Here is a 72,089-nt window from a genome sequence, read left to right as displayed (position 1 = left end):
CGCAAAAATGAAATGACCACAATTTTCTCCAAAACTATAACAGATGCAAACTTGTCCTGTGTGGTGGAGATGAGATTTGATAAAGTAAGTGGAAATCCAGTAAAAGTTTCATTTGGCTACTTTGCACTCTCGAGATAATCGTCACCATGTGCCAAATGCAATATTAAAACAGGAATCTGAACACATTCGCGCAAAAATGAAATGACCACAATTTTCTCCAAAACTATAACAGATGCAAACTTGTCCTGTGTGGTGGAGATGAGATTTGATAAAGTAAGTGGAAATCCAGTAAAAGTTTCATTTGGCTACTTTGCACTCTCGAGATAATCGTCACCATGTGCCAAATGCAATAAAAAAGGAATCTGAACACATTCGCGCAAAAATGAAATGACCACAATTTTCTCCAAAACTATAACAGATGCAAACTTGTCCTGTGTGGTGGAGATGAGATTTGATAAAGTAAGTGGAAATCCAGTAAAAGTTTCATTTGGCTACTTTGCACTCTCGAGATAATCGTCACCATGTGCCAAATGCAATATTAAAACAGTAATCTGAACACATTCGCGCAAAAATGAAATGACCACAATTTTCTCCAAAACTATAACAGATGCAAACTTGTCCTGTGTGGTGGAGATGAGATTTGATAAAGTAAGTGGAAATCCAGTAAAAGTTTCATTTGGCTACTTTGCACTCTCGAGATAATCGTCACCATGTGCCAAATGCAATAAAAAAGGAATCTGAACACATTCGCGCAAAAATGAAATGACCACAATTTTCTCCAAAACTATAACAGATGCAAACTTGTCCTGTGTGGTGGAGATGAGATTTGATAAAGTAAGTGGAAATCCAGTAAAAGTTTCATTTGGCTACTTTGCACTCTCGAGATAATCGTCACCATGTGCCAAATGCAATATTAAAACAGGAATCTGAACACATTCGCGCAAAAATGAAATGACCACAATTTTCTCCAAAACTATAACAGATGCAAACTTGTCCTGTGTGGTGGAGATGAGATTTGATAAAGTAAGTGGAAATCCAGTAAAAGTTTCATTTGGCTACTTTGCACTCTCGAGATAATCGTCACCATGTGCCAAATGCAATATTAAAACAGTAATCTGAACACATTCGCGCAAAAATGAAATGACCACAATTTTCTCCAAAACTATAACAGATGCAAACTTGTCCTGTGTGGTGGAGATGAGATTTGATAAAGTAAGTGGAAATCCAGTAAAAGTTTCATTTGGCTACTTTGCACTCTCGAGATAATCGTCAACATGTGCCAAATGCAATATTAAAACAGTAATCTGAACACATTCGCGCAAAAATGAAATGACCACAATTTTCTCCAAAACTATAACAGATGCAAACTTGTCCTGTGTGGTGGAGATGAGATTTGATAAAGTAAGTGGAAATCCAGTAAAAGTTTCATTTGGCTACTTTGCACTCTCGAGATAATCGTCACCATGTGCCAAATGCAATAAAAAAGGAATCTGAACACATTCGCGCAAAAATGAAATGACCACAATTTTCTCCAAAACTATAACAGATGCAAACTTGTCCTGTGTGGTGGAGATGAGATTTGATAAAGTAAGTGGAAATCCAGTAAAAGTTTCATTTGGCTACTTTGCACTCTCGAGATAATCGTCACCATGTGCCAAATGCAATATTAAAACAGTAATCTGAACACATTCGCGCAAAAATGAAATGACCACAATTTTCTCCAAAACTATAACAGATGCAAACTTGTCCTGTGTGGTGGAGATGAGATTTGATAAAGTAAGTGGAAATCCAGTAAAAGTTTCATTTGGCTACTTTGCACTCTCGAGATAATCGTCACCATGTGCCAAATGCAATAAAAAAGGAATCTGAACACATTCGCGCAAAAATGAAATGACCACAATTTTCTCCAAAACTATAACAGATGCAAACTTGTCCTGTGTGGTGGAGATGAGATTTGATAAAGTAAGTGGAAATCCAGTAAAAGTTTCATTTGGCTACTTTGCACTCTCGAGATAATCGTCACCATGTGCCAAATGCAATATTAAAACAGTAATCTGAACACATTCGCGCAAAAATGAAATGACCACAATTTTCTCCAAAACTATAACAGATGCAAACTTGTCCTGTGTGGTGGAGATGAGATTTGATAAAGTAAGTAAAAATCCAGTAAAAGTTTCATTTGGCTACTTTGCACTCTCGAGATAATCGTCACCATGTGCCAAATGCAATAAAAAAGGAATCTGAACACATTCGCGCAAAAATGAAATGACCACAATTTTCTCCAAAACTATAACAGATGCAAACTTGTCCTGTGTGGTGGAGATGAGATTTGATAAAGTAAGTGGAAATCCAGTAAAAGTTTCATTTGGCTACTTTGCACTCTCGAGATAATCGTCACCATGTGCCAAATGCAATATTAAAACAGGAATCTGAACACATTCGCGCAAAAATGAAATGACCACAATTTTCTCCAAAACTATAACAGATGCAAACTTGTCCTGTGTGGTGGAGATGAGATTTGATAAAGTAAGTGGAAATCCAGTAAAAGTTTCATTTGGCTACTTTGCACTCTCGAGATAATCGTCACCATGTGCCAAATGCAATAAAAAAGGAATCTGAACACATTCGCGCAAAAATGAAATGACCACAATTTTCTCCAAAACTATAACAGATGCAAACTTGTCCTGTGTGGTGGAGATGAGATTTGATAAAGTAAGTGGAAATCCAGTAAAAGTTTCATTTGGCTACTTTGCACTCTCGAGATAATCGTCACCATGTGCCAAATGCAATAAAAAAGGAATCTGAACACATTCGCGCAAAAATGAAATGACCACAATTTTCTCCAAAACTATAACAGATGCAAACTTGTCCTGTGTGGTGGAGATGAGATTTGATAAAGTAAGTGGAAATCCAGTAAAAGTTTCATTTGGCTACTTTGCACTCTCGAGATAATCGTCACCATGTGCCAAATGCAATATTAAAACAGTAATCTGAACACATTCGCGCAAAAATGAAATGACCACAATTTTCTCCAAAACTTTAACAGATGCAAACTTGTCCTGTGTGGTGGAGATGAGATTTGATAAAGTAAGTGGAAATCCAGTAAAAGTTTCATTTGGCTACTTTGAACTCTCGAGATAATCGTCACCATGTGCCAAATGCAATAAAAAAGGAATCTGAACACATTCGCGCAAAAATGAAATGACCACAATTTTCTCCAAAACTATAACAGATGCAAACTTGTCCTGTGTGGTGGAGATGAGATTTGATAAAGTAAGTGGAAATCCAGTAAAAGTTTCATTTGGCTACTTTGCACTCTCGAGATAATCGTCACCATGTGCCAAATGCAATATTAAAACAGGAATCTGAACACATTCGCGCAAAAATGAAATGACCACAATTTTCTCCAAAACTATAACAGATGCAAACTTGTCCTGTGTGGTGGAGATGAGATTTGATAAAGTAAGTGGAAATCCAGTAAAAGTTTCATTTGGCTACTTTGCACTCTCGAGATAATCGTCACCATGTGCCAAATGCAATAAAAAAGGAATCTGAACACATTCGCGCAAAAATGAAATGACCACAATTTTCTCCAAAACTATAACAGATGCAAACTTGTCCTGTGTGGTGGAGATGAGATTTGATAAAGTAAGTGGAAATCCAGTAAAAGTTTCATTTGGCTACTTTGCACTCTCGAGATAATCGTCACCATGTGCCAAATGCAATATTAAAACAGTAATCTGAACACATTCGCGCAAAAATGAAATGACCACAATTTTCTCCAAAACTATAACAGATGCAAACTTGTCCTGTGTGGTGGAGATGAGATTTGATAAAGTAAGTGGAAATCCAGTAAAAGTTTCATTTGGCTACTTTGCACTCTCGAGATAATCGTCACCATGTGCCAAATGCAATAAAAAAGGAATCTGAACACATTCGCGCAAAAATGAAATGACCACAATTTTCTCCAAAACTATAACAGATGCAAACTTGTCCTGTGTGGTGGAGATGAGATTTGATAAAGTAAGTGGAAATCCAGTAAAAGTTTCATTTGGCTACTTTGCACTCTCGAGATAATCGTCACCATGTGCCAAATGCAATATTAAAACAGGAATCTGAACACATTCGCGCAAAAATGAAATGACCACAATTTTCTCCAAAACTATAACAGATGCAAACTTGTCCTGTGTGGTGGAGATGAGATTTGATAAAGTAAGTGGAAATCCAGTAAAAGTTTCATTTGGCTACTTTGCACTCTCGAGATAATCGTCACCATGTGCCAAATGCAATAAAAAAGGAATCTGAACACATTCGCGCAAAAATGAAATGACCACAATTTTCTCCAAAACTATAACAGATGCAAACTTGTCCTGTGTGGTGGAGATGAGATTTGATAAAGTAAGTGGAAATCCAGTAAAAGTTTCATTTGGCTACTTTGCACTCTCAAGATAATCGTCACCATGTGCCAAATGCAATAAAAAAGGAATCTGAACACATTCGCGCAAAAATGAAATGACCACAATTTTCTCCAAAACTATAACAGATGCAAACTTGTCCTGTGTGGTAGAGATGAGATTTGATAAAGTAAGTGGAAATCCAGTAAAAGTTTCATTTGGCTACTTTGCACTCTCGAGATAATCGTCACCATGTGCCAAATGCAATATTAAAACAGTAATCTGAACACATTCGCGCAAAAATGAAATGACCACAATTTTCTCCAAAACTATAACAGATGCAAACTTGTCCTGTGTGGTGGAGATGAGATTTGATAAAGTAAGTGGAAATCCAGTAAAAGTTTCATTTGGCTACTTTGCACTCTCGAGATAATCGTCACCATGTGCCAAATGCAATATTAAAACAGTAATCTGAACACATTCGCGCAAAAATGAAATGACCACAATTTTCTCCAAAACTATAACAGATGCAAACTTGTCCTGTGTGGTGGAGATGAGATTTGATAAAGTAAGTGGAAATCCAGTAAAAGTTTCATTTGGCTACTTTGCACTCTCGAGATAATCGTCACCATGTGCCAAATGCAATAAAAAAGGAATCTGAACACATTCGCGCAAAAATGAAATGACCACAATTTTCTCCAAAACTATAACAGATGCAAACTTGTCCTGTGTGGTGGAGATGAGATTTGATAAAGTAAGTGGAAATCCAGTAAAAGTTTCATTTGGCTACTTTGCACTCTCGAGATAATCGTCACCATGTGCCAAATGCAATAAAAAAGGAATCTGAACACATTCGCGCAAAAATGAAATGACCACAATTTTCTCCAAAACTATAACAGATGCAAACTTGTCCTGTGTGGTGGAGATGAGATTTGATAAAGTAAGTGGAAATCCAGTAAAAGTTTCATTTGGCTACTTTGCACTCTCGAGATAATCGTCACCATGTGCCAAATGCAATATTAAAACAGGAATCTGAACACATTCGCGCAAAAATGAAATGACCACAATTTTCTCCAAAACTATAACAGATGCAAACTTGTCCTGTGTGTGGTGGAGATGAGATTTGATAAAGTAAGTGGAAATCCAGTAAAAGTTTCATTTGGCTACTTTGCACTCTCGAGATAATCGTCACCATGTGCCAAATGCAATAAAAAAGGAATCTGAACACATTCGCGCAAAAATGAAATGACCACAATTTTCTCCAAAACTATAACAGATGCAAACTTGTCCTGTGTGGTGGAGATGAGATTTGATAAAGTAAGTGGAAATCCAGTAAAAGTTTCATTTGGCTACTTTGCACTCTCGAGATAATCGTCACCATGTGCCAAATGCAATATTAAAACAGTAATCTGAACACATTCGCGCAAAAATGAAATGACCACAATTTTCTCCAAAACTATAACAGATGCAAACTTGTCCTGTGTGGTGGAGATGAGATTTGATAAGGTAAGTGGAAATCCAGTAAAAGTTTCATTTGGCTACTTTGCACTCTCGAGATAATCGTCACCATGTGCCAAATGCAATAAAAAAGGAATCTGAACACATTCGCGCAAAAATGAAATGACCACAATTTTCTCCAAAACTATAACAGATGCAAACTTGTCCTGTGTGGTGGAGATGAGATTTGATAAAGTAAGTGGAAATCCAGTAAAAGTTTCATTTGGCTACTTTGCACTCTCGAGATAATCGTCACCATGTGCCAAATGCAATAAAAAAGGAATCTGAACACATTCGCGCAAAAATGAAATGACCACAATTTTCTCCAAAACTATAACAGATGCAAACTTGTCCTGTGTGGTGGAGATGAGATTTGATAAAGTAAGTGGAAATCCAGTAAAAGTTTCATTTGGCTACTTTGCACTCTCGAGATAATCGTCACCATGTGCCAAATGCAATATTAAAACAGGAATCTGAACACATTCGCGCAAAAATGAAATGACCACAATTTTCTCCAAAACTATAACAGATGCAAACTTGTCCTGTGTGGTGGAGATGAGATTTGATAAAGTAAGTGGAAATCCAGTAAAAGTTTCATTTGGCTACTTTGCACTCTCGAGATAATCGTCACCATGTGCCAAATGCAATATTAAAACAGTAATCTGAACACATTCGCGCAAAAATGAAATGACCACAATTTTCTCCAAAACTATAACAGATGCAAACTTGTCCTGTGTGGTGGAGATGAGATTTGATAAAGTAAGTGGAAATCCAGTAAAAGTTTCATTTGGCTACTTTGCACTCTCGAGATAATCGTCACCATGTGCCAAATGCAATAAAAAAGGAATCTGAACACATTCGCGCAAAAATGAAATGACCACAATTTTCTCCAAAACTATAACAGATGCAAACTTGTCCTGTGTGGTGGAGATGAGATTTGATAAAGTAAGTGGAAATCCAGTAAAAGTTTCATTTGGCTACTTTGCACTCTCGAGATAATCGTCACCATGTGCCAAATGCAATAAAAAAGGAATCTGAACACATTCGCGCAAAAATGAAATGACCACAATTTTCTACAAAACTATAACAGATGCAAACTTGTCCTGTGTGGTGGAGATGAGATTTGATAAAGTAAGTGGAAATCCAGTAAAAGTTTCATTTGGCTACTTTGCACTCTCGAGATAATCGTCACCATGTGCCAAATGCAATATTAAAACAGGAATCTGAACACATTCGCGCAAAAATGAAATGACCACAATTTTCTCCAAAACTATAACAGATGCAAACTTGTCCTGTGTGGTGGAGATGAGATTTGATAAAGTAAGTGGAAATCCAGTAAAAGTTTCATTTGGCTACTTTGCACTCTCGAGATAATCGTCACCATGTGCCAAATGCAATAAAAAAGGAATCTGAACACATTCGCGCAAAAATGAAATGACCACAATTTTCTCCAAAACTATAACAGATGCAAACTTGTCCTGTGTGGTGGAGATGAGATTTGATAAAGTAAGTGGAAATCCAGTAAAAGTTTCATTTGGCTACTTTGCACTCTCGAGATAATCGTCACCATGTGCCAAATGCATTATTAAAACAGTAATCTGAACACATTCGCGCAAAAATGAAATGACCACAATTTTCTCCAAAACTATAACAGATGCAAACTTGTCCTGTGTGGTGGAGATGAGATTTGATAAAGTAAGTGGAAATCCAGTAAAAGTTTCATTTGGCTACTTTGCACTCTCGAGATAATCGTCACCATGTGCCAAATGCAATAAAAAAGGAATCTGAACACATTCGCGCAAAAATGAAATGACCACAATTTTCTCCAAAACTATAACAGATGCAAACTTGTCCTGTGTGGTGGAGATGAGATTTGATAAAGTAAGTGGAAATCCAGTAAAAGTTTCATTTGGCTACTTTGCACTCTCGAGATAATCGTCACCATGTGCCAAATGCAATATTAAAACAGTAATCTGAACACATTCGCGCAAAAATGAAATGACCACAATTTTCTCCAAAACTATAACAGATGCAAACTTGTCCTGTGTGGTGGAGATGAGATTTGATAAAGTAAGTGGAAATCCAGTAAAAGTTTCATTTGGCTACTTTGCACTCTCGAGATAATCGTCACCATGTGCCAAATGCAATAAAAAAGGAATCTGAACACATTCGCGCAAAAATGAAATGACCACAATTTTCTCCAAAACTATAACAGATGCAAACTTGTCCTGTGTGGTGGAGATGAGATTTGATAAAGTAAGTGGAAATCCAGTAAAAGTTTCATTTGGCTACTTTGCACTCTCGAGATAATCGTCACCATGTGCCAAATGCAATAAAAAAGGAATCTGAACACATTCGCGCAAAAATGAAATGACCACAATTTTCCCCAAAACTATAACAGATGCAAACTTCTCCTGTGTGGTGGAGATGAGATTTGATAAAGTAAGTGGAAATCCAGTAAAAGTTTCATTTGGCTACTTTGCACTCTCGAGATAATCGTCACCATGTGCCAAATGCAATACTAAAACAGGAATCTCAACACATTCGCGCAAAAATGAAATGACCACAATTTTCTCCAAAACTATAACAGATGCAAACTTGTCCTGTGTGGTGGAGATGAGATTTGATAAAGTAAGTGGAAATCCAGTAAAAGTTTCATTTGGCTACTTTGCACTCTCGAGATAATCGTCACCATGTGCCAAATGCAATATTAAAACAGTAATCTGAACACATTCGCGCAAAAATGAAATGACCACAATTTTCTCCAAAACTATAACAGATGCAAACTTGTCCTGTGTGGTGGAGATGAGATTTGATAAAGTAAGTGGAAATCCAGTAAAAGTTTCATTTGGCTACTTTGCACTCTCGAGATAATCGTCACCATGTGCCAAATGCAATATTAAAACAGTAATCTGAACACATTCGCGCAAAAATGAAATGACCACAATTTTCTCCAAAACTATAACAGATGCAAACTTGTCCTGTGTGGTGGAGATGAGATTTGATAAAGTAAGTGGAAATCCAGTAAAAGTTTCATTTGGCTACTTTGCACTCTCGAGATAATCGTCACCATGTGCCAAATGCAATAAAAAAGGAATCTGAACACATTCGCGCAAAAATGAAATGACCACAATTTTCTCCAAAACTATAACAGATGCAAACTTGTCCTGTGTGGTGGAGATGAGATTTGATAAAGTAAGTGGAAATCCAGTAAAAGTTTCATTTGGCTACTTTGCACTCTCGAGATAATCGTCACCATGTGCCAAATGCAATATTAAAACAGTAATCTGTTTTCGCGCAAAAATGAAATGACCACAATTTTCTCCAAAACTATAACAGATGCAAACTTGTCCTGTGTGGTGGAGATGAGATTTGATAAAGTAAGTGGAAATCCAGTAAAAGTTTCATTTGGCTACTTTGCACTCTCGAGATAATCGTCACCATGTGCCAAATGCAATAAAAAAGGAATCTGAACACATTCGCGCAAAAATGAAATGACCACAATTTTCTCCAAAACTATAACAGATGCAAACTTGTCCTGTGTGGTGGAGATGAGATTTGATAAAGTAAGTGGAAATCCAGTAAAAGTTTCATTTGGCTACTTTGCACTCTCGAGATAATCGTCACCATGTGCCAAATGCAATAAAAAAGGAATCTGAACACATTCGCGCAAAAATGAAATGACCACAATTTTCTCCAAAACTATAACAGATGCAAACTTCTCCTGTGTGGTGGAGATGAGATTTGATAAAGTAAGTGGAAATCCAGTAAAAGTTTCATTTGGCTACTTTGCACTCTCGAGATAATCGTCACCATGTGCCAAATGCAATATTAAAACAGGAATCTCAACACATTCGCGCAAAAATGAAATGACCACAATTTTCTCCAAAACTATAACAGATGCAAACTTGTCCTGTGTGGTGGAGATGAGATTTGATAAAGTAAGTGGAAATCCAGTAAAAGTTTCATTTGGCTACTTTGCACTCTCGAGATAATCGTCACCATGTGCCAAATGCAATATTAAAACAGTAATCTGAACACATTCGCGCAAAAATGAAATGACCACAATTTTCTCCAAAACTATAACAGATGCAAACTTGTCCTGTGTGGTGGATATGAGATTTGATAAAGTAAGTGGAAATCCAGTAAAAGTTTCATTTGGCTACTTTGCACTCTCGAGATAATCGTCACCATGTGCCAAATGCAATATTAAAACAGGAATCTGAACACATTTGCGCAAAAATGAAATGACCACAATTTTCTCCAAAACTATAACAGATGCAAACTTGTCCTGTGTGGTGGAGATGAGATTTGATAAAGTAAGTGGAAATCCAGTAAAAGTTTCATTTGGCTACTTTGCACTCTCGAGATAATCGTCACCATGTGCCAAATGCAATATTAAAACAGTAATCTGAACACATTCGCGCAAAAATGAAATGACCACAATTTTCTCCAAAACTATAACAGATGCAAACTTGTCCTGTGTGGTGGAGATGAGATTTGATAAAGTAAGTGGAAATCCAGTAAAAGTTTCATTTGGCTACTTTGCACTCTCGAGATAATCGTCACCATGTGCCAAATGCAATATTAAAACAGTAATCTGAACACATTCGCGCAAAAATGAAATGACCACAATTTTCTCCAAAACTATAACAGATGCAAACTTGTCCTGTGTGGTGGAGATGAGATTTGATAAAGTAAGTGGAAATCCAGTAAAAGTTTCATTTGGCTACTTTGCACTCTCGAGATAATCGTCACCATGTGCAAAATGCAATATTAAAACAGTAATCTGAACACATTCGCGCAAAAATGAAATGACCACAATTTTCTCCAAAACTATAACAGATGCAAACTTGTCCTGTGTGGTGGAGATGAGATTTGATAAAGTAAGTGGAAATCCAGTAAAAGTTTCATTTGGCTACTTTGCACTCTCGAGATAATCGTCACCATGTGCCAAATGCAATAAAAAAGGAATCTGAACACATTCGCGCAAAAATGAAATGACCACAATTTTCTCCAAAACTATAACAGATGCAAACTTGTCCTGTGTGGTGGAGATGAGATTTGATAAAGTAAGTGGAAATCCAGTAAAAGTTTCATTTGGCTACTTTGCACTCTCGAGATAATCGTCACCATGTGCCAAATGCAATAAAAAAGGAATCTGAACACATTCGCGCAAAAATGAAATGACCACAATTTTCTCCAAAACTATAACAGATGCAAACTTCTCCTGTGTGGTGGAGATGAGATTTGATAAAGTAAGTGGAAATCCAGTAAAAGTTTCATTTGGCTACTTTGCACTCTCGAGATAATCGTCACCAGGTGCCAAATGCAGTATTAAAACAGTAATCTGAACACATTCGCGCAAAAATGAAATGACCACAATTTTCTCCAAAACTATAACATATGCAAACTTGTCCTGTGTGGTGGAGATGAGATTTGATAAAGTAAGTGGAAATCCAGTAAAAGTTTCATTTGGCTACTTTGCACTCTCGAGATAATCGTCACCATGTGCCAAATGCAATAAAAAAGGAATCTGAACACATTCGCGCAAAAATGAAATGACCACAATTTTCTCCAAAACTATAACAGATGCAAACTTGTCCTGTGTGGTGGAGATGAGATTTGATAAAGTAAGTGGAAATCCAGTAAAAGTTTCATTTGGCTACTTTGCACTCTCGAGATAATCATCACCATGTGCCAAATGCAATATTAAAACAGGAATCTCAACACATTCGCGCAAAAATGAAATGACCACAATTTTCTCCAAAACTATAACAGATGCAAACTTGTCCTGTGTGGTGGAGATGAGATTTGATAAAGTAAGTGGAAATCCAGTAAAAGTTTCATTTGGCTACTTTGCACTCTCGAGATAATCGTCACCATGTGCCAAATGCAATATTAAAACAGTAATCTGAACACATTCGCGCAAAAATGAAATGACCACAATTTTCTCCAAAACTATAACAGATGCAAACTTGTCCTGTGTGGTGGAGATGAGATTTGATAAAGTAAGTGGAAATCCAGTAAAAGTTTCATTTGGCTACTTTGCACTCTCGAGATAATCGTCACCATGTGCCAAATGCAATATTAAAACAGGAATCTGAACACATTTGCGCAAAAATGAAATGACCACAATTTTCTCCAAAACTATAACAGATGCAAACTTGTCCTGTGTGGTGGAGATGAGATTTGATAAAGTAAGTGGAAATCCAGTAAAAGTTTCATTTGGCTACTTTGCACTCTCGAGATAATCGTCACCATGTGCCAAATGCAATATTAAAACAGTAATCTGAACACATTCGCGCAAAAATGAAATGACCACAATTTTCTCCAAAACTATAACAGATGCAAACTTGTCCTGTGTGGTGGAGATGAGATTTGATAAAGTAAGTGGAAATCCAGTAAAAGTTTCATTTGGCTACTTTGCACTCTCGAGATAATCGTCACCATGTGCCAAATGCAATAAAAAAGGAATCTGAACACATTCGCGCAAAAATGAAATGACCACAATTTTCTCCAAAACTATAACAGATGCAAACTTGTCCTGTGTGGTGGAGATGAGATTTGATAAAGTAAGTGGAAATCCAGTAAAAGTTTCATTTGGCTACTTTGCACTCTCGAGATAATCGTCACCATGTGCCAAATGCAATATTAAAACAGTAATCTGAACACATTCGCGCAAAAATGAAATGACCACAATTTTCTCCAAAACTATAACAGATGCAAACTTGTCCTGTGTGGTGGAGATGAGATTTGATAAAGTAAGTGGAAATCCAGTAAAAGTTTCATTTGGCTACTTTGCACTCTCGAGATAATCGTCACCATGTGCCAAATGCAATAAAAAAGGAATCTGAACACATTCGCGCAAAAATGAAATGACCACAATTTTCTCCAAAACTATAACAGATGCAAACTTGTCCTGTGTGGTGGAGATGAGATTTGATAAAGTAAGTGGAAATCCAGTAAAAGTTTCATTTGGCTACTTTGCACTCTCGAGATAATCGTCACCATGTGCCAAATGCAATATTAAAACAGGAATCTGAACACATTCGCGCAAAAATGAAATGACCACAATTTTCTCCAAAACTATAACAGATGCAAACTTGTCCTGTGTGGTGGAGATGAGATTTGATAAAGTAAGTGGAAATCCAGTAAAAGTTTCATTTGGCTACTTTGCACTCTCGAGATAATCGTCACCATGTGCCAAATGCAATATTAAAACAGTAATCTGAACACATTCGCGCAAAAATGAAATGACCACAATTTTCTCCAAAACTATAACAGATGCAAACTTGTCCTGTGTGGTGGAGATGAGATTTGATAAAGTAAGTGGAAATCCAGTAAAAGTTTCATTTGGCTACTTTGCACTCTCGAGATAATCGTCACCATGTGCCAAATGCAATAAAAAAGGAATCTGAACACATTCGCGCAAAAATGAAATGACCACAATTTTCTCCAAAACTATAACAGATGCAAACTTGTCCTGTGTGGTGGAGATGAGATTTGATAAAGTAAGTGGAAATCCAGTAAAAGTTTCATTTGGCTACTTTGCACTCTCGAGATAATCGTCACCATGTGCCAAATGCAATATTAAAACAGGAATCTGAACACATTCTCGCAAAAATGAAATGACCACAATTTTCTCCAAAACTATAACAGATGCAAACTTGTCCTGTGTGGTGGAGATGAGATTTGATAAAGTAAGTGGAAATCCAGTAAAAGTTTCATTTGGCTACTTTGCACTCTCGAGATAATCGTCACCATGTGCCAAATGCAATATTAAAACAGTAATCTGAACACATTCGCGCAAAAATGAAATGACCACAATTTTCTCCAAAACTATAACAGATGCAAACTTGTCCTGTGTGGTGGAGATGAGATTTGATAAAGTAAGTGGAAATCCAGTAAAAGTTTCATTTGGCTACTTTGCACTCTCGAGATAATCGTCACCATGTGCCAAATGCAATATTAAAACAGTAATCTGAACACATTCGCGCAAAAATGAAATGACCACAATTTTCTCCAAAACTATAACAGATGCAAACTTGTCCTGTGTGGTGGAGATGAGATTTGATAAAGTAAGTGGAAATCCAGTAAAAGTTTCATTTGGCTACTTTGCACTCTCGAGATAATCGTCACCATGTGCCAAATGCAATAAAAAAGGAATCTGAACACATTCGCGCAAAAATGAAATGACCACAATTTTCTCCAAAACTATAACAGATGCAAACTTGTCCTGTGTGGTGGAGATGAGATTTGATAAAGTAAGTGGAAATCCAGTAAAAGTTTCATTTGGCTACTTTGCACTCTCGAGATAATCGTCACCATGTGCCAAATGCAATATTAAAACAGTAATCTGAACACATTCGCGCAAAAATGAAATGACCACAATTTTCTCCAAAACTATAACAGATGCAAACTTGTCCTGTGTGGTGGAGATGAGATTTGATAAAGTAAGTGGAAATCCAGTAAAAGTTTCATTTGGCTACTTTGCACTCTCGAGATAATCGTCACCATGTGCCAAATGCAATAAAAAAGGAATCTGAACACATTCGCGCAAAAATGAAATGACCACAATTTTCTCCAAAACTATAACAGATGCAAACTTGTCCTGTGTGGTGGAGATGAGATTTGATAAAGTAAGTGGAAATCCAGTAAAAGTTTCATTTGGCTACTTTGCACTCTCGAGATAATCGTCACCATGTGCCAAATGCAATATTAAAACAGTAATCTGAACACATTCGCGCAAAAATGAAATGACCACAATTTTCTCCAAAACTATAACAGATGCAAACTTGTCCTGTGTGGTGGAGATGAGATTTGATAAAGTAAGTAAAAATCCAGTAAAAGTTTCATTTGGCTACTTTGCACTCTCGAGATAATCGTCACCATGTGCCAAATGCAATAAAAAAGGAATCTGAACACATTCGCGCAAAAATGAAATGACCACAATTTTCTCCAAAACTATAACAGATGCAAACTTGTCCTGTGTGGTGGAGATGAGATTTGATAAAGTAAGTGGAAATCCAGTAAAAGTTTCATTTGGCTACTTTTCACTCTCGAGATAATCGTCACCATGTGCCAAATGCAATATTAAAACAGGAATCTGAACACATTCGCGCAAAAATGAAATGACCACAATTTTCTCCAAAACTATAACAGATGCAAACTTGTCCTGTGTGGTGGAGATGAGATTTGATAAAGTAAGTGGAAATCCAGTAAAAGTTTTATTTGGCTACTTTGCACTCTCGAGATAATCGTCACCATGTGCCAAATGGAATAAAAAAGGAATCTGAACACATTCGCGCAAAAATGAAATGACCACAATTTTCTCCAAAACTATAACAGATGCAAACTTGTCCTGTGTGGTGGAGATGAGATTTGATAAAGTAAGTGGAAATCCAGTAAAAGTTTCATTTGGCTACTTTGCACTCTCGAGATAATCGTCACCATGTGCCAAATGCAATAAAAAAGGAATCTGAACACATTCGCGCAAAAATGAAATGACCACAATTTTCTCCAAAACTATAACAGATGCAAACTTGTCCTGTGTGGTGGAGATGAGATTTGATAAAGTAAGTGGAAATCCAGTAAAAGTTTCATTTGGCTACTTTGCACTCTCGAGATAATCGTCACCATGTGCCAAATGCAATATTAAAACAGTAATCTGAACACATTCGCGCAAAAATGAAATGACCACAATTTTCTCCAAAACTTTAACAGATGCAAACTTGTCCTGTGTGGTGGAGATGAGATTTGATAAAGTAAGTGGAAATCCAGTAAAAGTTTCATTTGGCTACTTTGCACTCTCGAGATAATCGTCACCATGTGCCAAATGCAATAAAAAAGGAATCTGAACACATTCGCGCAAAAATGAAATGACCACAATTTTCTCCAAAACTATAACAGATGCAAACTTGTCCTGTGTGGTGGAGATGAGATTTGATAAAGTAAGTGGAAATCCAGTAAAAGTTTCATTTGGCTACTTTGCACTCTCGAGATAATCGTCACCATGTGCCAAATGCAATATTAAAACAGGAATCTGAACACATTCGCGCAAAAATGAAATGACCACAATTTTCTCCAAAACTATAACAGATGCAAACTTGTCCTGTGTGGTGATGAGATTTGATAAAGTAAGTGGAAATCCAGTAAAAGTTTCATTTGGCTACTTTGCACTCTCGAGATAATCGTCACCATGTGCCAAATGCAATATTAAAACAGGAATCTGAACACATTCGCGCAAAAATGAAATGACCACAATTTTCTCCAAAACTATAACAGATGCAAACTTGTCCTGTGTGGTGGAGATGAGATTTGATAAAGTAAGTGGAAATCCAGTAAAAGTTTCATTTGGCTACTTTGCACTCTCGAGATAATCGTCACCATGTGCCAAATGCAATAAAAAAGGAATCTGAACACATTCGCGCAAAAATGAAATGACCACAATTTTCTCCAAAACTATAACAGATGCAAACTTGTCCTGTGTGGTGGAGATGAGATTTGATAAAGTAAGTGGAAATCCAGTAAAAGTTTCATTTGGCTACTTTGCACTCTCGAGATAATCGTCACCATGTGCCAAATGCAATATTAAAACAGGAATCTGAACACATTCGCGCAAAAATGAAATGACCACAATTTTCTCCAAAACTATAACAGATGCAAACTTGTCCTGTGTGGTGGAGATGAGATTTGATAAAGTAAGTGGAAATCCAGTAAAAGTTTCATTTGGCTACTTTGCACTCTCGAGATAATCGTCACCATGTGCCAAATGCAATAAAAAAGGAATCTGAACACATTCGCGCAAAAATGAAATGACCACAATTTTCTCCAAAACTATAACAGATGCAAACTTGTCCTGTGTGGTGGAAATGAGATTTGATAAAGTAAGTGGAAATCCAGTAAAAGTTTCATTTGGCTACTTTGCACTCTCGAGATAATCGTCACCATGTGCCAAATGCAATAAAAAAGGAATCTGAACACATTCGCGCAAAAATGAAATGACCACAATTTTCTCCAAAACTATAACAGATGCAAACTTGTCCTGTGTGGTGGAGATGAGATTTGATAAAGTAAGTGGAAATCCAGTAAAAGTTTCATTTGGCTACTTTGCACTCTCGAGATAATCGTCACCATGTGCCAAATGCAATATTAAAACAGTAATCTGAACACATTCGCGCAAAAATGAAATGACCACAATTTTCTCCAAAACTATAACAGATGCAAACTTGTCCTGTGTGGTGGAGATGAGATTTGATAAAGTAAGTGGAAATCCAGAAAAAGTTTCATTTGGCTACTTTGCACTCTCGAGATAATCGTCACCATGTGCCAAATGCAATAAAAAAGGAATCTGAACACATTCGCGCAAAAATGAAATGACCACAATTTTCTCCAAAACTATAACAGATGCAAACTTGTCCTGTGTGGTGGAGATGAGATTTGATAAAGTAAGTGGAAATCCAGTAAAAGTTTCATTTGGCTACTTTGCACTCTCGAGATAATCGTCACCATGTGCCAAATGCAATATTAAAACAGTAATCTGAACACATTCGCGCAAAAATGAAATGACCACAATTTTCTCCAAAACTATAACAGATGCAAACTTGTCCTGTGTGGTGGAGATGAGATTTGATAAAGTAAGTGGAAATCCAGTAAAAGTTTCATTTGGCTACTTTGCACTCTCGAGATAATCGTCACCATGTGCCAAATGCACTAAAAAAGGAATCTGAACACATTCGCGCAAAAATGAAATGACCACAATTTTCTCCAAAACTATAACAGATGCAAACTTGTCCTGTGTGGTGGAGATGAGATTTGATAAAGTAAGTGGAAATCCAGTAAAAGTTTCATTTGGCTACTTTGCACTCTCGAGATAATCGTCACCATGTGCCAAATGCAATAAAAAAGGAATCTGAACACATTCGCGCAAAAATTAAATGACCACAATTTTCTCCAAAACTATAACAGATGCAAACTTGTCCTGTGTGGTGGAGATGAGATTTGATAAAGTAAGTGGAAATCCAGTAAAAGTTTCATTTGGCTACTTTGCACTCTCGAGATAATCGTCACCATGTGCCAAATGCAATATTTAAACAGGAATCTGAACACATTCGCGCAAAAATGAAATGACCACAATTTTCTCCAAAACTATAACAGATGCAAACTTGTCCTGTGTGGTGGAGATGAGATTTGATAAAGTAAGTGGAAATCCAGTAAAAGTTTCATTTGGCTACTTTGCACTCTCGAGATAATCGTCACCATGTGCCAAATGCAATAAAAAAGGAATCTGAACACATTCGCGCAAAAATGAAATGACCACAATTTTCTCCAAAACTATAACAGATGCAAACTTGTCCTGTGTGGTGGAGATGAGATTTGATAAAGTAAGTGGAAATCCAGTAAAAGTTTCATTTGGCTACTTTGCACTCTCGAGATAATCGTCACCATGTGCCAAATGCAATATTAAAACAGTAATCTGAACACATTCGCGCAAAAATGAAATGACCACAATTTTCTCCAAAACTATAACAGATGCAAACTTGTCCTGTGTGGTGGAGATGAGATTTGATAAAGTAAGTGGAAATCCAGTAAAAGTTTCATTTGGCTACTTTGCACTCTCGAGATAATCGTCACCATGTGCCAAATGCAATAAAAAAGGAATCTGAACACATTCGCGCAAAAATGAAATGACCACAATTTTCTCCAAAACTATAACAGATGCAAACTTGTCCTGTGTGGTGGAGATGAGATTTGATAAAGTAAGTGGAAATCCAGTAAAAGTTTCATTTGGCTACTTTGCACTCTCGAGATAATCGTCACCATGTGCCAAATGCAATAAAAAAGGAATCTGAACACATTCGCGCAAAAATGAAATGACCACAATTTTCTCCAAAACTATAACAGATGCAAACTTGTCCTGTGTGGTGGAGATGAGATTTGATAAAGTAAGTGGAAATCCAGTAAAAGTTTCATTTGGCTACTTTGCACTCTCGAGATAATCGTCACCATGTGCCAAATGCAATAAAAAAGGAATCTGAACACATTCGCGCAAAAATGAAATGACCACAATTTTCTCCAAAACTATAACAGATGCAAACTTGTCCTGTGTGGTGGAGATGAGATTTGATAAAGTAAGTGGAAATCCAGTAAAAGTTTCATTTGGCTACTTTGCACTCTCGAGATAATCGTCACCATGTGCCAAATGCAATATTAAAACAGGAATCTGAACACATTCGCGCAAAAATGAAATGACCACAATTTTCTCCAAAACTATAACAGATGCAAACTTGTCCTGTGTGGTGGAGATGAGATTTGATAAAGTAAGTGGAAATCCAGTAAAAGTTTCATTTGGCTACTTTGCACTCTCGAGATAATCGTCACCATGTGCCAAATGCAATATTAAAACAGTAATCTGAACACATTCGCGCAAAAATGAAATGACCACAATTTTCTCCAAAACTATAACAGATGCAAACTTGTCCTGTGTGGTGGAGATGAGATTTGATAAAGTAAGTGGAAATCCAGTAAAAGTTTCATTTGGCTACTTTGCACTCTCGAGATAATCGTCACCATGTGCCAAATGCAATAAAAAAGGAATCTGAACACATTCGCGCAAAAATGAAATGACCACAATTTTCTCCAAAACTATAACAGATGCAAACTTGTCCTGTGTGGTGGAGATGAGATTTGATAAAGTAAGTGGAAATCCAGTAAAAGTTTCATTTGGCTACTTTGCACTCTCGAGATAATCGTCACCATGTGCCAAATGCAATAAAAAAGGAATCTGAACACATTCGCGCAAAAATGAAATGACCACAATTTTCTCCAAAACTATAACAGATGCAAACTTGTCCTGTGTGGTGGAGATGAGATTTGATAAAGTAAGTGGAAATCCAGTAAAAGTTTCATTTGGCTACTTTGCACTCTCGAGATAATCGTCACCATGTGCCAAATGCAATATTAAAACAGGAATCTGAACACATTCGCGCAAAAATGAAATGACCACAATTTTCTCCAAAACTATAACAGATGCAAACTTGTCCTGTGTGGTGGAGATGAGATTTGATAAAGTAAGTGGAAATCCAGTAAAAGTTTCATTTGGCTACTTTGCACTCTCGAGATAATCGTCACCATGTGCCAAATGCAATAAAAAAGGAATCTGAACACATTCGCGCAAAAATGAAATGACCACAATTTTCTCCAAAACTATAACAGATGCAAACTTGTCCTGTGTGGTGGAGATGAGATTTGATAAAGTAAGTGGAAATCCAGTAAAAGTTTCATTTGGCTACTTTGCACTCTCGAGATAATCGTCACCATGTGCCAAATGCATTATTAAAACAGTAATCTGAACACATTCGCGCAAAAATGAAATGACCACAATTTTCTCCAAAACTATAACAGATGCAAACTTGTCCTGTGTGGTGGAGATGAGATTTGATAAAGTAAGTGGAAATCCAGTAAAAGTTTCATTTGGCTACTTTGCACTCTCGAGATAATCGTCACCATGTGCCAAATGCAATAAAAAAGGAATCTGAACACATTCGCGCAAAAATGAAATGACCACAATTTTCTCCAAAACTATAACAGATGCAAACTTGTCCTGTGTGGTGGAGATGAGATTTGATAAAGTAAGTGGAAATCCAGTAAAAGTTTCATTTGGCTACTTTGCACTCTCGAGATAATCGTCACCATGTGCCAAATGCAATATTAAAACAGTAATCTGAACACATTCGCGCAAAAATGAAATGACCACAATTTTCTCCAAAACTATAACAGATGCAAACTTGTCCTGTGTGGTGGAGATGAGATTTGATAAAGTAAGTGGAAATCCAGTAAAAGTTTCATTTGGCTACTTTGCACTCTCGAGATAATCGTCACCATGTGCCAAATGCAATAAAAAAGGAATCTGAACACATTCGCGCAAAAATGAAATGACCACAATTTTCTCCAAAACTATAACAGATGCAAACTTGTCCTGTGTGGTGGAGATGAGATTTGATAAAGTAAGTGGAAATCCAGTAAAAGTTTCATTTGGCTACTTTGCACTCTCGAGATAATCGTCACCATGTGCCAAATGCAATAAAAAAGGAATCTGAACACATTCGCGCAAAAATGAAATGACCACAATTTTCTCCAAAACTATAACAGATGCAAACTTGTCCTGTGTGGTGGAGATGAGATTTGATAAAGTAAGTGGAAATCCAGTAAAAGTTTCATTTGGCTACTTTGCACTCTCGAGATAATCGTCACCATGTGCCAAATGCAATAAAAAAGGAATCTGAACACATTCGCGCAAAAATGAAATGACCACAATTTTCTCCAAAACTATAACAGATGCAAACTTGTCCTGTGTGGTGGAGATGAGATTTGATAAAGTAAGTGGAAATCCAGTAAAAGTTTCATTTGGCTACTTTGCACTCTCGAGATAATCGTCACCATGTGCCAAATGCATTATTAAAACAGTAATCTGAACACATTCGCGCAAAAATAAAATGACCACAATTTTCTCCAAAACTATAACAGATGCAAACTTGTCCTGTGTGGTGGAGATGAGATTTGATAAAGTAAGTGGAAATCCAGTAAAAGTTTCATTTGGCTACTTTGCACTCTCGAGATAATCGTCACCATGTGCCAAATGCAATAAAAAAGGAATCTGAACACATTCGCGCAAAAATGAAATGACCACAATTTTCTCCAAAACTATAACAGATGCAAACTTGTCCTGTGTGGTGGAGATGAGATTTGATAAAGTAAGTGGAAATCCAGTAAAAGTTTCATTTGGCTACTTTGCACTCTCGAGATAATCGTCACCATGTGCCAAATGCAATATTAAAACAGTAATCTGAACACATTCGCGCAAAAATGAAATGACCACAATTTTCTCCAAAACTATAACAGATGCAAACTTGTCCTGTGTGGTGGAGATGAGATTTGATAAAGTAAGTGGAAATCCAGTAAAAGTTTCATTTGGCTACTTTGCACTCTCGAGATAATCGTCACCATGTGCCAAATGCAATAAAAAAGGAATCTGAACACATTCGCGCAAAAATGAAATGACCACAATTTTCTCCAAAACTATAACAGATGCAAACTTCTCCTGTGTGGTGGAGATGAGATTTGATAAAGTAAGTGGAAATCCAGTAAAAGTTTCATTTGGCTACTTTGCACTCTCGAGATAATCGTCACCATGTGCCAAATGCAGTATTAAAACAGTAATCTGAACACATTCGCGCAAAAATAAAATGACCACAATTTTCTCCAAAACTATAACAGATGCAAACTTGTCCTGTGTGGTGGAGATGAGATTTGATAAAGTAAGTGGAAATCCAGTAAAAGTTTCATTTGGCTACTTTGCACTCTCGAGATAATCGTCACCATGTGCCAAATGCAATAAAAAAGGAATCTGAACACATTCGCGCAAAAATGAAATGACCACAATTTTCTCCAAAACTATAACAGATGCAAACTTCTCCTGTGTGGTGGAGATGAGATTTGATAAAGTAAGTGGAAATCCAGTAAAAGTTTCATTTGGCTACTTTGCACTCTCGAGATAATCGTCACCATGTGCCAAATGCAGTATTAAAACAGTAATCTGAACACATTCGCGCAAAAATAAAATGACCACAATTTTCTCCAAAACTATAACAGATGCAAACTTGTCCTGTGTGGTGGAGATGAGATTTGATAAAGTAAGTGGAAATCCAGTAAAAGTTTCATTTGGCTACTTTGCACTCTCGAGATAATCGTCACCATGTGCCAAATGCAATATTAAAACAGTAATCTGAACACATTCGCGCAAAAATGAAATGACCACAATTTTCTCCAAAACTATAACAGATGCAAACTTGTCCTGTGTGGTGGAGATGAGATTTGATAAAGTAAGTGGAAATCCAGTAAAAGTTTCATTTGGCTACTTTGCACTCTCGAGATAATCGTCACCATGTGCCAAATGCAATATTAAAACAGGAATCTCAACACATTCGCGCAAAAATGAAATGACCACAATTTTCTCCAAAACTATAACAGATGCAAACTTGTCCTGTGTGGTGGAGATGAGATTTGATAAAGTAAGTGGAAATCCAGTAAAAGTTTCATTTGGCTACTTTGCACTCTCGAGATAATCGTCACCATGTGCCAAATGCAATAAAAAAGGAATCTGAACACATTCGCGCAAAAATGAAATGACCACAATTTTCTCCAAAACTATAACAGATGCAAACTTGTCCTGTGTGGTGGAGATGAGATTTGATAAAGTAAGTGGAAATCCAGTAAAAGTTTCATTTGGCTACTTTGCACTCTCGAGATAATCGTCACCATGTGCCAAATGCAATAAAAAAGGAATCTGAACACATTCGCGCAAAAATGAAATGACCACAATTTTCTCCAAAACTATAACAGATGCAAACTTGTCCTGTGTGGTGGAGATGAGATTTGATAAAGTAAGCGGAAATCCAGTAAAAGTTTCATTTGGCTACTTTGCACTCTCGAGATAATCGTCACCATGTGCCAAATGCAATATTAAAACAGGAATCTGAACACATGCGCGCAAAAATGAAATGACCACAATTTTCTCCAAAACTATAACAGATGCAAACTTGTCCTGTGTGGTGGAGATGAGATTTGATAAAGTAAGTGGAAATCCAGTAAAAGTTTCATTTGGCTACTTTGCACTCTCGAGATAATCGTCACCATGTGCCAAATGCAATATTAAAACAGTAATCTGAACACATTCGCGCAAAAATGAAATGACCACAATTTTCTCCAAAACTATAACAGATGCAAACTTGTCCTGTGTGGTGGAGATGAGATTTGATAAAGTTAAGTGGAAATCCAGTAAAAGTTTCATTTGGCTACTTTGCACTCTCGAGATAATCGTCACCATGTGCCAAATGCAATATTAAAACAGGAATTGAACACATGCGCGCAAAATGAAATGACCACAATTTTCTCCAAAACTATAACAGATGCAAACATGTCCTGTGTGGTGGAGATGAGATTTGATAAAGTAAGTGGGAAATCCAGTAAAGTTTCATTTGGCTACTTTGCACTCTCGAGATAATCGTCACCATGTGCCAAATGCAATATTAAAACAGGAATCTGAACACATTCGCGCAAAAATGAAATGACCACCAATTTTCTCCAAAACTATAACAGATGCAAACTTGTCCTGTGTGGTGGAGATGAGATTTGATAAAGTAAGTGGAAATCCAGTAAAAGATTCATTTGGCTACTTTGCACTCTCGAGATAATCGTCACCATGTGCCAAATGCAATAAAAAAGGAATCTGAACACATTCGCGCAAAAATGAAATGACCACAATTTCTCCAAAACTATAACAGATGCAAACTTGTCCTGTGTGGTGGAGATGAGATTTGATAAAGTAAGTGGAAATCCAGTAAAAGTTTCATTTGGCTACTTTGCACTCTCGAGATAATCGTCCCCATGTGCCAAATGCAATAAAAAGGAATCTGAACACATTCGCGCAAAAATGAAATGACCACAATTTTCTCCAAAACTATAACAGATGCAAACTTGTCCTGTGTGGTGGAGATGAAGATTTGATAAAGTAAGTGGAAATCCAGTAAAAGTTTCATTTGGCTACTTTGCACTCTCGAGATACTCGTCACCATGTGCCAAATGCAATATTAAACAGGAATCTGAACACATTCGCGCAAAAATGAAATGACCACAATTTTCTCCAAAACTATAACAGATGCAAACTTGTCCTGTGTGGTGGAGATGAGATTTGATAAAGTAAGTGGAAATCCAGTAAAAGTTTCATTTGGCTACTTTGCACTCTCGAGATAATCGTCACCATGTGCCAAATGCAATAAAAAGGAATCTGAACACATTCGCGCAAAAATGAAATGACCACAATTTTCTCCAAAACTATAACAGATGCAAACTTGTCCTGTGTGGTGGAGATGAGATTTGATAAAGTAAGTGGAAATCCAGTAAAAGTTTCATTTGGCTACTTTGGCACTCTCGAGATAATCGTCACCATGTGCCAAATGCAATAAAAAAGGAATCTGAACACATTCGCGCAAAATGAAATGACCAACAATTTTCTCCAAAACTATAACAGATGCAAACTTGTCCTGTGTGGTGGAGATGAGATTTGATAAAGTAAGTGGAAATCCAGTAAAAGTTTCATTTGGCTTACTTTGCACTCTCGAGATAATCCGTCACCATGTGCCAAAATGCAATAAAAAAGGAATCTGAACACATTCGCGCAAAAATGAAATGACCACAATTTTCTCCAAAACTATAACAGATGCAAACTTGTCCTGTGTGGTGGAGATGAGATTGATAAGTAAGTGGAAATCCAGTAAAAGTTTCATTTGGCTACTTTGCACTCTTGAGATAATCGTCACCATGTGCCAAATGCAATAAAAAAGGAATCTGAACACATTCGCGCAAAAATGAAATGACCACAATTTTCTCCAAAACTATAACAGATGCAAACTTGTCCCTGTGTGGTGGAGATGAGATTTGATAAAGTAAGTGGAAATCCAGTAAAAGTTTCATTTGGCTACTTTGCACTCTTAAGATAATCGTCACCATGTGCCAAATGCAATATTAAAACAGTAATCTAAACACATTCGCGCAAAAATGAAATGACCACAGTTTTCTCCAAAACTATAACAGATGCAAACTTGTCCTGTGTGGTGGAGATGAGATTTGATAAAGTAAGTGGAAATCCAGTAAAAGTTTCATTTGGCTACTTTGCACTCTCGAGATAATCGTCACCATGTGCCCAAATGCAATATAAACAGGAATCTGAACACATTCGCGCAAAAATGAAATGACCACAATTTTCTCCAAAACTATAACAGATGCAAAACTTGTCCTGTGTGGTGGAGATGAGATTTGATAAAGTAAGTGGAAATCCAGTAAAAGTTTCATTTGGCTACTTTTGCACTCTCGAGATAATCGTCACCATGTGCCAAATGCAATAAAAAAGGAATCTGAACACATTCGCGCAAAAATGAAATGACCACAATTTTCTCCAAAACTATAACAGATGCAAACTTGTCCTGTGTGGTGGAGATGAGATTTGATAAAGTAAGTGGAAATCCAGTAAAAGTTTCATTTGGCTACTTTGCACTCTCGAGATAATCGTCACCATGTGCCAAATGCAATATTAAAACAGTAATCTGAACACATTCGCGCAAAAATGAAATGACCACAATTTTCTCCAAAACTATAACAGATGCAAACTTGTCCTGTGTGGTGGAGATGAGATTTGATAAAGTAAGTGGAAATCCAGTAAAAGTTTCATTTGGCTACTTTGCCACTCTCGAGATAATCGTCACCATGTGCCAAATGCAATATTAAAACAGTAATCTGAACACATTCGCGCAAAAATGAAATGACCACAATTTTCTCCAAAACTATAACAGATGCAAACTTGTCCTGTGTGGTGGAGATGAGATTTGATAAAGTAAGTGGAAAATCCAGTAAAAGTTTCATTTGGCTACTTTGCACTCTCGAGATAATCGTCACCATGTGCCAAATGCAATAAAAAGGAATCTGAACACATTCGCGCAAAATGAAATGACCACAATTTTCTCCAAAACTATAACAGATGCAAACTTGTCCTGTGTGGTGGAGATGAGATTTGATTAAAGTAAGTGGAAATCCAGTAAAAGTTTCATTTGGCTACTTTGCACTCTCGAGATAACGTCACCATGTGCCAAATGCAATATTAAAAACAGGAATCTGAACACATTCGCGCAAAAATGAAATGACCACAATTTTCTCCAAAACTATAACAGATGCAAACTTGTCCTGTGTGGTGGAGATGAGATTTGATAAAGTAAGTGGAAATCCAGTAAAAGTTTCATTTGGCTACTTTGCACTCTCGAGATAATCGTCACCATGTGCCAAATGCAATAAAAAAGGAATCTGAACACATTCGCGCAAAAATGAAATGACCACAATTTTCTCCAAAACTATAACAGATGCAAACTTGTCCTGTGTGGTGGAGATGAGATTTGATAAAGTAAGTGGAAATCCAGTAAAAGTTTCATTTGGCTACTTTGCACTCTCGAGATAATCGTCACCATGTGCCAAATGCAATAAAAAAGGAATCTGAACACATTCGCGCAAAATTAAATGACCACAATTTTCTCCAAACTATAACAGATGCAAACTTGTCCTGTGTGGTGGAGATGAGATTTGATAAAGTAAGTGGAAATCCAGTAAAGTTTCATTGGCTACTTTGCACTCTCGAGATAATCGTCACCATGTGCCAAATGCAATATTAAAACAGGAATCTGAACACATTCGCGCAAAAATGAAATGACCACAATTTTCTCCAAAACTATAACAGATGCAAACTTGTCCTGTGTGGTGGAGATGAGATTTGATAAAGTAAGTGGAAATCCAGTAAAAGTTTCATTTGGCTACTTTGCACTCTCGAGATAATCGTCACCATGTGCCAAATGCAATAAAAAAGGAATCTGAACACATTCGCGCAAAAATGAAATGACCACAATTTTCTCCAAAACTATAACAGATGCAAACTTGTCCTGTGTGGTGGAGATGAGATTTGATAAAGTAAGTGGAAATCCAGTAAAAGTTTCATTTGGCTACTTTGCACTCTCGAGATAATCGTCACCATGTGCCAAATGCAATTAAAAAAGGAATCTGAACACATTCGCGCAAAAATTAAATGACCACAATTGTCTCCAAAACTATAACAGATGCAAACTTGTCCTGTGTGGTGGAGATGAGATTTGATAAAGTAAGTGGAAATCCAGTAAAAGTTTCATTTGGCTACTTGCACTCTCGAGATAATCGTTACCATGTGCCAAATGCAATATAAAACAGGAATCTGAACACATTCGCGCAAAAATAAATGACCACAATTTTCTCAAAACTATAACAGATGCAAACTTGTCCTGTGTGGTGGAGATGAGATTTGATAAAGTAAGTGGAAATCCAGTAAAAGTTTCATTTGGCTACTTTGCACTCTCGAGATAATCGTCACCATGTGCCAAATGCAATAGAAAAGGAATCTGAACACATTCGCGCAAAAATGAAATGACCACAATTTTCTCCAAAACTATAACAGATGCAAACTTGTCCTGTGTGGTGGAGATGAGATTTGATAAAGAAGTGGAAATCCAGTAAAAGTTTCATTTGGCTACTTTGCACTCTCGAGATAATCGTCACCATGTGCCAAATGCAATAAAAAAGAAATCTGAACACATTCGCGCAAAAATGAAATGACCACAATTTTCTCCAAAACTATAACAGATGCAAACTTGTCCTGTATGGTGGAGATGAGATTTGATAAAGTAAGTGGAAAAACAGTAAAAGTTTCATTTGGCTACTTTGCACTCTCGAGATACTCGTCACCATGTGCCAAATGCAATATTAAAACAGGAATCTGAACACATTCGCGCAAAAATGAAATGACCACAATTTTCTCCAAAACTATAACAGATGCAAACTTGTCCTGTGTGGTGGAGATGAGATTTGATAAAGTAAGTGGAAATCCAGTAAAAGTTTCATTTGGCTACTTTGCACTCTCGAGATAATCGTCACCATGTGCCAAATGCAATAAAAAAGGAATCTGAACACATTCGCGCAAAAATGAAATGACCACAATTTTCTCCAAAACTATAACAGATGCAAACTTGTCCTGTGTGGTGGAGATGAGATTTGATAAAGTAAGTGGAAATCCAGTAAAAGTTTCATTTGGCTACTTTGCACTCTCGAGATAATCGTCACCATGTGCCAAATGCAATAAAAAAGGAATCTGAACACATTCGCGCAAAAATGAAATGACCACAATTTTCTCCAAAACTATAACAGATGCAAACTTGTCCTGTGTGGTGGAGATGAGATTTGATAAAGTAAGTGGAAATCCAGTAAAAGTTTCATTTGGCTACTTTGCACTCTCGAGATAATCGTCACCATGTGCCAAATGCAATAAAAAAGGAATCTGAACACATTCGCGCAAAAATGAAATGACCACAATTTTCTCCAAAACTATAACAGATGCAAACTTGTCCTGTGTGGTGGAGATGAGATTTGATAAAGTAAGTGGAAATCCAGTAAAAGTTTCATTTGGCTACTTTGCACTCTTGAGATAATCGTCACCATGTGCCAAATGCAATAAAAAAGGAATCTGAACACATTCGCGCAAAAATGAAATGACCACAATTTTCTCCAAAACTATAACAGATGCAAACTTGTCCTGTGTGGTGGAGATGAGATTTGATAAAGTAAGTGGAAATCCAGTAAAAGTTTCATTTGGCTACTTTGCACTCTTGAGATAATCGTCACCATGTGCCAAATGCAATATTAAAACAGTAATCTAAACACATTCGCGCAAAAATGAAATGACCACAGTTTTCTCCAAAACTATAACAGATGCAAACTTGTCCTGTGTGGTGGAGATGAGATTTGATAAAGTAAGTGGAAATCCAGTAAAAGTTTCATTTGGCTACTTTGCACTCTCGAGATAATCGTCACCATGTGCCAAATGCAATATTAAAACAGGAATCTGAACACATTCGCGCAAAAATGAAATGACCACAATTTTCTCCAAAACTATAACAGATGCAAACTTGTCCTGTGTGGTGGAGATGAGATTTGATAAAGTAAGTGGAAATCCAGTAAAAGTTTCATTTGGCTACTTTGCACTCTCGAGATAATCGTCACCATGTGCCAAATGCAATAAAAAAGGAATCTGAACACATTCGCGCAAAAATGAAATGACCACAATTTTCTCCAAAACTATAACAGATGCAAACTTGTCCTGTGTGGTGGAGATGAGATTTGATAAAGTAAGTGGAAATCCAGTAAAAGTTTCGTTTGGCTACTTTGCACTCTCGAGATAATCGTCACCATGTGCCAAATGCAATAAAAAAGGAATCTGAACACATTCGCGCAAAAATGAAATGACCACAATTTTCTCCAAAACTATAACAGATGCAAACTTGTCCTGTGTGGTGGAGATGAGATTTGATAAAGTAAGTGGAAATCCAGTAAAAGTTTCATTTGGCTACTTTGCACTCTCGAGATAATCGTCACCATGTGCCAAATGCAATATTAAAACAGTAATCTGAACACATTCGCGCAAAAATGAAATGACCACAATTTTCTCCAAAACTATAACAGATGCAAACTTGTCCTGTGTGGTGGAGATGAGATTTGATAAAGTAAGTGGAAATCCAGTAAAAGTTTCATTTGGCTACTTTGCACTCTCGAGATAATCGTCACCATGTGCCAAATGCAATAAAAAAGGAATCTGAACACATTCGCGCAAAAATGAAATGACCACAATTTTCTCCAAAACTATAACAGATGCAAACTTGTCCTGTGTGGTGGAGATGAGATTTGATAAAGTAAGTGGAAATCCAGTAAAAGTTTCATATGGCTACTTTGCACTCTCGAGATAATCGTCACCAAGTGCCAAATGCAATAAAAAAGGAATCTGAACACATTCGCGCAAAAATGAAATGACCACAATTTTCTCCAAAACTATAACAGATGCAAACTTGTCCTGTGTGGTGGAGATGAGATTTGATAAAGTAAGTGGAAATCCAGTAAAAGTTTCATTTGGCTACTTTGCACTCTCGAGATAATCGTCACCATGTGCCAAATGCAATAAAAAAGGAATCTGAACACATTCGCGCAAAAATGAAATGACCACAATTTTCTCCAAAACTATAACAGATGCAAACTTGTCCTGTGTGGTGGAGATGAGATTTGATAAAGTAAGTGGAAATCCAGTAAAAGTTTCATTTGGCTACTTTGCACTCTCGAGATAATCGTCACCATGTGCCAAATGCAATATTAAAACAGGAATCTGAACACATTCGCGCAAAAATGAAATGACCACAATTTTCTCCAAAACTATAACAGATGCAAACTTGTCCTGTGTGGTGGAGATGAGATTTGATAAAGTAAGTGGAAATCCAGTAAAAGTTTCATTTGGCTACTTTGCACTCTCGAGATAATCGTCACCATGTGCCAAATGCAATAAAAAAGGAATCTGAACACATTCGCGCAAAAATGAAATGACCACAATTTTCTCCAAAACTATAACAGATGCAAACTTGTCCTGTGTGGTGGAGATGAGATTTGATAAAGTAAGTGGAAATCCAGTAAAAGTTTCATTTGGCTACTTTGCACTCTCGAGATAATCGTCACCATGTGCCAAATGCAATATTAAAACAGGAATCTGAACACATTCGCGCAAAAATGAAATGACCACAATTTTCTCCAAAACTATAACAGATGCAAACTTGTCCTGTGTGGTGGAGATGAGATTTGATAAAGTAAGTGGAAATCCAGTAAAAGTTTCATTTGGCTACTTTGCACTCTCGAGATAATCGTCACCATGTGCCAAATGCAATAAAAAAGGAATCTGAACACATTCGCGCAAAAATGAAATGACCACAATTTTCTCCAAAACTATAACAGATGCAAACTTGTCCTGTGTGGTGGAGATGAGATTTGATAAAGTAAGTGGAAATCCAGTAAAAGTTTCTTTTGGCTACTTTGCACTCTCGAGATAATCGTCACCATGTGCCAAATGCAATAAAAAAGGAATCTGAACACATTCGCGCAAAAATGAAATGACCACAATTTTCTCCAAAACTATAACAGATGCAAACTTGTCCTGTGTGGTGGAGATGAGATTTGATAAAGTAAGTGGAAATCCAGTAAAAGTTTCATTTGGCTACTTTACACTCTCGAGATAATCGTCACCATGTGCCAAATGCAATAAAAAAGGAATCTGAACACATTCGCGCAAAAATGAAATGACCACAATTTTCTCCAAAACTATAACAGATGCAAACTTGTCCTGTGTGGTGGAGATGAGATTTGATAAAGTAAGTGGAAATCCAGTAAAAGTTTCATTTGGCTACTTTGCACTCTTGAGATAATCGTCACCATGTGCCAAATGCAATAAAAAAGGAATCTGAACACATTCGCGCAAAAATGAAATGACCACAATTTTCTCCAAAACTATAACAGATGCAAACTTGTCCTGTGTGGTGGAGATGAGATTTGATAAAGTAAGTGGAAATCCAGTAAAAGTTTCAGAGATAATCGTCTCCATGCTCCAAATCCATTTTAAAGCCATTTTTAAGGCATTTCGCGCATACATGAAATGAACACATTTTTCTCCAAAACTATAACAGATGCAAGCTTGTCCTGTTTGGTGGAGATGATATTTAATAAAATAAGTAGAAATCCACTAAAAGTTTTGTTTGGTTATCTTGCAATCCGAGATAATCGTCTCCATGCTCCAAATCCATTTTAAAGCCATTTTTAAGGCATTTCGCGCATACATGAAATGAACACATTTTTCTCCAAAACTATAACAGATGCAAGCTTGTCCTGTTTGGTGGAGATGATATTTAATAAAATAAGTAGAAATCCACTAAAAGTTTTGTTTGGTTATCTTGCAATCCCGAGATAATCGTCTCCATGCTCCAAATCCATTTTAAAGCCATTTTTAAGGCATTTCGCGCATACATGAAATGAACACATTTTTCTCCAAAACTATAACAGATGCAAGCTTGTCCTGTTTGGTGGAGATGATATTTAATAAAATAAGTAGAAATCCACTAAAAGTTTTGTTTGGTTATCTTGCAATCCCGAGATAATCGTCTCCATGCTCCAAATCCATTTTAAAGCCATTTTTAAGGCATTTCGCGCATACATGAAATGAACACATTTTTCTCCAAAACTATAACAGATGCAAGCTTGTCCTGTTTGGTGGAGATGATATTTAATAAAATAAGTAGAAATCCACTAAAAGTTTTGTTTGGTTATCTTGCAATCCCGAGATAATCGTCTCCATGCTCCAAATCCATTTTAAAGCCATTTTTAAGGCATTTCGCGCATACATGAAATGAACACATTTTTCTCCAAAACTATAACAGATGCAAGCTTGTCCTGTTTGGTGGAGATGATATTTAATAAAATAAGTAGAAATCCACTAAAAGTTTTGTTTGGTTATCTTGCAATCCCGAGATAATCGTCTCCATGCTCCAAATCCATTTTAAAGCCATTTTTAAGGCATTTCGCGCATACATGAAATGAACACATTTTTCTCCAAAACTATAACAGATGCAAGCTTGTCCTGTTTGGTGGAGATGATATTTAATAAAATAAGTAGAAATCCACTAAAAGTTTTGTTTGGTTATCTTGCAATCCCGAGATAATCGTCTCCATGCTCCAAATCCATTTTAAAGCCATTTTTAAGGCATTTCGCGCATACATGAAATGAACACATTTTTCTCCAAAACTATAACAGAAGCAAGCTTGTCCTGTTTGGTGGAGATGATATTTAATAAAATAAGTAGAAATCCACTAAAAGTTTTGTTTGGTTATCTTGCAATCCCGAGATAATCGTCTCCATGCTCCAAATCCATTTTAAAGCCATTTTTAAGGCATTTCGCGCATACATGAAATGAACACATTTTTCTCCAAAACTATAACAGATGCAAGCTTGTCCTGTTTGGTGGAGATGATATTTAATAAAATAAGTAGAAATCCACTAAAAGTTTTGTTTGGTTATCTTGCAATCCCGAGATAATCGTCTCCATGCTCCAAATCCATTTTAAAGCCATTTTTAAGGCATTTCGCGCATACATGAAATGAACACATTTTTCTCCAAAACTATAACAGATGCAAGCTTGTCCTGTTTGGTGGAGATGATATTTAATAAAATAAGTAGAAATCCACTAAAAGTTTTGTTTGGTTATCTTGCAATCCCGAGATAATCGTCTCCATGCTCCAAATCCATTTTAAAGCCATTTTTAAGGCATTTCGCGCATACATGAAATGAACACATTTTTCTCCAAAACTATAACAGATGCAAGCTTGTCCTGTTTGGTGGAGATGATATTTAATAAAATAAGTAGAAATCCACTAAAAGTTTTGTTTGGTTATCTTGCAATCCCGAGATAATCGTCTCCATGCTCCAAATCCATTTTAAAGCCATTTTTAAGGCATTTCGCGCATACATGAAATGAACACATTTTTCTCCAAAACTATAACAGATGCAAGCTTGTCCTGTTTGGTGGAGATGATATTTAATAAAATAAGTAGAAATCCACTAAAAGTTTTGTTTGGTTATCTTGCAATCCCGAGATAATCGTCTCCATGCTCCAAATCCATTTTAAAGCCATTTTTAAGGCATTTCGCGCATACATGAAATGAACACATTTTTCTCCAAAACTATAACAGATGCAAGCTTGTCCTGTTTGGTGGAGATGATATTTAATAAAATAAGTAGAAATCCACTAAAAGTTTTGTTTGGTTATCTTGCAATCCCGAGATAATCGTCTCCATGCTCCAAATCCATTTTAAAGCCATTTTTAAGGCATTTCGCGCATACATGAAATGAACACATTTTTCTCCAAAACTATAACAGATGCAAGCTTGTCCTGTTTGGTGGAGATGATATTTAATAAAATAAGTAGAAATCCACTAAAAGTTTTGTTTGGTTATCTTGCAATCCCGAGATAATCGTCTCCATGCTCCAAATCCATTTTAAAGCCATTTTTAAGGCATTTCGCGCATACATGAAATGAACACATTTTTCTCCAAAACTATAACAGATGCAAGCTTGTCCTGTTTGGTGGAGATGATATTTAATAAAATAAGTAGAAATCCACTAAAAGTTTTGTTTGGTTATCTTGCAATCCCGAGATAATCGTCTCCATGCTCCAAATCCATTTTAAAGCCATTTTTAAGGCATTTCGCGCATACATGAAATGAACACATTTTTCTCCAAAACTATAACAGATGCAAGCTTGTCCTGTTTGGTGGAGATGATATTTAATAAAATAAGTAGAAATCCACTAAAAGTTTTGTTTGGTTATCTTGCAATCCCGAGATAATCGTCTCCATGCTCCAAATCCATTTTAAAGCCATTTTTAAGGCATTTCGCGCATACATGAAATGAACACATTTTTCTCCAAAACTATAACAGATGCAAGCTTGTCCTGTTTGGTGGAGATGATATTTAATAAAATAAGTAGAAATCCACTAAAAGTTTTGTTTGGTTATCTTGCAATCCCGAGATAATCGTCTCCATGCTCCAAATCCATTTTAAAGCCATTTTTAAGGCATTTCGCGCATACATGAAATGAACACATTTTTCTCCAAAACTATAACAGATGCAAGCTTGTCCTGTTTGGTGGAGATGATATTTAATAAAATAAGTAGAAATCCACTAAAAGTTTTGTTTGGTTATCTTGCAATCCCGAGATAATCGTCTCCATGCTCCAAATCCATTTTAAAGCCATTTTTAAGGCATTTCGCGCATACATGAAATGAACACATTTTTCTCCAAAACTATAACAGATGCAAGCTTGTCCTGTTTGGTGGAGATGATATTTAATAAAATAAGTAGAAATCCACTAAAAGTTTTGTTTGGTTATCTTGCAATCCCGAGATAATCGTCTCCATGCTCCAAATCCATTTTAAAGCCATTTTTAAGGCATTTCGCGCATACATGAAATGAACACATTTTTCTCCAAAACTATAACAGATGCAAGCTTGTCCTGTTTGGTGGAGATGATATTTAATAAAATAAGTAGAAATCCACTAAAAGTTTTGTTTGGTTATCTTGCAATCCCGAGATAATCGTCTCCATGCTCCAAATCCATTTTAAAGCCATTTTTAAGGCATTTCGCGCATACATGAAATGAACACATTTTTCTCCAAAACTATAACAGATGCAAGCTTGTCCTGTTTGGTGGAGATGATATTTAATAAAATAAGTAGAAATCCACTAAAAGTTTTGTTTGGTTATCTTGCAATCCCGAGATAATCGTCTCCATGCTCCAAATCCATTTTAAAGCCATTTTTAAGGCATTTCGCGCATACATGAAATGAACACATTTTTCTCCAAAACTATAACAGATGCAAGCTTGTCCTGTTTGGTGGAGATGATATTTAATAAAATAAGTAGAAATCCACTAAAAGTTTTGTTTGGTTATCTTGCAATCCCGAGATAATCGTCTCCATGCTCCAAATCCATTTTAAAGCCATTTTTAAGGCATTTCGCGCATACATGAAATGAACACATTTTTCTCCAAAACTATAACAGATGCAAGCTTGTCCTGTTTGGTGGAGATGATATTTAATAAAATAAGTAGAAATCCACTAAAAGTTTTGTTTGGTTATCTTGCAATCCCGAGATAATCGTCTCCATGCTCCAAATCCATTTTAAAGCCATTTTTAAGGCATTTCGCGCATACATGAAATGAACACATTTTTCTCCAAAACTATAACAGATGCAAGCTTGTCCTGTTTGGTGGAGATGATATTTAATAAAATAAGTAGAAATCCACTAAAAGTTTTGTTTGGTTATCTTGCAATCCCGAGATAATCGTCTCCATGCTCCAAATCCATTTTAAAGCCATTTTTAAGGCATTTCGCGCATACATGAAATGAACACATTTTTCTCCAAAACTATAACAGATGCAAGCTTGTCCTGTTTGGTGGAGATGATATTTAATAAAATAAGTAGAAATCCACTAAAAGTTTTGTTTGGTTATCTTGCAATCCCGAGATAATCGTCTCCATGCTCCAAATCCATTTTAAAGCCATTTTTAAGGCATTTCGCGCATACATGAAATGAACACATTTTTCTCCAAAACTATAACAGATGCAAGCTTGTCCTGTTTGGTGGAGATGATATTTAATAAAATAAGTAGAAATCCACTAAAAGTTTTGTTTGGTTATCTTGCAATCCCGAGATAATCGTCTCCATGCTCCAAATCCATTTTAAAGCCATTTTTAAGGCATTTCGCGCATACATGAAATGAACACATTTTTCTCCAAAACTATAACAGATGCAAGCTTGTCCTGTTTGGTGGAGATGATATTTAATAAAATAAGTAGAAATCCACTAAAAGTTTTGTTTGGTTATCTTGCAATCCCGAGATAATCGTCTCCATGCTCCAAATCCATTTTAAAGCCATTTTTAAGGCATTTCGCGCATACATGAAATGAACACATTTTTCTCCAAAACTATAACAGATGCAAGCTTGTCCTGTTTGGTGGAGATGATATTTAATAAAATAAGTAGAAATCCACTAAAAGTTTTGTTTGGTTATCTTGCAATCCCGAGATAATCGTCTCCATGCTCCAAATCCATTTTAAAGCCATTTTTAAGGCATTTCGCGCATACATGAAATGAACACATTTTTCTCCAAAACTATAACAGATGCAAGCTTGTCCTGTTTGGTGGAGATGATATTTAATAAAATAAGTAGAAATCCACTAAAAGTTTTGTTTGGTTATCTTGCAATCCCGAGATAATCGTCTCCATGCTCCAAATCCATTTTAAAGCCATTTTTAAGGCATTTCGCGCATACATGAAATGAACACATTTTTCTCCAAAACTATAACAGATGCAAGCTTGTCCTGTTTGGTGGAGATGATATTTAATAAAATAAGTAGAAATCCACTAAAAGTTTTGTTTGGTTATCTTGCAATCCCGAGATAATCGTCTCCATGCTCCAAATCCATTTTAAAGCCATTTTTAAGGCATTTCGCGCATACATGAAATGAACACATTTTTCTCCAAAACTATAACAGATGCAAGCTTGTCCTGTTTGGTGGAGATGATATTTAATAAAATAAGTAGAAATCCACTAAAAGTTTTGTTTGGTTATCTTGCAATCCCGAGATAATCGTCTCCATGCTCCAAATCCATTTTAAAGCCATTTTTAAGGCATTTCGCGCATACATGAAATGAACACATTTTTCTCCAAAACTATAACAGATGCAAGCTTGTCCTGTTTGGTGGAGATGATATTTAATAAAATAAGTAGAAATCCACTAAAAGTTTTGTTTGGTTATCTTGCAATCCCGAGATAATCGTCTCCATGCTCCAAATCCATTTTAAAGCCATTTTTAAGGCATTTCGCGCATACATGAAATGAACACATTTTTCTCCAAAACTATAACAGATGCAAGCTTGTCCTGTTTGGTGGAGATGATATTTAATAAAATAAGTAGAAATCCACTAAAAGTTTTGTTTGGTTATCTTGCAATCCCGAGATAATCGTCTCCATGCTCCAAATCCATTTTAAAGCCATTTTTAAGGCATTTCGCGCATACATGAAATGAACACATTTTTCTCCAAAACTATAACAGATGCAAGCTTGTCCTGTTTGGTGGAGATGATATTTAATAAAATAAGTAGAAATCCACTAAAAGTTTTGTTTGGTTATCTTGCAATCCCGAGATAATCGTCTCCATGCTCCAAATCCATTTTAAAGCCATTTTTAAGGCATTTCGCGCATACATGAAATGAACACATTTTTCTCCAAAACTATAACAGATGCAAGCTTGTCCTGTTTGGTGGAGATGATATTTAATAAAATAAGTAGAAATCCACTAAAAGTTTTGTTTGGTTATCTTGCAATCCCGAGATAATCGTCTCCATGCTCCAAATCCATTTTAAAGCCATTTTTAAGGCATTTCGCGCATACATGAAATGAACACATTTTTCTCCAAAACTATAACAGATGCAAGCTTGTCCTGTTTGGTGGAGATGATATTTAATAAAATAAGTAGAAATCCACTAAAAGTTTTGTTTGGTTATCTTGCAATCCCGAGATAATCGTCTCCATGCTCCAAATCCATTTTAAAGCCATTTTTAAGGCATTTCGCGCATACATGAAATGAACACATTTTTCTCCAAAACTATAACAGATGCAAGCTTGTCCTGTTTGGTGGAGATGATATTTAATAAAATAAGTAGAAATCCACTAAAAGTTTTGTTTGGTTATCTTGCAATCCCGAGATAATCGTCTCCATGCTCCAAATCCATTTTAAAGCCATTTTTAAGGCATTTCGCGCATACATGAAATGAACACATTTTTCTCCAAAACTATAACAGATGCAAGCTTGTCCTGTTTGGTGGAGATGATATTTAATAAAATAAGTAGAAATCCACTAAAAGTTTTGTTTGGTTATCTTGCAATCCCGAGATAATCGTCTCCATGCTCCAAATCCATTTTAAAGCCATTTTTAAGGCATTTCGCGCATACATGAAATGAACACATTTTTCTCCAAAACTATAACAGATGCAAGCTTGTCCTGTTTGGTGGAGATGATATTTAATAAAATAAGTAGAAATCCACTAAAAGTTTTGTTTGGTTATCTTGCAATCCCGAGATAATCGTCTCCATGCTCCAAATCCATTTTAAAGCCATTTTTAAGGCATTTCGCGCATACATGAAATGAACACATTTTTCTCCAAAACTATAACAGATGCAAGCTTGTCCTGTTTGGTGGAGATGATATTTAATAAAATAAGTAGAAATCCACTAAAAGTTTTGTTTGGTTATCTTGCAATCCCGAGATAATCGTCTCCATGCTCCAAATCCATTTTAAAGCCATTTTTAAGGCATTTCGCGCATACATGAAATGAACACATTTTTCTCCAAAACTATAACAGATGCAAGCTTGTCCTGTTTGGTGGAGATGATATTTAATAAAATAAGTAGAAATCCACTAAAAGTTTTGTTTGGTTATCTTGCAATCCCGAGATAATCGTCTCCATGCTCCAAATCCATTTTAAAGCCATTTTTAAGGCATTTCGCGCATACATGAAATGAACACATTTTTCTCCAAAACTATAACAGATGCAAGCTTGTCCTGTTTGGTGGAGATGATATTTAATAAAATAAGTAGAAATCCACTAAAAGTTTTGTTTGGTTATCTTGCAATCCCGAGATAATCGTCTCCATGCTCCAAATCCATTTTAAAGCCATTTTTAAGGCATTTCGCGCATACATGAAATGAACACATTTTTCTCCAAAACTATAACAGATGCAAGCTTGTCCTGTTTGGTGGAGATGATATTTAATAAAATAAGTAGAAATCCACTAAAAGTTTTGTTTGGTTATCTTGCAATCCCGAGATAATCGTCTCCATGCTCCAAATCCATTTTAAAGCCATTTTTAAGGCATTTCGCGCATACATGAAATGAACACATTTTTCTCCAAAACTATAACAGATGCAAGCTTGTCCTGTTTGGTGGAGATGATATTTAATAAAATAAGTAGAAATCCACTAAAAGTTTTGTTTGGTTATCTTGCAATCCCGAGATAATCGTCTCCATGCTCCAAATCCATTTTAAAGCCATTTTTAAGGCATTTCGCGCATACATGAAATGAACACATTTTTCTCCAAAACTATAACAGATGCAAGCTTGTCCTGTTTGGTGGAGATGATATTTAATAAAATAAGTAGAAATCCACTAAAAGTTTTGTTTGGTTATCTTGCAATCCCGAGATAATCGTCTCCATGCTCCAAATCCATTTTAAAGCCATTTTTAAGGCATTTCGCGCATACATGAAATGAACACATTTTTCTCCAAAACTATAACAGATGCAAGCTTGTCCTGTTTGGTGGAGATGATATTTAATAAAATAAGTAGAAATCCACTAAAAGTTTTGTTTGGTTATCTTGCAATCCCGAGATAATCGTCTCCATGCTCCAAATCCATTTTAAAGCCATTTTTAAGGCATTTCGCGCATACATGAAATGAACACATTTTTCTCCAAAACTATAACAGATGCAAGCTTGTCCTGTTTGGTGGAGATGATATTTAATAAAATAAGTAGAAATCCACTAAAAGTTTTGTTTGGTTATCTTGCAATCCCGAGATAATCGTCTCCATGCTCCAAATCCATTTTAAAGCCATTTTTAAGGCATTTCGCGCATACATGAAATGAACACATTTTTCTCCAAAACTATAACAGATGCAAGCTTGTCCTGTTTGGTGGAGATGATATTTAATAAAATAAGTAGAAATCCACTAAAAGTTTTGTTTGGTTATCTTGCAATCCCGAGATAATCGTCTCCATGCTCCAAATCCATTTTAAAGCCATTTTTAAGGCATTTCGCGCATACATGAAATGAACACATTTTTCTCCAAAACTATAACAGATGCAAGCTTGTCCTGTTTGGTGGAGATGATATTTAATAAAATAAGTAGAAATCCACTAAAAGTTTTGTTTGGTTATCTTGCAATCCCGAGATAATCGTCTCCATGCTCCAAATCCATTTTAAAGCCATTTTTAAGGCATTTCGCGCATACATGAAATGAACACATTTTTCTCCAAAACTATAACAGATGCAAGCTTGTCCTGTTTGGTGGAGATGATATTTAATAAAATAAGTAGAAATCCACTAAAAGTTTTGTTTGGTTATCTTGCAATCCCGAGATAATCGTCTCCATGCTCCAAATCCATTTTAAAGCCATTTTTAAGGCATTTCGCGCATACATGAAATGAACACATTTTTCTCCAAAACTATAACAGATGCAAGCTTGTCCTGTTTGGTGGAGATGATATTTAATAAAATAAGTAGAAATCCACTAAAAGTTTTGTTTGGTTATCTTGCAATCCCGAGATAATCGTCTCCATGCTCCAAATCCATTTTAAAGCCATTTTTAAGGCATTTCGCGCATACATGAAATGAACACATTTTTCTCCAAAACTATAACAGATGCAAGCTTGTCCTGTTTGGTGGAGATGATATTTAATAAAATAAGTAGAAATCCACTAAAAGTTTTGTTTGGTTATCTTGCAATCCCGAGATAATCGTCTCCATGCTCCAAATCCATTTTAAAGCCATTTTTAAGGCATTTCGCGCATACATGAAATGAACACATTTTTCTCCAAAACTATAACAGATGCAAGCTTGTCCTGTTTGGTGGAGATGATATTTAATAAAATAAGTAGAAATCCACTAAAAGTTTTGTTTGGTTATCTTGCAATCCCGAGATAATCGTCTCCATGCTCCAAATCCATTTTAAAGCCATTTTTAAGGCATTTCGCGCATACATGAAATGAACACATTTTTCTCCAAAACTATAACAGATGCAAGCTTGTCCTGTTTGGTGGAGATGATATTTAATAAAATAAGTAGAAATCCACTAAAAGTTTTGTTTGGTTATCTTGCAATCCCGAGATAATCGTCTCCATGCTCCAAATCCATTTTAAAGCCATTTTTAAGGCATTTCGCGCATACATGAAATGAACACATTTTTCTCCAAAACTATAACAGATGCAAGCTTGTCCTGTTTGGTGGAGATGATATTTAATAAAATAAGTAGAAATCCACTAAAAGTTTTGTTTGGTTATCTTGCAATCCCGAGATAATCGTCTCCATGCTCCAAATCCATTTTAAAGCCATTTTTAAGGCATTTCGCGCATACATGAAATGAACACATTTTTCTCCAAAACTATAACAGATGCAAGCTTGTCCTGTTTGGTGGAGATGATATTTAATAAAATAAGTAGAAATCCACTAAAAGTTTTGTTTGGTTATCTTGCAATCCCGAGATAATCGTCTCCATGCTCCAAATCCATTTTAAAGCCATTTTTAAGGCATTTCGCGCATACATGAAATGAACACATTTTTCTCCAAAACTATAACAGATGCAAGCTTGTCCTGTTTGGTGGAGATGATATTTAATAAAATAAGTAGAAATCCACTAAAAGTTTTGTTTGGTTATCTTGCAATCCCGAGATAATCGTCTCCATGCTCCAAATCCATTTTAAAGCCATTTTTAAGGCATTTCGCGCATACATGAAATGAACACATTTTTCTCCAAAACTATAACAGATGCAAGCTTGTCCTGTTTGGTGGAGATGATATTTAATAAAATAAGTAGAAATCCACTAAAAGTTTTGTTTGGTTATCTTGCAATCCCGAGATAATCGTCTCCATGCTCCAAATCCATTTTAAAGCCATTTTTAAGGCATTTCGCGCATACATGAAATGAACACATTTTTCTCCAAAACTATAACAGATGCAAGCTTGTCCTGTTTGGTGGAGATGATATTTAATAAAATAAGTAGAAATCCACTAAAAGTTTTGTTTGGTTATCTTGCAATCCCGAGATAATCGTCTCCATGCTCCAAATCCATTTTAAAGCCATTTTTAAGGCATTTCGCGCATACATGAAATGAACACATTTTTCTCCAAAACTATAACAGATGCAAGCTTGTCCTGTTTGGTGGAGATGATATTTAATAAAATAAGTAGAAATCCACTAAAAGTTTTGTTTGGTTATCTTGCAATCCCGAGATAATCGTCTCCATGCTCCAAATCCATTTTAAAGCCATTTTTAAGGCATTTCGCGCATACATGAAATGAACACATTTTTCTCCAAAACTATAACAGATGCAAGCTTGTCCTGTTTGGTGGAGATGATATTTAATAAAATAAGTAGAAATCCACTAAAAGTTTTGTTTGGTTATCTTGCAATCCCGAGATAATCGTCTCCATGCTCCAAATCCATTTTAAAGCCATTTTTAAGGCATTTCGCGCATACATGAAATGAACACATTTTTCTCCAAAACTATAACAGATGCAAGCTTGTCCTGTTTGGTGGAGATGATATTTAATAAAATAAGTAGAAATCCACTAAAAGTTTTGTTTGGTTATCTTGCAATCCCGAGATAATCGTCTCCATGCTCCAAATCCATTTTAAAGCCATTTTTAAGGCATTTCGCGCATACATGAAATGAACACATTTTTCTCCAAAACTATAACAGATGCAAGCTTGTCCTGTTTGGTGGAGATGATATTTAATAAAATAAGTAGAAATCCACTAAAAGTTTTGTTTGGTTATCTTGCAATCCCGAGATAATCGTCTCCATGCTCCAAATCCATTTTAAAGCCATTTTTAAGGCATTTCGCGCATACATGAAATGAACACATTTTTCTCCAAAACTATAACAGATGCAAGCTTGTCCTGTTTGGTGGAGATGATATTTAATAAAATAAGTAGAAATCCACTAAAAGTTTTGTTTGGTTATCTTGCAATCCCGAGATAATCGTCTCCATGCTCCAAATCCATTTTAAAGCCATTTTTAAGGCATTTCGCGCATACATGAAATGAACACATTTTTCTCCAAAACTATAACAGATGCAAGCTTGTCCTGTTTGGTGGAGATGATATTTAATAAAATAAGTAGAAATCCACTAAAAGTTTTGTTTGGTTATCTTGCAATCCCGAGATAATCGTCTCCATGCTCCAAATCCATTTTAAAGCCATTTTTAAGGCATTTCGCGCATACATGAAATGAACACATTTTTCTCCAAAACTATAACAGATGCAAGCTTGTCCTGTTTGGTGGAGATGATATTTAATAAAATAAGTAGAAATCCACTAAAAGTTTTGTTTGGTTATCTTGCAATCCCGAGATAATCGTCTCCATGCTCCAAATCCATTTTAAAGCCATTTTTAAGGCATTTCGCGCATACATGAAATGAACACATTTTTCTCCAAAACTATAACAGATGCAAGCTTGTCCTGTTTGGTGGAGATGATATTTAATAAAATAAGTAGAAATCCACTAAAAGTTTTGTTTGGTTATCTTGCAATCCCGAGATAATCGTCTCCATGCTCCAAATCCATTTTAAAGCCATTTTTAAGGCATTTCGCGCATACATGAAATGAACACATTTTTCTCCAAAACTATAACAGATGCAAGCTTGTCCTGTTTGGTGGAGATGATATTTAATAAAATAAGTAGAAATCCACTAAAAGTTTTGTTTGGTTATCTTGCAATCCCGAGATAATCGTCTCCATGCTCCAAATCCATTTTAAAGCCATTTTTAAGGCATTTCGCGCATACATGAAATGAACACATTTTTCTCCAAAACTATAACAGATGCAAGCTTGTCCTGTTTGGTGGAGATGATATTTAATAAAATAAGTAGAAATCCACTAAAAGTTTTGTTTGGTTATCTTGCAATCCCGAGATAATCGTCTCCATGCTCCAAATCCATTTTAAAGCCATTTTTAAGGCATTTCGCGCATACATGAAATGAACACATTTTTCTCCAAAACTATAACAGATGCAAGCTTGTCCTGTTTGGTGGAGATGATATTTAATAAAATAAGTAGAAATCCACTAAAAGTTTTGTTTGGTTATCTTGCAATCCCGAGATAATCGTCTCCATGCTCCAAATCCATTTTAAAGCCATTTTTAAGGCATTTCGCGCATACATGAAATGAACACATTTTTCTCCAAAACTATAACAGATGCAAGCTTGTCCTGTTTGGTGGAGATGATATTTAATAAAATAAGTAGAAATCCACTAAAAGTTTTGTTTGGTTATCTTGCAATCCCGAGATAATCGTCTCCATGCTCCAAATCCATTTTAAAGCCATTTTTAAGGCATTTCGCGCATACATGAAATGAACACATTTTTCTCCAAAACTATAACAGATGCAAGCTTGTCCTGTTTGGTGGAGATGATATTTAATAAAATAAGTAGAAATCCACTAAAAGTTTTGTTTGGTTATCTTGCAATCCCGAGATAATCGTCTCCATGCTCCAAATCCATTTTAAAGCCATTTTTAAGGCATTTCGCGCATACATGAAATGAACACATTTTTCTCCAAAACTATAACAGATGCAAGCTTGTCCTGTTTGGTGGAGATGATATTTAATAAAATAAGTAGAAATCCACTAAAAGTTTTGTTTGGTTATCTTGCAATCCCGAGATAATCGTCTCCATGCTCCAAATCCATTTTAAAGCCATTTTTAAGGCATTTCGCGCATACATGAAATGAACACATTTTTCTCCAAAACTATAACAGATGCAAGCTTGTCCTGTTTGGTGGAGATGATATTTAATAAAATAAGTAGAAATCCACTAAAAGTTTTGTTTGGTTATCTTGCAATCCCGAGATAATCGTCTCCATGCTCCAAATCCATTTTAAAGCCATTTTTAAGGCATTTCGCGCATACATGAAATGAACACATTTTTCTCCAAAACTATAACAGATGCAAGCTTGTCCTGTTTGGTGGAGATGATATTTAATAAAATAAGTAGAAATCCACTAAAAGTTTTGTTTGGTTATCTTGCAATCCCGAGATAATCGTCTCCATGCTCCAAATCCATTTTAAAGCCATTTTTAAGGCATTTCGCGCATACATGAAATGAACACATTTTTCTCCAAAACTATAACAGATGCAAGCTTGTCCTGTTTGGTGGAGATGATATTTAATAAAATAAGTAGAAATCCACTAAAAGTTTTGTTTGGTTATCTTGCAATCCCGAGATAATCGTCTCCATGCTCCAAATCCATTTTAAAGCCATTTTTAAGGCATTTCGCGCATACATGAAATGAACACATTTTTCTCCAAAACTATAACAGATGCAAGCTTGTCCTGTTTGGTGGAGATGATATTTAATAAAATAAGTAGAAATCCACTAAAAGTTTTGTTTGGTTATCTTGCAATCCCGAGATAATCGTCTCCATGCTCCAAATCCATTTTAAAGCCATTTTTAAGGCATTTCGCGCATACATGAAATGAACACATTTTTCTCCAAAACTATAACAGATGCAAGCTTGTCCTGTTTGGTGGAGATGATATTTAATAAAATAAGTAGAAATCCACTAAAAGTTTTGTTTGGTTATCTTGCAATCCCGAGATAATCGTCTCCATGCTCCAAATCCATTTTAAAGCCATTTTTAAGGCATTTCGCGCATACATGAAATGAACACATTTTTCTCCAAAACTATAACAGATGCAAGCTTGTCCTGTTTGGTGGAGATGATATTTAATAAAATAAGTAGAAATCCACTAAAAGTTTTGTTTGGTTATCTTGCAATCCCGAGATAATCGTCTCCATGCTCCAAATCCATTTTAAAGCCATTTTTAAGGCATTTCGCGCATACATGAAATGAACACATTTTTCTCCAAAACTATAACAGATGCAAGCTTGTCCTGTTTGGTGGAGATGATATTTAATAAAATAAGTAGAAATCCACTAAAAGTTTTGTTTGGTTATCTTGCAATCCCGAGATAATCGTCTCCATGCTCCAAATCCATTTTAAAGCCATTTTTAAGGCATTTCGCGCATACATGAAATGAACACATTTTTCTCCAAAACTATAACAGATGCAAGCTTGTCCTGTTTGGTGGAGATGATATTTAATAAAATAAGTAGAAATCCACTAAAAGTTTTGTTTGGTTATCTTGCAATCCCGAGATAATCGTCTCCATGCTCCAAATCCATTTTAAAGCCATTTTTAAGGCATTTCGCGCATACATGAAATGAACACATTTTTCTCCAAAACTATAACAGATGCAAGCTTGTCCTGTTTGGTGGAGATGATATTTAATAAAATAAGTAGAAATCCACTAAAAGTTTTGTTTGGTTATCTTGCAATCCCGAGATAATCGTCTCCATGCTCCAAATCCATTTTAAAGCCATTTTTAAGGCATTTCGCGCATACATGAAATGAACACATTTTTCTCCAAAACTATAACAGATGCAAGCTTGTCCTGTTTGGTGGAGATGATATTTAATAAAATAAGTAGAAATCCACTAAAAGTTTTGTTTGGTTATCTTGCAATCCCGAGATAATCGTCTCCATGCTCCAAATCCATTTTAAAGCCATTTTTAAGGCATTTCGCGCATACATGAAATGAACACATTTTTCTCCAAAACTATAACAGATGCAAGCTTGTCCTGTTTGGTGGAGATGATATTTAATAAAATAAGTAGAAATCCACTAAAAGTTTTGTTTGGTTATCTTGCAATCCCGAGATAATCGTCTCCATGCTCCAAATCCATTTTAAAGCCATTTTTAAGGCATTTCGCGCATACATGAAATGAACACATTTTTCTCCAAAACTATAACAGATGCAAGCTTGTCCTGTTTGGTGGAGATGATATTTAATAAAATAAGTAGAAATCCACTAAAAGTTTTGTTTGGTTATCTTGCAATCCCGAGATAATCGTCTCCATGCTCCAAATCCATTTTAAAGCCATTTTTAAGGCATTTCGCGCATACATGAAATGAACACATTTTTCTCCAAAACTATAACAGATGCAAGCTTGTCCTGTTTGGTGGAGATGATATTTAATAAAATAAGTAGAAATCCACTAAAAGTTTTGTTTGGTTATCTTGCAATCCCGAGATAATCGTCTCCATGCTCCAAATCCATTTTAAAGCCATTTTTAAGGCATTTCGCGCATACATGAAATGAACACATTTTTCTCCAAAACTATAACAGATGCAAGCTTGTCCTGTTTGGTGGAGATGATATTTAATAAAATAAGTAGAAATCCACTAAAAGTTTTGTTTGGTTATCTTGCAATCCCGAGATAATCGTCTCCATGCTCCAAATCCATTTTAAAGCCATTTTTAAGGCATTTCGCGCATACATGAAATGAACACATTTTTCTCCAAAACTATAACAGATGCAAGCTTGTCCTGTTTGGTGGAGATGATATTTAATAAAATAAGTAGAAATCCACTAAAAGTTTTGTTTGGTTATCTTGCAATCCCGAGATAATCGTCTCCATGCTCCAAATCCATTTTAAAGCCATTTTTAAGGCATTTCGCGCATACATGAAATGAACACATTTTTCTCCAAAACTATAACAGATGCAAGCTTGTCCTGTTTGGTGGAGATGATATTTAATAAAATAAGTAGAAATCCACTAAAAGTTTTGTTTGGTTATCTTGCAATCCCGAGATAATCGTCTCCATGCTCCAAATCCATTTTAAAGCCATTTTTAAGGCATTTCGCGCATACATGAAATGAACACATTTTTCTCCAAAACTATAACAGATGCAAGCTTGTCCTGTTTGGTGGAGATGATATTTAATAAAATAAGTAGAAATCCACTAAAAGTTTTGTTTGGTTATCTTGCAATCCCGAGATAATCGTCTCCATGCTCCAAATCCATTTTAAAGCCATTTTTAAGGCATTTCGCGCATACATGAAATGAACACATTTTTCTCCAAAACTATAACAGATGCAAGCTTGTCCTGTTTGGTGGAGATGACTATTTAATAAAATAAGTAGAAATCCACTAAAAGTTTTGTTTGGTTATCTTGCAATCCCGAGATAATCGTCTCCATGCTCCAAATCCATTTTAAAGCCATTTTTAAGGCATTTCGCGCATACATGAAATGAACACATTTTTCTCCAAAACTATAACAGATGCAAGCTTGTCCTGTTTGGTGGAGATGATATTTAATAAAATAAGTAGAAATCCACTAAAAGTTTTGTTTGGTTATCTTGCAATCCCGAGATAATCGTCTCCATGCTCCAAATCCATTTTAAAGCCATTTTTAAGGCATTTCGCGCATACATGAAATGAACACATTTTTCTCCAAAACTATAACAGATGCAAGCTTGTCCTGTTTGGTGGAGATGATATTTAATAAAATAAGTAGAAATCCACTAAAAGTTTTGTTTGGTTATCTTGCAATCCCGAGATAATCGTCTCCATGCTCCAAATCCATTTTAAAGCCATTTTTAAGGCATTTCGCGCATACATGAAATGAACACATTTTTCTCCAAAACTATAACAGATGCAAGCTTGTCCTGTTTGGTGGAGATGATATTTAATAAAATAAGTAGAAATCCACTAAAAGTTTTGTTTGGTTATCTTGCAATCCCGAGATAATCGTCTCCATGCTCCAAATCCATTTTAAAGCCATTTTTAAGGCATTTCGCGCATACATGAAATGAACACATTTTTCTCCAAAACTATAACAGATGCAAGCTTGTCCTGTTTGGTGGAGATGATATTTAATAAAATAAGTAGAAATCCACTAAAAGTTTTGTTTGGTTATCTTGCAATCCCGAGATAATCGTCTCCATGCTCCAAATCCATTTTAAAGCCATTTTTAAGGCATTTCGCGCATACATGAAATGAACACATTTTTCTCCAAAACTATAACAGATGCAAGCTTGTCCTGTTTGGTGGAGATGATATTTAATAAAATAAGTAGAAATCCACTAAAAGTTTTGTTTGGTTATCTTGCAATCCCGAGATAATCGTCTCCATGCTCCAAATCCATTTTAAAGCCATTTTTAAGGCATTTCGCGCATACATGAAATGAACACATTTTTCTCCAAAACTATAACAGATGCAAGCTTGTCCTGTTTGGTGGAGATGATATTTAATAAAATAAGTAGAAATCCACTAAAAGTTTTGTTTGGTTATCTTGCAATCCCGAGATAATCGTCTCCATGCTCCAAATCCATTTTAAAGCCATTTTTAAGGCATTTCGCGCATACATGAAATGAACACATTTTTCTCCAAAACTATAACAGATGCAAGCTTGTCCTGTTTGGTGGAGATGATATTTAATAAAATAAGTAGAAATCCACTAAAAGTTTTGTTTGGTTATCTTGCAATCCCGAGATAATCGTCTCCATGCTCCAAATCCATTTTAAAGCCATTTTTAAGGCATTTCGCGCATACATGAAATGAACACATTTTTCTCCAAAACTATAACAGATGCAAGCTTGTCCTGTTTGGTGGAGATGATATTTAATAAAATAAGTAGAAATCCACTAAAAGTTTTGTTTGGTTATCTTGCAATCCCGAGATAATCGTCTCCATGCTCCAAATCCATTTTAAAGCCATTTTTAAGGCATTTCGCGCATACATGAAATGAACACATTTTTCTCCAAAACTATAACAGATGCAAGCTTGTCCTGTTTGGTGGAGATGATATTTAATAAAATAAGTAGAAATCCACTAAAAGTTTTGTTTGGTTATCTTGCAATCCCGAGATAATCGTCTCCATGCTCCAAATCCATTTTAAAGCCATTTTTAAGGCATTTCGCGCATACATGAAATGAACACATTTTTCTCCAAAACTATAACAGATGCAAGCTTGTCCTGTTTGGTGGAGATGATATTTAATAAAATAAGTAGAAATCCACTAAAAGTTTTGTTTGGTTATCTTGCAATCCCGAGATAATCGTCTCCATGCTCCAAATCCATTTTAAAGCCATTTTTAAGGCATTTCGCGCATACATGAAATGAACACATTTTTCTCCAAAACTATAACAGATGCAAGCTTGTCCTGTTTGGTGGAGATGATATTTAATAAAATAAGTAGAAATCCACTAAAAGTTTTGTTTGGTTATCTTGCAATCCCGAGATAATCGTCTCCATGCTCCAAATCCATTTTAAAGCCATTTTTAAGGCATTTCGCGCATACATGAAATGAACACATTTTTCTCCAAAACTATAACAGATGCAAGCTTGTCCTGTTTGGTGGAGATGATATTTAATAAAATAAGTAGAAATCCACTAAAAGTTTTGTTTGGTTATCTTGCAATCCCGAGATAATCGTCTCCATGCTCCAAATCCATTTTAAAGCCATTTTTAAGGCATTTCGCGCATACATGAAATGAACACATTTTTCTCCAAAACTATAACAGATGCAAGCTTGTCCTGTTTGGTGGAGATGATATTTAATAAAATAAGTAGAAATCCACTAAAAGTTTTGTTTGGTTATCTTGCAATCCCGAGATAATCGTCTCCATGCTCCAAATCCATTTTAAAGCCATTTTTAAGGCATTTCGCGCATACATGAAATGAACACATTTTTCTCCAAAACTATAACAGATGCAAGCTTGTCCTGTTTGGTGGAGATGATATTTAATAAAATAAGTAGAAATCCACTAAAAGTTTTGTTTGGTTATCTTGCAATCCCGAGATAATCGTCTCCATGCTCCAAATCCATTTTAAAGCCATTTTTAAGGCATTTCGCGCATACATGAAATGAACACATTTTTCTCCAAAACTATAACAGATGCAAGCTTGTCCTGTTTGGTGGAGATGATATTTAATAAAATAAGTAGAAATCCACTAAAAGTTTTGTTTGGTTATCTTGCAATCCCGAGATAATCGTCTCCATGCTCCAAATCCATTTTAAAGCCATTTTTAAGGCATTTCGCGCATACATGAAATGAACACATTTTTCTCCAAAACTATAACAGATGCAAGCTTGTCCTGTTTGGTGGAGATGATATTTAATAAAATAAGTAGAAATCCACTAAAAGTTTTGTTTGGTTATCTTGCAATCCCGAGATAATCGTCTCCATGCTCCAAATCCATTTTAAAGCCATTTTTAAGGCATTTCGCGCATACATGAAATGAACACATTTTTCTCCAAAACTATAACAGATGCAAGCTTGTCCTGTTTGGTGGAGATGATATTTAATAAAATAAGTAGAAATCCACTAAAAGTTTTGTTTGGTTATCTTGCAATCCCGAGATAATCGTCTCCATGCTCCAAATCCATTTTAAAGCCATTTTTAAGGCATTTCGCGCATACATGAAATGAACACATTTTTCTCCAAAACTATAACAGATGCAAGCTTGTCCTGTTTGGTGGAGATGATATTTAATAAAATAAGTAGAAATCCACTAAAAGTTTTGTTTGGTTATCTTGCAATCCCGAGATAATCGTCTCCATGCTCCAAATCCATTTTAAAGCCATTTTTAAGGCATTTCGCGCATACATGAAATGAACACATTTTTCTCCAAAACTATAACAGATGCAAGCTTGTCCTGTTTGGTGGAGATGATATTTAATAAAATAAGTAGAAATCCACTAAAAGTTTTGTTTGGTTATCTTGCAATCCCGAGATAATCGTCTCCATGCTCCAAATCCATTTTAAAGCCATTTTTAAGGCATTTCGCGCATACATGAAATGAACACATTTTTCTCCAAAACTATAACAGATGCAAGCTTGTCCTGTTTGGTGGAGATGATATTTAATAAAATAAGTAGAAATCCACTAAAAGTTTTGTTTGGTTATCTTGCAATCCCGAGATAATCGTCTCCATGCTCCAAATCCATTTTAAAGCCATTTTTAAGGCATTTCGCGCATACATGAAATGAACACATTTTTCTCCAAAACTATAACAGATGCAAGCTTGTCCTGTTTGGTGGAGATGATATTTAATAAAATAAGTAGAAATCCACTAAAAGTTTTGTTTGGTTATCTTGCAATCCCGAGATAATCGTCTCCATGCTCCAAATCCATTTTAAAGCCATTTTTAAGGCATTTCGCGCATACATGAAATGAACACATTTTTCTCCAAAACTATAACAGATGCAAGCTTGTCCTGTTTGGTGGAGATGATATTTAATAAAATAAGTAGAAATCCACTAAAAGTTTTGTTTGGTTATCTTGCAATCCCGAGATAATCGTCTCCATGCTCCAAATCCATTTTAAAGCCATTTTTAAGGCATTTCGCGCATACATGAAATGAACACATTTTTCTCCAAAACTATAACAGATGCAAGCTTGTCCTGTTTGGTGGAGATGATATTTAATAAAATAAGTAGAAATCCACTAAAAGTTTTGTTTGGTTATCTTGCAATCCCGAGATAATCGTCTCCATGCTCCAAATCCATTTTAAAGCCATTTTTAAGGCATTTCGCGCATACATGAAATGAACACATTTTTCTCCAAAACTATAACAGATGCAAGCTTGTCCTGTTTGGTGGAGATGATATTTAATAAAATAAGTAGAAATCCACTAAAAGTTTTGTTTGGTTATCTTGCAATCCCGAGATAATCGTCTCCATGCTCCAAATCCATTTTAAAGCCATTTTTAAGGCATTTCGCGCATACATGAAATGAACACATTTTTCTCCAAAACTATAACAGATGCAAGCTTGTCCTGTTTGGTGGAGATGATATTTAATAAAATAAGTAGAAATCCACTAAAAGTTTTGTTTGGTTATCTTGCAATCCCGAGATAATCGTCTCCATGCTCCAAATCCATTTTAAAGCCATTTTTAAGGCATTTCGCGCATACATGAAATGAACACATTTTTCTCCAAAACTATAACAGATGCAAGCTTGTCCTGTTTGGTGGAGATGATATTTAATAAAATAAGTAGAAATCCACTAAAAGTTTTGTTTGGTTATCTTGCAATCCCGAGATAATCGTCTCCATGCTCCAAATCCATTTTAAAGCCATTTTTAAGGCATTTCGCGCATACATGAAATGAACACATTTTTCTCCAAAACTATAACAGATGCAAGCTTGTCCTGTTTGGTGGAGATGATATTTAATAAAATAAGTAGAAATCCACTAAAAGTTTTGTTTGGTTATCTTGCAATCCCGAGATAATCGTCTCCATGCTCCAAATCCATTTTAAAGCCATTTTTAAGGCATTTCGCGCATACATGAAATGAACACATTTTTCTCCAAAACTATAACAGATGCAAGCTTGTCCTGTTTGGTGGAGATGATATTTAATAAAATAAGTAGAAATCCACTAAAAGTTTTGTTTGGTTATCTTGCAATCCCGAGATAATCGTCTCCATGCTCCAAATCCATTTTAAAGCCATTTTTAAGGCATTTCGCGCATACATGAAATGAACACATTTTTCTCCAAAACTATAACAGATGCAAGCTTGTCCTGTTTGGTGGAGATGATATTTAATAAAATAAGTAGAAATCCACTAAAAGTTTTGTTTGGTTATCTTGCAATCCCGAGATAATCGTCTCCATGCTCCAAATCCATTTTAAAGCCATTTTTAAGGCATTTCGCGCATACATGAAATGAACACATTTTTCTCCAAAACTATAACAGATGCAAGCTTGTCCTGTTTGGTGGAGATGATATTTAATAAAATAAGTAGAAATCCACTAAAAGTTTTGTTTGGTTATCTTGCAATCCCGAGATAATCGTCTCCATGCTCCAAATCCATTTTAAAGCCATTTTTAAGGCATTTCGCGCATACATGAAATGAACACATTTTTCTCCAAAACTATAACAGATGCAAGCTTGTCCTGTTTGGTGGAGATGATATTTAATAAAATAAGTAGAAATCCACTAAAAGTTTTGTTTGGTTATCTTGCAATCCCGAGATAATCGTCTCCATGCTCCAAATCCATTTTAAAGCCATTTTTAAGGCATTTCGCGCATACATGAAATGAACACATTTTTCTCCAAAACTATAACAGATGCAAGCTTGTCCTGTTTGGTGGAGATGATATTTAATAAAATAAGTAGAAATCCACTAAAAGTTTTGTTTGGTTATCTTGCAATCCCGAGATAATCGTCTCCATGCTCCAAATCCATTTTAAAGCCATTTTTAAGGCATTTCGCGCATACATGAAATGAACACATTTTTCTCCAAAACTATAACAGATGCAAGCTTGTCCTGTTTGGTGGAGATGATATTTAATAAAATAAGTAGAAATCCACTAAAAGTTTTGTTTGGTTATCTTGCAATCCCGAGATAATCGTCTCCATGCTCCAAATCCATTTTAAAGCCATTTTTAAGGCATTTCGCGCATACATGAAATGAACACATTTTTCTCCAAAACTATAACAGATGCAAGCTTGTCCTGTTTGGTGGAGATGATATTTAATAAAATAAGTAGAAATCCACTAAAAGTTTTGTTTGGTTATCTTGCAATCCCGAGATAATCGTCTCCATGCTCCAAATCCATTTTAAAGCCATTTTTAAGGCATTTCGCGCATACATGAAATGAACACATTTTTCTCCAAAACTATAACAGATGCAAGCTTGTCCTGTTTGGTGGAGATGATATTTAATAAAATAAGTAGAAATCCACTAAAAGTTTTGTTTGGTTATCTTGCAATCCCGAGATAATCGTCTCCATGCTCCAAATCCATTTTAAAGCCATTTTTAAGGCATTTCGCGCATACATGAAATGAACACATTTTTCTCCAAAACTATAACAGATGCAAGCTTGTCCTGTTTGGTGGAGATGATATTTATTTAATAAAATAAGTAGAAATCCACTAAAAGTTTTGTTTTGGTTATCTTGCAATCCCGAGATAATCGTCTCCATGCTCCAAATCCATTTTAAAGCCATTTTAAGGCATTTCGCGCATACATGAAATGAACACATTTTTCTCAAAACTATAACAGATGCAAGCTTGTCCTGTTTTGGTGGAGATGATATTTAATAAATAAGTAGAAATCCACTAAAGTTTTGTTTGGTTATCTTGCAATCCCGAGTAATCGTCTCCATGCTCCAAATCCATTTTAAAGCCATTTTTAATGCATTTCGCGCTACATGAAAATGAACACGATTTTCTCCAAAACATATAACAGATGCAAGCTTGTCTGATTGGTGGAGGATTATATTAATAAAATAAGTAGAAATCCACTAAAAGTTTTGTTTGGTTATCTTGCAATCCCGAGATAATCGTCTCCATGCTCCAAATCCATTTTAAAGCCATTTTTAAGGCATTTCGCGCATACATGAAATGAACACATTTTCTCCAAAACTATAACAGATGCAAGCTTGTCCTGTTTGGTGGAGATGATATTTAATAAAATAAGTAGAAATCCACTAAAAGTTTTGTTTGGTTATCTTGCAATCCCGAGATAATCGTCTCCATGCTCCAAATCCATTTTAAAGCCATTTTTAAGGCATTTCGCGCATACATGAAATGAACACATTTTTCTCCAAAACTATAACAGATGCAAGCTTGTCCTGTTTGGTGGAGATGATATTTAATAAAATAAGTAGAAATCCACTAAAAGTTTTGTTTGGTTATCTTGCAATCCCGATAATCGTCTCCATGCTCCAAATCAATTTTAAAGCCATTTTTTAAGGCATTTCGCGCATACATGAAATGAACACATTTTTCTCCAAAACTATAACAGATGCAAGCTTGTTCTGTTTGGTGGAGATGATATTTAATAAAATAAGTAGAAATCCACTAAAAGTTTTGTTTGGTTATCTTGCAATCCCGAGATAATCGTCTCCATGCTCCAAATCCATTTTAAAGCCATTTTTAAGGCATTTCGCGCATACATGAAATGAACACATTTTTCTCCAAAACTATAACAGATGCAAGCTTGTCTGTTTGGTGGAGATGATATTTAATAAAATAAGTAGAAAATCCACTAAAAGTTTTGTTTGGTTATCTTGCAATCCCGAGATAATCGTCTCCATGCTCAAATCCATTTTAAAGCCATTTTTAAGGCATTTCGCGCATACATGAAATGAACACATTTTTCTCCAAAACTATAACAGATGCAAGCTTGTCCTGTTTGGTGGAGATGATATTTAATAAAATAAGTAGAAATCCACTAAAGTTTGTTTGGTTATCTTGCAATCCCGAGATAATCGTCTCCATGCTCCAAATCCATTTTAAAGCCATTTTTAAGGCATTTCGCGCATACATGAAATGAACACATTTTTCTCCAAAACTATAACAGATGCAAGCTTGTCCTGTTTGGTGGAGATGATATTTAATAAAATAAGTAGAAATCCACTAAAAGTTTTGTTTGGTTATCTTGCAATCCCGAGATAATCGTCTCCATGCTCCAAATCCATTTTAAAGCCATTTTTAAGGCATTTCGCGCATACATGAAATGAACACATTTTTCTCCAAAACTATAACAGATGCAAGCTTGTCCTGTTTGGTGGAGATGATATTTAATAAAATAAGTAGAAATCCACTAAAAGTTTTGTTTGGTTATCTTGCAATCCCGAGATAATCGTCTCCATGCTCCAAATCCATTTTAAAGCCATTTTTAAGGCATTTCGCGCATACATGAAATGAACACATTTTTCTCCAAAACTATAACAGATGCAAGCTTGTCCTGTTTGGTGGAGATGATATTTAATAAAATAAGTAGAAATCCACTAAAAGTTTTGTTTGGTTATCTTGCAATCCCGAGATAATCGTCTCCATGCTCCAAATCCATTTTAAAGCCATTTTTAAGGCATTTCGCGCATACATGAAATGAACACATTTTTCTCCAAAACTATAACAGATGCAAGCTTGTCCTGTTTGGTGGAGATGATATTTAATAAAATAAGTAGAAATCCACTAAAAGTTTTGTTTGGTTATCTTGCAATCCCGAGATAATCGTCTCCATGCTCCAAATCCATTTAAAGCCATTTTTAAGGCATTTCGCGCATACATGAAATGAACACATTTTTCTCCAAAACTATAACAGATGCAAGCTTGTCCTGTTTGGTGGAGATGATATTTAATAAAATAAGTAGAAATCCACTAAAAGTTTTGTTTGGTTATCTTGCAATCCCGAGATAATCGTCTCCATGCTCCAAATCCATTTTAAAGCCATTTTTAAGGCATTTCGCGCATACATGAAATGAACACATTTTTCTCCAAAACTATAACAGATGCAAGCTTGTCCTGTTTGGTGGAGATGATATTTAATAAAATAAGTAGAAATCCACTAAAAGTTTTGTTTGGTTATCTTGCAATCCCGAGATAATCGTCTCCATGCTCCAAATCCATTTTAAAGCCATTTTTAAGGCATTTCGCGCATACATGAAATGAACACATTTTTCTCCAAAACTATAACAGATGCAAGCTTGTCCTGTTTGGTGGAGATGATATTTAATAAAATAAGTAGAAATCCACTAAAAGTTTTGTTTGGTTATCTTGCAATCCCGAGATAATCGTCTCCATGCTCCAAATCCATTTTAAAGCCATTTTTAAGGCATTTCGCGCATACATGAAATGAACACATTTTTCTCCAAAACTATAACAGATGCAAGCTTGTCCTGTTTGGTGGAGATGATATTTAATAAAATAAGTAGAAATCCACTAAAAGTTTTGTTTGGTTATCTTGCAATCCCGAGATAATCGTCTCCATGCTCCAAATCCATTTTAAAGCCATTTTTAAGGCATTTCGCGCATACATGAAATGAACACATTTTTCTCCAAAACTATAACAGATGCAAGCTTGTCCTGTTTGGTGGAGATGATATTTAATAAAATAAGTAGAAATCCACTAAAAGTTTTGTTTGGTTATCTTGCAATCCCGAGATAATCGTCTCCATGCTCCAAATCCATTTTAAAGCCATTTTTAAGGCATTTCGCGCATACATGAAATGAACACATTTTTCTCCAAAACTATAACAGATGCAAGCTTGTCCTGTTTGGTGGAGATGATATTTAATAAAATAAGTAGAAATCCACTAAAAGTTTTGTTTGGTTATCTTGCAATCCCGAGATAATCGTCTCCATGCTCCAAATCCATTTTAAAGCCATTTTTAAGGCATTTCGCGCATACATGAAATGAACACATTTTTCTCCAAAACTATAACAGATGCAAGCTTGTCCTGTTTGGTGGAGATGATATTTAATAAAATAAGTAGAAATCCACTAAAAGTTTTGTTTGGTTATCTTGCAATCCCGAGATAATCGTCTCCATGCTCCAAATCCATTTTAAAGCCATTTTTAAGGCATTTCGCGCATACATGAAATGAACACATTTTTCTCCAAAACTATAACAGATGCAAGCTTGTCCTGTTTGGTGGAGATGATATTTAATAAAATAAGTAGAAATCCACTAAAAGTTTTGTTTGGTTATCTTGCAATCCCGAGATAATCGTCTCCATGCTCCAAATCCATTTTAAAGCCATTTTTAAGGCATTTCGCGCATACATGAAATGAACACATTTTTCTCCAAAACTATAACAGATGCAAGCTTGTCCTGTTTGGTGGAGATGATATTTAATAAAATAAGTAGAAATCCACTAAAAGTTTTGTTTGGTTATCTTGCAATCCCGAGATAATCGTCTCCATGCTCCAAATCCATTTTAAAGCCATTTTTAAGGCATTTCGCGCATACATGAAATGAACACATTTTTCTCCAAAACTATAACAGATGCAAGCTTGTCCTGTTTGGTGGAGATGATATTTAATAAAATAAGTAGAAATCCACTAAAAGTTTTGTTTGGTTATCTTGCAATCCCGAGATAATCGTCTCCATGCTCCAAATCCATTTTAAAGCCATTTTTAAGGCATTTCGCGCATACATGAAATGAACACATTTTTCTCCAAAACTATAACAGATGCAAGCTTGTCCTGTTTGGTGGAGATGATATTTAATAAAATAAGTAGAAATCCACTAAAAGTTTTGTTTGGTTATCTTGCAATCCCGAGATAATCGTCTCCATGCTCCAAATCCATTTTAAAGCCATTTTTAAGGCATTTCGCGCATACATGAAATGAACACATTTTTCTCCAAAACTATAACAGATGCAAGCTTGTCCTGTTTGGTGGAGATGATATTTAATAAAATAAGTAGAAATCCACTAAAAGTTTTGTTTGGTTATCTTGCAATCCCGAGATAATCGTCTCCATGCTCCAAATCCATTTTAAAGCCATTTTTAAGGCATTTCGCGCATACATGAAATGAACACATTTTTCTCCAAAACTATAACAGATGCAAGCTTGTCCTGTTTGGTGGAGATGATATTTAATAAAATAAGTAGAAATCCACTAAAAGTTTTGTTTGGTTATCTTGCAATCCCGAGATAATCGTCTCCATGCTCCAAATCCATTTTAAAGCCATTTTTAAGGCATTTCGCGCATACATGAAATGAACACATTTTTCTCCAAAACTATAACAGATGCAAGCTTGTCCTGTTTGGTGGAGATGATATTTAATAAAATAAGTAGAAATCCACTAAAAGTTTTGTTTGGTTATCTTGCAATCCCGAGATAATCGTCTCCATGCTCCAAATCCATTTTAAAGCCATTTTTAAGGCATTTCGCGCATACATGAAATGAACACATTTTTCTCCAAAACTATAACAGATGCAAGCTTGTCCTGTTTGGTGGAGATGATATTTAATAAAATAAGTAGAAATCCACTAAAAGTTTTGTTTGGTTATCTTGCAATCCCGAGATAATCGTCTCCATGCTCCAAATCCATTTTAAAGCCATTTTTAAGGCATTTCGCGCATACATGAAATGAACACATTTTTCTCCAAAACTATAACAGATGCAAGCTTGTCCTGTTTGGTGGAGATGATATTTAATAAAATAAGTAGAAATCCACTAAAAGTTTTGTTTGGTTATCTTGCAATCCCGAGATAATCGTCTCCATGCTCCAAATCCATTTTAAAGCCATTTTTAAGGCATTTCGCGCATACATGAAATGAACACATTTTTCTCCAAAACTATAACAGATGCAAGCTTGTCCTGTTTGGTGGAGATGATATTTAATAAAATAAGTAGAAATCCACTAAAAGTTTTGTTTGGTTATCTTGCAATCCCGAGATAATCGTCTCCATGCTCCAAATCCATTTTAAAGCCATTTTTAAGGCATTTCGCGCATACATGAAATGAACACATTTTTCTCCAAAACTATAACAGATGCAAGCTTGTCCTGTTTGGTGGAGATGATATTTAATAAAATAAGTAGAAATCCACTAAAAGTTTTGTTTGGTTATCTTGCAATCCCGAGATAATCGTCTCCATGCTCCAAATCCATTTTAAAGCCATTTTTAAGGCATTTCGCGCATACATGAAATGAACACATTTTTCTCCAAAACTATAACAGATGCAAGCTTGTCCTGTTTGGTGGAGATGATATTTAATAAAATAAGTAGAAATCCACTAAAAGTTTTGTTTGGTTATCTTGCAATCCCGAGATAATCGTCTCCATGCTCCAAATCCATTTTAAAGCCATTTTTAAGGCATTTCGCGCATACATGAAATGAACACATTTTTCTCCAAAACTATAACAGATGCAAGCTTGTCCTGTTTGGTGGAGATGATATTTAATAAAATAAGTAGAAATCCACTAAAAGTTTTGTTTGGTTATCTTGCAATCCCGAGATAATCGTCTCCATGCTCCAAATCCATTTTAAAGCCATTTTTAAGGCATTTCGCGCATACATGAAATGAACACATTTTTCTCCAAAACTATAACAGATGCAAGCTTGTCCTGTTTGGTGGAGATGATATTTAATAAAATAAGTAGAAATCCACTAAAAGTTTTGTTTGGTTATCTTGCAATCCCGAGATAATCGTCTCCATGCTCCAAATCCATTTTAAAAGCCATTTTTAAGGCATTTCGCGCATACATGAAATGAACACATTTTTCTCCAAAACTATAACAGATGCAAGCTTGTCCTGTTTGGTGGAGATGATATTTAATAAAATAAGTAGAAATCCACTAAAAGTTTTGTTTGGTTATCTTGCAATCCCGAGATAATCGTCTCCATGCTCCAAATCCATTTTAAAGCCATTTTTAAGGCATTTCGCGCATACATGAAATGAACACATTTTTCTCCAAAACTATAACAGATGCAAGCTTGTCCTGTTTGGTGGAGATGATATTTAATAAAATAAGTAGAAATCCACTAAAAGTTTTGTTTGGTTATCTTGCAATCCCGAGATAATCGTCTCCATGCTCCAAATCCATTTTAAAGCCATTTTTAAGGCATTTCGCGCATACATGAAATGAACACATTTTTCTCCAAAACTATAACAGATGCAAGCTTGTCCTGTTTGGTGGAGATGATATTTAATAAAATAAGTAGAAATCCACTAAAAGTTTTGTTTGGTTATCTTGCAATCCCGAGATAATCGTCTCCATGCTCCAAATCCATTTTAAAGCCATTTTTAAGGCATTTCGCGCATACATGAAATGAACACATTTTTCTCCAAAACTATAACAGATGCAAGCTTGTCCTGTTTGGTGGAGATGATATTTAATAAAATAAGTAGAAATCCACTAAAAGTTTTGTTTGGTTATCTTGCAATCCCGAGATAATCGTCTCCATGCTCCAAATCCATTTTAAAGCCATTTTTAAGGCATTTCGCGCATACATGAAATGAACACATTTTTCTCCAAAACTATAACAGATGCAAGCTTGTCCTGTTTGGTGGAGATGATATTTAATAAAATAAGTAGAAATCCACTAAAAGTTTTGTTTGGTTATCTTGCAATCCCGAGATAATCGTCTCCATGCTCCAAATCCATTTTAAAGCCATTTTTAAGGCATTTCGCGCATACATGAAATGAACACATTTTTCTCCAAAACTATAACAGATGCAAGCTTGTCCTGTTTGGTGGAGATGATATTTAATAAAATAAGTAGAAATCCACTAAAAGTTTTGTTTGGTTATCTTGCAATCCCGAGATAATCGTCTCCATGCTCCAAATCCATTTTAAAGCCATTTTTAAGGCATTTCGCGCATACATGAAATGAACACATTTTTCTCCAAAACTATAACAGATGCAAGCTTGTCCTGTTTGGTGGAGATGATATTTAATAAAATAAGTAGAAATCCACTAAAAGTTTTGTTTGGTTATCTTGCAATCCCGAGATAATCGTCTCCATGCTCCAAATCCATTTTAAAGCCATTTTTAAGGCATTTCGCGCATACATGAAATGAACACATTTTTCTCCAAAACTATAACAGATGCAAGCTTGTCCTGTTTGGTGGAGATGATATTTAATAAAATAAGTAGAAATCCACTAAAAGTTTTGTTTGGTTATCTTGCAATCCCGAGATAATCGTCTCCATGCTCCAAATCCATTTTAAAGCCATTTTTAAGGCATTTCGCGCATACATGAAATGAACACATTTTTCTCCAAAACTATAACAGATGCAAGCTTGTCCTGTTTGGTGGAGATGATATTTAATAAAATAAGTAGAAATCCACTAAAAGTTTTGTTTGGTTATCTTGCAATCCCGAGATAATCGTCTCCATGCTCCAAATCCATTTAAAGCCATTTTTAAGGCATTTCGCGCATACATGAAATGAACACATTTTTCTCCAAAACTATAACAGATGCAAGCTTGTCCTGTTTGGTGGAGATGATATTTAATAAAATAAGTAGAAATCCACTAAAAGTTTTGTTTGGTTATCTTGCAATCCCGAGATAATCGTCTCCATGCTCCAAATCCATTTTAAAGCCATTTTTAAGGCATTTCGCGCATACATGAAATGAACACATTTTTCTCCAAAACTATAACAGATGCAAGCTTGTCCTGTTTGGTGGAGATGATATTTAATAAAATAAGTAGAAATCCACTAAAAGTTTTGTTTGGTTATCTTGCAATCCCGAGATAATCGTCTCCATGCTCCAAATCCATTTTAAAGCCATTTTTAAGGCATTTCGCGCATACATGAAATGAACACATTTTTCTCCAAAACTATAACAGATGCAAGCTTGTCCTGTTTGGTGGAGATGATATTTAATAAAATAAGTAGAAATCCACTAAAAGTTTTGTTTGGTTATCTTGCAATCCCGAGATAATCGTCTCCATGCTCCAAATCCATTTTAAAGCCATTTTTAAGGCATTTCGCGCATACATGAAATGAACACATTTTTCTCCAAAACTATAACAGATGCAAGCTTGTCCTGTTTGGTGGAGATGATATTTAATAAAATAAGTAGAAATCCACTAAAAGTTTTGTTTGGTTATCTTGCAATCCCGAGATAATCGTCTCCATGCTCCAAATCCATTTTAAAGCCATTTTTAAGGCATTTCGCGCATACATGAAATGAACACATTTTTCTCCAAAACTATAACAGATGCAAGCTTGTCCTGTTTGGTGGAGATGATATTTAATAAAATAAGTAGAAATCCACTAAAAGTTTTGTTTGGTTATCTTGCAATCCCGAGATAATCGTCTCCATGCTCCAAATCCATTTTAAAGCCATTTTTAAGGCATTTCGCGCATACATGAAATGAACACATTTTTCTCCAAAACTATAACAGATGCAAGCTTGTCCTGTTTGGTGGAGATGATATTTAATAAAATAAGTAGAAATCCACTAAAAGTTTTGTTTGGTTATCTTGCAATCCCGAGATAATCGTCTCCATGCTCCAAATCCATTTTAAAGCCATTTTTAAGGCATTTCGCGCATACATGAAATGAACACATTTTTCTCCAAAACTATAACAGATGCAAGCTTGTCCTGTTTGGTGGAGATGATATTTAATAAAATAAGTAGAAATCCACTAAAAGTTTTGTTTGGTTATCTTGCAATCCCGAGATAATCGTCTCCATGCTCCAAATCCATTTTAAAGCCATTTTTAAGGCATTTCGCGCATACATGAAATGAACACATTTTTCTCCAAAACTATAACAGATGCAAGGCTTGTCCTGTTTGGTGGAGATGATATTTAATAAAATAAGTAGAAATCCACTAAAAGTTTTGTTTGGTTATCTTGCAATCCCGAGATAATCGTCTCCATGCTCCAAATCCATTTTAAAGCCATTTTTAAGGCATTTCGCGCATACATGAAATGAACACATTTTTCTCCAAAACTATAACAGATGCAAGCTTGTCCTGTTTGGTGGAGATGATATTTAATAAAATAAGTAGAAATCCACTAAAAGTTTTGTTTGGTTATCTTGCAATCCCGAGATAATCGTCTCCATGCTCCAAATCCATTTTAAAGCCATTTTTAAGGCATTTCGCGCATACATGAAATGAACACATTTTTCTCCAAAACTATAACAGATGCAAGCTTGTCCTGTTTGGTGGAGATGATATTTAATAAAATAAGTAGAAATCCACTAAAAGTTTTGTTTGGTTATCTTGCAATCCCGAGATAATCGTCTCCATGCTCCAAATCCATTTTAAAGCCATTTTTAAGGCATTTCGCGCATACATGAAATGAACACATTTTTCTCCAAAACTATAACAGATGCAAGCTTGTCCTGTTTGGTGGAGATGATATTTAATAAAATAAGTAGAAATCCACTAAAAGTTTTGTTTGGTTATCTTGCAATCCCGAGATAATCGTCTCCATGCTCCAAATCCATTTTAAGCCATTTTTAAGGCATTTCGCGCATACATGAAATGAACACATTTTTCTCCAAAACTATAACAGATGCAAGCTTGTCCTGTTTGGTGGAGATGATATTTAATAAATAAGTAGAAATCCACTAAAAGTTTTGTTTGGTTATCTTGCAATCCCGAGATAATCGTCTCCATGCTCCAAATCCATTTTAAAGCCATTTTTAAGGCATTTCGCGCATACATGAAATGAACACATTTTTCTCCAAAACTATAACAGATGCAAGCTTGTCCTGTTTGGTGGAGATGATATTTAATAAAATAAGTAGAAATCCACTAAAAGTTTTGTTTGGTTATCTTGCAATCCCGAGATAATCGTCTCCATGCTCCAAATCCATTTTAAAGCCATTTTTAAGGCATTTCGCGCATACATGAAATGAACACATTTTTCTCCAAAACTATAACAGATGCAAGCTTGTCCTGTTTGGTGGAGATGATATTTAATAAAATAAGTAGAAATCCACTAAAAGTTTTGTTTGGTTATCTTGCAATCCCGAGATAATCGTCTCCATGCTCCAAATCCATTTTAAAGCCATTTTTAAGGCATTTCGCGCATACATGAAATGAACACATTTTTCTCCAAAACTATAACAGATGCAAGCTTGTCCTGTTTGGTGGAGATGATATTTAATAAAATAAGTAGAAATCCACTAAAAGTTTTGTTTGGTTATCTTGCAATCCCGAGATAATCGTCTCCATGCTCCAAATCCATTTTAAAGCCATTTTTAAGGCATTTCGCGCATACATGAAATGAACACATTTTTCTCCAAAACTATAACAGATGCAAGCTTGTCCTGTTTGGTGGAGATGATATTTAATAAAATAAGTAGAAATCCCACTAAAAGTTTTGTTTTGGTTATCTTGCAATCCCGAGATAATCGTCTCCATGCTCCAAATCCATTTTAAAGCCATTTTTAAGGCATTTCGCGCATACATGAAATGAACACATTTTCTCCAAAACTATAACAGATGCAAGCTTGTCCTGTTTGGTGGAGATGATATTTAATAAAATAAGTAGAAATCACTAAAAGTTTTGTTTGGTTATCTTGCAATCCCGAGATAATCGTCTCCATGCTCCAAATCCATTTAAAGCCATTTTTAAGGCATTTCGCGCATACATGAAATGAACACATTTTTCTCCAAAACTATAACAGATGCAAGCTTGTCCTGTTTGGTGGAGATGATATTTAATAAAATAAGTAGAAATCCACTAAAAGTTTTGTTTGGTTATCTTGCAATCCCGAGATAATCGTCTCCATGCTCCAAATCCATTTTAAAGCCATTTTTAAGGCATTTCGCGCATACATGAAATGAACACATTTTTCTCCAAAACTATAACAGATGCAAGCTTGTCCTGTTTGGTGGAGATGATATTTAATAAAATAAGTAGAAATCCACTAAAAGTTTTGTTTGGTTATCTTGCAATCCCGAGATAATCGTCTCCATGCTCCAAATCCATTTTAAAGCCATTTTTAAGGCATTTCGCGCATACATGAAATGAACACATTTTTCTCCAAAACTATAACAGATGCAAGCTTGTCCTGTTTGGTGGAGATGATATTTAATAAAATAAGTAGAAATCCACTAAAAGTTTTGTTTGGTTATCTTGCAATCCCGAGATAATCGTCTCCATGCTCCAAATCCATTTTAAAGCCATTTTTAAGGCATTTCGCGCATACATGAAATGAACACATTTTTCTCCAAAACTATAACAGATGCAAGCTTGTCCTGTTTGGTGGAGATGATATTTAATAAAATAAGTAGAAATCCACTAAAAGTTTTGTTTGGTTATCTTGCAATCCCGAGATAATCGTCTCCATGCTCCAAATCCATTTTAAAGCCATTTTTAAGGCATTTCGCGCATACATGAAATGAACACATTTTTCTCCAAAACTATAACAGATGCAAGCTTGTCCTGTTTGGTGGAGATGATATTTAATAAAATAAGTAGAAATCCACTAAAAGTTTTGTTTGGTTATCTTGCAATCCCGAGATAATCGTCTCCATGCTCCAAATCCATTTTAAAGCCATTTTTAAGGCATTTCGCGCATACATGAAATGAACACATTTTTCTCCAAAACTATAACAGATGCAAGCTTGTCCTGTTTGGTGGAGATGATATTTAATAAAATAAGTAGAAATCCACTAAAAGTTTTGTTTGGTTATCTTGCAATCCCGAGATAATCGTCTCCATGCTCCAAATCCATTTTAAAGCCATTTTTAAGGCATTTCGCGCATACATGAAATGAACACATTTTTCTCCAAAACTATAACAGATGCAAGCTTGTCCTGTTTGGTGGAGATGATATTTAATAAAATAAGTAGAAATCCACTAAAAGTTTTGTTTGGTTATCTTGCAATCCCGAGATAATCGTCTCCATGCTCCAAATCCATTTTAAAGCCATTTTTAAGGCATTTCGCGCATACATGAAATGAACACATTTTTCTCCAAAACTATAACAGATGCAAGCTTGTCCTGTTTGGTGGAGATGATATTTAATAAAATAAGTAGAAATCCACTAAAAGTTTTGTTTGGTTATCTTGCAATCCCGAGATAATCGTCTCCATGCTCCAAATCCATTTTAAAGCCATTTTTAAGGCATTTCGCGCATACATGAAATGAACACATTTTTCTCCAAAACTATAACAGATGCAAGCTTGTCCTGTTTGGTGGAGATGATATTTAATAAAATAAGTAGAAATCCACTAAAAGTTTTGTTTGGTTATCTTGCAATCCCGAGATAATCGTCTCCATGCTCCAAATCCATTTTAAAGCCATTTTTAAGGCATTTCGCGCATACATGAAATGAACACATTTTTCTCCAAAACTATAACAGATGCAAGCTTGTCCTGTTTGGTGGAGATGATATTTAATAAAATAAGTAGAAATCCACTAAAAGTTTTGTTTGGTTATCTTGCAATCCCGAGATAATCGTCTCCATGCTCCAAATCCATTTTAAAGCCATTTTTAAGGCATTTCGCGCATACATGAAATGAACACATTTTTCTCCAAAACTATAACAGATGCAAGCTTGTCCTGTTTGGTGGAGATGATATTTAATAAAATAAGTAGAAATCCACTAAAAGTTTTGTTTGGTTATCTTGCAATCCCGAGATAATCGTCTCCATGCTCCAAATCCATTTTAAAGCCATTTTTAAGGCATTTCGCGCATACATGAAATGAACACATTTTTCTCCAAAACTATAACAGATGCAAGCTTGTCCTGTTTGGTGGAGATGATATTTAATAAAATAAGTAGAAATCCACTAAAAGTTTTGTTTGGTTATCTTGCAATCCCGAGATAATCGTCTCCATGCTCCAAATCCATTTTAAAGCCATTTTTAAGGCATTTCGCGCATACATGAAATGAACACATTTTTCTCCAAAACAATAACAGATGCAAGCTTGTCCTGTTTGGTGGAGATGATATTTAATAAAATAAGTAGAAATCCACTAAAAGTTTTGTTTGGTTATCTTGCAATCCCGAGATAATCGTCTCCATGCTCCAAATCCATTTTAAAGCCATTTTTAAGGCATTTCGCGCATACATGAAATGAACACATTTTTCTCCAAAACTATAACAGATGCAAGCTTGTCCTGTTTGGTGGAGATGATATTTAATAAAATAAGTAGAAATCCACTAAAAGTTTTGTTTGGTTATCTTGCAATCCCGAGATAATCGTCTCCATGCTCCAAATCCATTTTAAAGCCATTTTTAAGGCATTTCGCGCATACATGAAATGAACACATTTTTCTCCAAAACTATAACAGATGCAAGCTTGTCCTGTTTGGTGGAGATGATATTTAATAAAATAAGTAGAAATCCACTAAAAGTTTTGTTTGGTTATCTTGCAATCCCGAGATAATCGTCTCCATGCTCCAAATCCATTTTAAAGCCATTTTTAAGGCATTTCGCGCATACATGAAATGAACACATTTTTCTCCAAAACTATAACAGATGCAAGCTTGTCCTGTTTGGTGGAGATGATATTTAATAAAATAAGTAGAAATCCAGTAAAAGTTTTGTTTGGTTATCTTGCAATCCCGAGATAATCGTCTCCATGCTCCAAATCCATTTTAAAGCCATTTTTAAGGCATTTCGCGCATACATGAAATGAACACATTTTTCTCCAAAACTATAACAGATGCAAGCTTGTCCTGTTTGGTGGAGATGATATTTAATAAAATAAGTAGAAATCCACTAAAAGTTTTGTTTGGTTATCTTGCAATCCCGAGATAATCGTCTCCATGCTCCAAATCCATTTTAAAGCCATTTTTAAGGCATTTCGCGCATACATGAAATGAACAAATTTTTCTCCAAAACTATAACAGATGCAAGCTTGTCCTGTTTGGTGGAGATGATATTTAATAAAATAAGTAGAAATCCACTAAAAGTTTTGTTTGGTTATCTTGCAATCCCGAGATAATCGTCTCCATGCTCCAAATCCATTTTAAAGCCATTTTTAAGGCATTTCGCGCATACATGAAATGAACACATTTTTCTCCAAAACTATAACAGATGCAAGCTTGTCCTGTTTGGTGGAGATGATATTTAATAAAATAAGTAGAAATCCACTAAAAGTTTTGTTTGGTTATCTTGCAATCCCGAGATAATCGTCTCCATGCTCCAAATCCATTTTAAAGCCATTTTTAAGGCATTTCGCGCATACATGAAATGAACACATTTTTCTCCAAAACTATAACAGATGCAAGCTTGTCCTGTTTGGTGGAGATGATATTTAATAAAATAAGTAGAAATCCACTAAAAGTTTTGTTTGGTTATCTTGCAATCCCGAGATAATCGTCTCCATGCTCCAAATCCATTTTAAAGCCATTTTTAAGGCATTTCGCGCATACATGAAATGAACACATTTTTCTCCAAAAGCTATAACAGATGCAAGCTTGTCCTGTTTGGTGGAGATGATATTTAATAAAATAAGTAGAAATCCACTAAAAGTTTTGTTTGGTTATCTTGCAATCCCGAGATAATCGTCTCCATGCTCCAAATCCATTTTAAAGCCATTTTTAAGGCATTTCGCGCATACATGAAATGAACACATTTTTCTCCAAAACTATAACAGATGCAAGCTTGTCCTGTTTGGTGGAGATGATATTTAATAAAATAAGTAGAAATCCAGTAAAAGTTTTGTTTGGTTATCTTGCAATCCCGAGATAATCGTCTCCATGCTCCAAATCCATTTTAAAGCCATTTTTAAGGCATTTCGCGCATACATGAAATGAACACATTTTTCTCCAAAACTATAACAGATGCAAGCTTGTCCTGTTTGGTGGAGATGCTATTTAATAAATAAGTAGAAATCCACTAAAAGTTTTGTTTGGTTATCTTGCAATCCCGAGATAATCGTCTCCATGCTCCAAATCCATTTTAAAGCCATTTTTAAGGCATTTCGCGCATACATGAAATGAACACATTTTTCTCCAAAACTATAACAGATGCAAGCTTGTCCTGTTTGGTGGAGATGATATTTAATAAAATAAGTAGAAATCCACTAAAAGTTTTGTTTGGTTATCTTGCAATCCCGAGATAATCGTCTCCATGCTCCAAATCCATTTTAAAGCCATTTTTAAGGCATTTCGCGCATACATGAAATGAACACATTTTTCTCCAAAACTATAACAGATGCAAGCTTGTCCTGTTTGGTGGAGATGATATTTAATAAAATAAGTAGAAATCCACTAAAAGTTTTGTTTGGTTATCTTGCAATCCCGAGATAATCGTCTCCATGCTCCAAATCCATTTTAACGCCATTTTTAAGGCATTTCGCGCATACATGAAATGAACACATTTTTCTCCAAAACTATAACAGATGCAAGCTTGTCCTGTTTGGTGGAGATGATATTTAATAAAATAAGTAGAAATCCACTAAAAGTTTTGTTTGGTTATCTTGCAATCCCGAGATAATCGTCTCCATGCTCCAAATCCATTTTAAAGCCATTTTTAAGGCATTTCGCGCATACATGAAATGAACACATTTTTCTCCAAAACTATAACAGATGCAAGCTTGTCCTGTTTGGTGGAGATGATATTTAATAAAATAAGTAGAAATCCACTAAAAGTTTTGTTTGGTTATCTTGCAATCCCGAGATAATCGTCTCCATGCTCCAAATCCATTTTAAAGCCATTTTTAAGGCATTTCGCGCATACATGAAATGAACACATTTTTCTCCAAAACTATAACAGATGCAAGCTTGTCCTGTTTGGTGGAGATGATATTTAATAAAATAAGTAGAAATCCACTAAAAGTTTTGTTTGGTTATCTTGCAATCCCGAGATAATCGTCTCCATGCTCCAAATCCATTTTAAAGCCATTTTTAAGGCATTTCGCGCATACATGAAATGAACACATTTTTCTCCAAAACTATAACAGATGCAAGCTTGTCCTGTTTGGTGGAGATGATATTTAATAAAATAAGTAGAAATCCACTAAAAGTTTTGTTTGGTTATCTTGCAATCCCGAGATAATCGTCTCCATGCTCCAAATCCATTTTAAAGTCATTTTTAAGGCATTTCGCGCATACATGAAATGAACACATTTTTCTCCAAAACTATAACAGATGCAAGCTTGTCCTGTTTGGTGGAGATGATATTTAATAAAATAAGTAGAAATCCACTAAAAGTTTTGTTTGGTTATCTTGCAATCCCGAGATAATCGTCTCCATGCTCCAAATCCATTTTAAAGCCATTTTTAAGGCATTTCGCGCATACATGAAATGAACACATTTTTCTCCAAAACTATAACAGATGCAAGCTTGTC

Source organism: Anomaloglossus baeobatrachus, unplaced genomic scaffold (assembly GCF_048569485.1).
Source record: "Anomaloglossus baeobatrachus isolate aAnoBae1 unplaced genomic scaffold, aAnoBae1.hap1 Scaffold_223, whole genome shotgun sequence".
Taxonomy (NCBI): domain Eukaryota; kingdom Metazoa; phylum Chordata; class Amphibia; order Anura; family Aromobatidae; genus Anomaloglossus; species Anomaloglossus baeobatrachus.
The sequence above is the reverse complement of the archived record's forward strand: the minus strand, read 5'-3'. Positions refer to the sequence as shown.